Genomic DNA, 72,089 nt, shown 5'->3' with positions numbered 1-72,089 from the left:
CCTCGGTTCATGCTCGCAGAATGTTAAACTTATTATTATTATTATTATTATTATTATTATTATTATTATTAATAATAATAATAATAATAATCGATTACGAGTAGAGTTCATTTATGAATCATAGTTTATTCTGTGTTGGTTAAATGTAAGAATGATTAGTTATAATTAAATTGTCTACATTGCAATACGTTACAGGGAAACTGAGCTGATATAGTCATTTAATTCGATTCTATTTTTCGTGTAGGCCTATAGGTAATTACTTCATTCTTCCCGATATTCATTGATTGATCGATTGGTTTAATTTTAATGCGCTTTTTCGCAACCCAAGCTGATATGGAAATCATTGTTTAAAGTAGGATACAAATTTATGCGAGTTACAGGCATAGCATTTTCACTTATTGTAATGACATTACACTTATCTGCTGGGGAGAGGCGTATTGTTATCCTATGTAAAAATATTTCTAAGCTAATAACATCTTGTTAGGTACGGGGCGTTTCGGCTGGGTGAATGCGTAATTGGTCACAGAGATGTTAAAGAAATATGACGAACGTTGTAATTTACCTCAATCAGAAAGATATTATTTATATTTTGCTAAATGCATGCATGAAATATTTCCTTCCTCGATTAAAATTCTCTTCAATTGAATCGGACAAACTTGGGTAATAAATCATGGCTCTCCAATGTGAATAAACAAACATTCTAGGCCTACGCTATATTAAAAAAAAAAAAAAAAAAAAAAATGCGCATCATATGCACAGAAGCATGTTGCAATTCGCTGTGCCACATTTGTTGCTTCCATACTTCTTATCTTACTGTTTCTGCTGGACTCGATTCTTACTCCTTCCATGGCTTGCTTTACTGGCCTTTCCCTCCCTCCGCTGATAACAAGACGAAACAAGGAGTACGCTACTTTAGTGAATTCAGTCAAAGCTCTTTACGCTGCGTAAGGGTTAGTTTCCCATCAGTTGGTATATGAATAGCAGAAATGTGTTGTGTATACGCAGCTTGTTGAATGCACTGCCAGGGAGGTGAGCCACTGATTGAGCATAATAAAACCGAATACAGAACCGATCCAGAATCGAATCCAGAAAGCGCGTACATGAAGTCATGAACGTAGGATCATCAACGCAGGCCACTGAGTGAGAATAATTAAACCGAATCCAGAATCGAGTCCAGAGAAACCGAGCACAAGAGAATCGAGTACAGTAAGGAATCGAGTGGAATCGATTCTTGGACTCGATTCTGCCCATCTCTAGTAGATTTATGGAACTATACATTCCTTTTTCCCCTTCTTTATAAAATATCTCTTTCGGAGAAGTTAAAGGAAATTTATGCCACCTGGCCGTGTGATTCAAGTAGTAAAATGCTCGATGCTAATCACTTTTGACCACACCCCACTACACTCAGTTTCTTTGCCGGTCAGTTTTTCCATATTTAAATCACCAAGCTGTGGGAAAGAGTTGTTTTCTTTCTTCTTTTATTTTGCTTCTTGAGGATGGAACAACATGAGTGTTTCGTGAATTCTCAATACATACCTATATCTATTTTTATTACATGAATGAGAGAAAAGATGTATAAGCAATTCTGCACATTAAATAATAGTTTTGAATGAAACTTAATATTATTCTTCGTGCGTTATACTGTACTGACTGATAACCAGGCCCGCAACCAGAGGTGGGCTAGGGGACCTGGTCCCCTAGACTTTTCATGGCTTCTCCAGACCTCAATACAAAAAACCCAATTTAGATATTTGTAAGAGAATTTTTAATGACTTGGCACCCCCTAACATACTCATGGCCACCCCAAAGCTCTGTGGCTGGTTTCGGGCTTGCTGATAACTCTACCGTAAATTGAAATTATTATGAACGCATTTCTTTCTACCATGGACGAATTTAGGACAGAATGGCAGGAAATAAAGGCAGGAGGACGAAATGGCAGCTGACGAAATGGCAGGAGGACGAAATGGCAGCGGACAGAATGGCAGGAAGTTAATTTGGCAAAAAATATAACACTTACGGCTCGTATTTTTAGGTTTTACCTATTGTGTTTGTTAGTAGGTAACGGTTCTCGATTTAGTCATTTCTACCTCAAATGTCCAAAGCATATAAATACAGCTAAATTGAACCAAGAGCGTAAAAGAGGGTAAATATCAGTTATCCATGTCTTAAATTTTTTCTTAAATTTATTTCTTTTTAACCATCTTCCAATTGATATCTTCGTTTTATAACAATTCTAAGTAGTACAACCTTTATTTATGACGAAAGAATTTTCCCGTGGACTCCCTCTGAATTTCTCTCAGGGTCTAGCTATCATGTGACAAAGAATTAAATCTACTAACTGCTTTCACACACAGTATAATTTTGAAACTTGGGAGCCTAGTGGTATCTTTGTGTCTGTAGTATGTAATAATAATGATACGTTATTCTTTTGAACATCTTAATGGTATTTGTCGTTTGACTTCAGAAGACTGAGTTTAGCCTGCAAGTACAAGTTGCCTATAGTTAAAACATATCAGATGTGCGATCTTGTTTAATAAAACCTGCCCCTCCCCCTCCTCTATCTGAAAAGCCCTATATTGTTATTCCCATATGAAATTCAAAGACAAAGGCAATCGTCTTTATCCAGTCATATTTTTATTTCAAGTGTAAGTCTTAAAATGTGCTACGTATGGTTGCAGAGGCTGGGTGTTTTTTTTTTTTTTTTTTTTTTTTTTTTTTGTTTTGTTAATACTGAACTTCGGTGCCTAATATTGGAACTAATTTTCTTCATGAATTGATGTAAGAAGCGGCCGCGTGATTTTCGACCAATTATTTCATCACTAGTATCTATGAGCAATGAGAACAACAGTGGAAGACAAACTTCGTTCTTCTCAAACTTGATACTTTGAAAAACTTATGAAAGTAGTTTCGTTATCCAAATACATATTCAATCAAATCAGTTTCAGAAGTAGCATTAATCTTATAATAACGTAATGGCTGTAAGAGTTACCCTGAAAATGTATTTTGTATGTTTTCTTTTTTTCGTAATTCAGAGATTTTTTCCTGAATTTCACTGGAGTTATGAGGGACCTTAAATTATCAGGCATTCCACTTTAATCGCTCCCCTTTCACCCCCAATGCGATATTGGGTATATTTACAGCTTAGTGCAGCTTAAAGGAACCATGATCGTGCATATTTGATTTCTAACTTACTTGCTTATAGCGTTGCCCTCAAGACGAGATGAGAATTCAGGTTTTCTCGTCTCGTGTCGTAAATGTTTGTGAAAGTCCTGTCTGGAATCAAAATTTTCTTGTCTCGTTTTGTAAATTTATGTACAAAATGTGTACTGATTTCCGTCTTAGATTCATGTAGAATTTATCAGAATTCTTCAAGGTTACGACGAGTCCAAGAAAGATTGATATAATGACACTTAAATCATATTTATTAATGAAGTAAATTGTGGAATGACTTGCGTATATTTAAACGTTGCTAAATGCTCTTTCTTGTGTTCATACTATTACCTTATCAAATTGCATATGACATATATACAGTTAATCATATGACATATATACAATTAATCATAAGGCATATATACAATTAATCATATGACATATATACAATTAATCATATCCTATATTTTGAAAACGGGAGATCCTATGTCTACCGAAAGGTCTAGTGTTTCTTGTGAGTACTCCACAATTTGTTTCCTCCAAAGATTTTTGCCCCGAACTTCCCTTGAATTTGTCCCTATGCATATTTTATAGACTTAAAAATACTAGAGACAGTCACCAGAAAATAATGAGTACACATCCTACATATCCTCTCGTCAAAAACTTCGGAACGAGTCGAATCGACAAATTTTAATTCGTTTTCTTTGCCACAGAAAGTATCTGATCCTTTGTACAATACCGAAGTTAGTTTATTCGCAAGTTAATATGGAGGATGTATGTATTTTCCTTTTTTTTTTTTTTTTTTTGCTTGTTACTTAAAATGTTTTGCAAATAACTTCAATAACTTTTGAAACTGTTTGTCTTCACTTGAGCATATACAGATCACAGTGCGAAATAAAGATAAAAGCTGCTTCCTTCTAGTAATACCCGAAAAGATCTTAAATAATATATATAAAAAAGAAAACAACTAAAACTAATTTCTTTCATTAAGACACTGCTGGTATGAATAGAAAGCTTGCAATAGTAAGGTGTTTGTAAATGACTGTCAATTAGAATTGAAATATTATTAGCAGTTCGAATTTTGGAGCATAATGAATAAATCGAAAATTTGTGTTGAAATCTTCATTTATCAAGCAAGAAACAAAATAGTTTAAAACCCGACAATTGAACTTCCTGCCATTCTGTCCTCCTGCCATTTCGTCCTCTGCCATTTCGTCCGCCTGCCATTTTGTCCCCTGCCATTTCGTCCGCCTGCCATTTCGTCCTCTGCCATTTTGTCCTCCTGCCATTATTTCCTGCCATTATGTCCCCTGCCATTTTGTCCTCCTGCCATTCTGTCCGTTCCCCACCATGGACACATGATTTTACGATTCTATAGTTACCTCCTAGGGTTGTTCCGATAATCGAGTAATCGATAACAATTTGATAAAATTTCTAAACCGTTTCGTGGTTAAAAATTTTAATTTTATCTCCTTATCGAAATTCTCGAAATGTTAAACATTTGAAGTGTTCGAGATTTTAGAAATTTTCAAGTCACTCGGCCCGAGACTCTGGAAATGTTTGAGACACTCGTAGTGTTCGAGACTCTCTAAATGTTCGAGACACTGGAAGTGTTCCAGATTCTAGACATTTTCAAGACACTCGAAGTGTTGGATATTGTGGAAATGCTTGAGACACTCGAAGTGTTCGAGACTCGAAATTTTCAATACACTCTAAGTGTTCGAGGCTCGAAATGTTCGAGACACTTCAAGTGTTCGAGACTATGAAAATGTATTAAACACTTTAATGGTTCGAGACTCTCGAAATGTTCGAGACATTCTAAGTGTTCGATATTCTCTAAATTTTCAATACACTTCAAGTGTTCGAGACACTTGAAGTGTTCGAGACTCTGTAGGCCTAAATGTTTCAGACACTCTAAGTGTTCGAAACTCTCGAAATGTTCGAGACACTCGAAGTGTTCGAGATTCTCGAAATTTTCAATACACTTGAAGTGTTCGAGAATATGTAAATGTTTTAGACACTCTAAGTCAGCCCTGCCCACGGCGAGCAGATAGTGGAAACTCTCCTCGTGAACGCTCACGAGCATTCTACGAGCAAATACCATTGTTCGTGCTTCGTGGATCTTCGGGTTTTGTCCTTAGAGGAGCGGAAGTGTTGTCAACCTTGACTGTAATCACTAGCTTACCAAAAAAAAAAAAAAGTATGTATGGTAACTGATTGCCATTTAGTGTAAAGTGTTTTTTTACAATGTGGTAACCGTTAACTATAGACAATACAAACTTGTAACAGAAATCAAATGATAAACTATGTACGTTCCTTTTCTTCTTTTTTCTTTCCTTTTGTTAAAGAGGGATGTGGGTTTGTTATATCCGAGTGTGGGTTTGTTATATCCGAGTGTGGGTTTGTTATATTATATTGTTTCGCTTTTTAGGAAAAGAGATAATCTGTTGATAAGAAAAAAAAACTGTAGCACTTGTTTGTAATTATCTAAGTATATCTCCAGAAAATTAGCTTATGCATGTATGTGTGTACGAATAGGCTTAGCAAGGGGTTGGTTGTGGAGATTAGAAGCCACTATTACACTATCAATAGGAAGAATAGTATTTCTTACTCCACTTTTAAAGTTACTTTGATCGCAAAGAATCAAACAAAATATTAAGAGAGCCAAAGAGATTTTCCATTTTTAAGTGTGACCGTTAGTGACTGCAATTAGTTTTTTTTTTTTTTTTTAACAAGGAGTGTCTTTTTAATAAGGAAAAATGTATTGTCCCTGGCTGGTTGCTTGCCGGTGGCTTGTTAAAAGTGAAAAAGAATGTTAAATCATTTCAACGACTGAAGCTACACGCTTGTTTTTCTTCGATAGTTACTGACTGATTTTGAAAGTCACAATGTTGTAGGCCTACTGTAATAGCGTAGGCCTACTGTAATAGCGTAGGTCTACTGTAATAGCGTAAATTCGAAAGGAAACGTTCCAACTGAATGATACGAACAATTATTCCCAATGTCTTGAACATGAAACGTGGGTTGCACGGATAACGCTTAAAGTAGGCTGCACTGCACTGGAATTTCCTTCCGGCAAATTAGTGTTTGGTCGAAACTCGGTTCTTCTGTGTAATTGTCTCTTAACAACATTTGAACATTTCTTTTAGATAATAATAACTAACTCTATGGTCTATGGAACCCGAAGGTTCAATGCCGCGTTTACAAAATATTTCCACTAACTTATGTCCTTAGCCAACTGGATCCAGTTTCTACTCTGTACTCTTATTTCTGCAAGATCCATCTTAATATTGTCTTCCCATCTACGCCTAGGTCTTCCTAGTGGTCTTCTTCCAATTGGGTTTTCAGTTAAAATTATGAAAGCGTTTCTAATTTCTTCCATTCTGGCTACATGGCCTGCCCACCTGAGCCTTTACACTTCATAACCCTAATAATGTTAGGTGAGCGGTATAAAAAAACTATGCAATTCCTAGTTATGAATTTCCTCCAATCCCCATTTTCATCCCTCTTTGGTCCGAATAATAATAATAATAATAATAATAATAATAATAATAATAATAATAATAATAATAATAATAATAATATTTCCACTATGGATTTCTTTTCTTATAGGTTAATTCTCAGTTTCTTCCTTTTTCTCAAACATTTGAAATTGTGGGTTAACTTTGTCTTTCAACGCCCCTCAATTTCAAGCGTAGAAATGAAGCACTAACGTTAGGATTTGTAATACTAAGAAAAAGTAAAGAAGTACTACCATGATATTACCTGTATATGTGATTGCTAATCCTAATATGCGATGAATCTGATTCTTGGACGTGTTTAAGTAAATAGCTAAAATCTAATGTCTCAATTTTTCCATATTATAACTGTGTCCATACCCCTACTTTACCAGTCTCGATTGTCATTAAGTTTTAGTTTCATTCCAGCGTTTTGTACATTTTTAATATTTTTAAAAGGTATAAAAAAGCCTTTTATTTCTGCGGATATCAGATAAACAAATAAAAATTCGATATAAAACAAATTGTTAAAGAGAACGCTTTTAATCTACATCCATCGTAGGAAGACTAATTACATTGGACACATCTTGCGAAGAAACTGTATGTAAGAAACGCCATAGAGGGAAACATGGAAGGTATGACAGGAGTAGGAAGAAGAAGATTGCAACTGGTTGAAGATTTAAGAAACGGAAGAACGTATTGGGAGTTGAAAGAGGAAACTGAAGATCAATAAAAGTGGAGGAAACATTTCGAGACATATTTAGAAAAGTGACAATTTTGGCTTGACGTCAAAGGAATATCGCCACTTTAATTAGTTAATAACTTTACATGGGTGATAGTACTAACGTTGTGCTTGGAGTACTAACCAGTACTAACGAAGTACTAACAATCGACACCACTTTTGTATACTTTGGTCAATATTTAGAAAAGTGGCAATTCTGGCTTGACGTCAAGTGAATATCGCCACTTTAATTAGTTAATAACTTTATATGGGTGTGAGTACTAACGTTGTGCTTGGAGTACTAACCAGTACTAACGAAGTACTAACAATCGACACCACTTTTGTATACTTTGGTCAATATTTAGAAAAGTGGCAATTCTGGCTTGACGTCAAGTGAATATCGCGACTCTAATTAGTTAATAACTTTATATAGGTGTGAGTACTAACGTTGTGCTTGGAGTACTAACCAGTACTAACGTAGTACTAACGATTGACACTACTTTTGTATAATTTGGAGAAGATTTACAAAAGTGGCGATTCTGGCTTGACGTCAAGTGAATATCGCCACTTTAATTCGTTAATAACTTTATATGGGTGTGAGTACTAACGTTGTGCTTGGAGTACTAACCGGTACTAACGTAGTACTAACGATTGACACTACTTTTGTATAATTTGGAGAAGATTTACAAAAGTGGCGATTCTGGCTTGACGTCAAGTGAATATCGCCACTTTAATTCGTTAATAACTTTATATGGGTGTGAGTACTAACGTTGTGCTTGGAGTACTAACCAGTACTAACGTAGTACTAACGATTGACACTACTTTTGTATAATTTGGAGAAGATTTACAAAAGTGGCGATTCTGGCTTGACGTCAAGTGAATATCGCCACTTTAATTCGTTAATAACTTTATATGGGTGTGAGTACTAACGTTGTGCTTGAAGTACTAACCAGTACTAACGTAGTACTAACGATTGACACTAGTTTTGTATAATTTGGAGAAGATTTACAAAAGTGGCGATTCTGGCTTGACGTCAAGTGAATATCGCCACTTTAATTCGTTAATAACTTTATATGGGTGTGAGTACTAACGTTGTGCTTGGAGTACTAACCAGTACTAACGTAGTACTAACGATTGACACTACTTTTGTATAATTCGGAGAAGATTTACAAAAGTGGCGATTCTGGCTTGACGTCAAGTGAATATCGCCACTTTAATTCGTTAATAACTTTATATGGGTGTGAGTACTAACGTTGTGCTCGGAGTACTAACCAGTACTAACGTAGTACTAACGATTGACACTACTTTTGTATAATTTGGAGAAGATTTACAAAAGTGGCGATTCTGGCTTGACGTCAAGTGAATATCGCCACTTTAATTTTTTTAATAACTTTATATGGGTGTGAGTACTAACGTTGTGCTTGGAGTACTAACCAGTACTAACGTAGTACTAACGATTGACACTACTTTTGTATAATTTGGAGAAGATTTACAAAAGTGGCGATTCTGGCTTGACGTCAAGTGAATATCGCCACTTTAATTCGTTAATAACTTTATATGGGTGTGAGTACTAACGTTGTGCTTGGAGTACTAACCAGTACTAACGTAGTACTAACGATTGACACTACTTTTGTATAATTCGGAGAAGATTTACAAAAGTGGCGATTCTGGCTTGACGTCAAGTGAATATCGCCAGTTTAATTCGTTAATAACTTTATATGGGTGTGAGTACTAACGTTGTGCTTGGAGTACTAACCAGTACTAACGTAGTACTAACGATTGACACTACTTTTGTATAATTTGGAGAAGATTTACAAAAGTGGCGATTCTGGCTTGACGTCAAGTGAATATCGCCACTTTAATTTTTTAATAACTTTATATGGGTGTGAGTACTAACGTTGTGCTTGGAGTACTAACCAGTACTAACGTAGTACTAACGATTGACACTACTTTTGTATAATTTGGAGAAGATTTACAAAAGTGGCGATTCTGGCTTGACGTCAAGTGAATATCGCCACTTTAATTTTTTTAATAACTTTATATGGGTGTGAGTACTAACGTTGTGCTTGGAGTACTAAGCAGTACTAACGTAGTACTAACGATTGACACTACTTTTGTATAATTTGGAGAAGATTTACAAAAGTGGCGATTCTGGCTTGACGTCAAGTGAATATCGCCACTTTAATTTTTTAAATAACTTTATATGGGTGTGAGTACTAACGTTGTGCTTTTAGTACTAACCAGTACTAACGTAGTACTAACGATTGACACTAGTTTTGTATAATTTGGAGAAGATTTACAAAAGTGGCGATTCTGGCTTGACGTCAAGTGAATATCGCCACTTTAATTTTTTAATAACTTTATATGGGTGTGAGTACTAACGTTGTGCTTGGAGTACTAACCAGTACTAACGTAGTACTAACGATTAGTATATTTTTCATTTAATTATTAGTATGTGGCGATTTTGACTTGACAAACAAGATGGATAAACACATTCACTGAAGAGGCCATCAAAGTAGCTGATCTAAACCTACAACTTCTTGACCAATATAGAAAGAATTATCGTGCGGCAAATCCTTGCAACTGGTTTTCTGAAACGAACATTTGGACAAGTTCTGGCTGAAGAGGAGAGAAGAATATCTTGGTCTGGTATCTGCTGCTTTGAAAGTAATAATTACATTTGCAACATCGTACCTGTGTGAAAGTGGTTTTTCTTCCATGGTAAGCATTTAAACCAAGACAAAAAATCGCTTATCAGTTGAAAATGACTTAATAATGTGCATCACGAAGATTCAACCGGACATTGCTGCACTAGTGAAATTACACCATGCTTAGGAATCTCATTAGGTTTCAATTTTAATTGTATTTCAATATGCAGGGTTTGTTGCATTTGTATTTTTCTGGTATTTTAACATGCAGCTTTCATTAGTTTCATATCGTACCTCTTTCATATAAATTGATTTTTAGACAACTCTGCACCAGTTGAAAATATTTAGTAGACCTAATTTTTTGCTGTTTTTAACAGTATGTATAAAAGTAAAAGTATACCTATCAGAACAAAATTCAAAATAATATTTTAAAATATTTTCCGGTGTTAGATTGTAATTATATTTTATCCCTTACGCTTATCTTCGCGACCCCAGGTTGAGAAACTGTTTTAAACTTACGATGTAGCTCTGTTTTCCAACCCTCTTCCGAACCTTGGATATAGCCCTGGTTAAAATATCTCTCTCTTGTAGAAGTCATGGAAGGAACGATGATTTTGTGGTACAGTGCTGCTCATCTCTGATGTGAGGGGGCCGTGGTTTAATTCTAGATCATGTGAATTTGAAGTCGTGTGGTTCTTTCATAATTCTCTCGTTTCCTCTGGCATTCTCATTTCCCTAATGTTTACGTAGTTATCATTAATGACACGTCTTCTTTAGCCTAAAAGTCATAACGTGGGACATAAAATTAGAAATTTCATTTCATTTTATTTTACTCAAAAGCACTTATCTATCAGGGTTGCCATCCATCCCATTTTATAGGAACATTCACGATTTTGTTCTACCATGTCCCATGCCCTGTTTTAGTCTTATTTTGTTTATTGAAACTTTTGATCCGGGATACTTCTTATGGAATATTGATATGCTAGACTTAATTTTAAGAATCTATAATAATATTGTCCTGTCACTGTCGGACTGGCCAAGTTGAGGGCCCTTGGTACGGGCACTTAAAAGCTCCCACCCATATATTTATCAACTTAACATTACGGACTAGAGGGGGCCTTTGCTAAGTATAAAGTTTTACTGGCTCAAGGAGCCGTACTGATATGAGCAAAGGGGCTCGTGAAGACTTCTTTCGGAAAGACGAACTTAGGCTTCTGCAACTTTTTTGGTAGGAAGACTCAAGGAAGCATTTGCGATCGCGAAAATTTGACCAAGGCCTAAAGTCTTGCGCCTCGTGATCCTTAGCGATCCCAAGTAGCGAACGTGGCCAGTCCAGCATTGCCTGTACACAAGGGTGCCGATTTCTCTGTAAATTTGGGGGGGGGGGCATTCAGATGCAGAAGGTATACATATGTGATGATTTTAAGACAAATTGCACTAAATTATGCCAAATATTGTATATTCATAAATACAATAGTTAGGTCCACATGAGCTTTGGGGGTCCCAGGCCCCCCAGGATCGGCACCCTTGCCTGTACATCATGAAACGGAAAGGAATTTCACTTAGTGTACACAAAAAAGTGGAGTAGTTTCGTCAAATATGTATTTTGCAATTTACAGTGGATCGAATGAGAGACTTTTCCTCACAGTAACGTGCTTTTTAAAAAAATAGGCTAACTAAGCATAATTTGGCAACAACTGTTTGTTTAGAAGAAAAAACAAGAAATTAAATTAAATTTTTAAGTTTAACCTTTCACGATTATGTCCATTAAGTTAGGGGAGACGGGTTATTAAGGCAAGTAAATGATGATGGAAGAATTGGTGGAATGAGGTTGTGGGAGGAAGCGGGAATACGTTGAGAAAACCCACGGACACGATGTTGTCCACCACAAACTTACTTGGTCGGAGATCGAACCAAAGACCCGACGCACACGAGGTAAGCGCTCTATCACTGAGTCACTGTGCCCGCTGTTCAGTTCTTGGAAGTACAAGTCAAGACACATTAATTTGCTTACTTGCTATTAGAGACCTGCACGGCCCGGGCTTGGGCGGGCCGACTCTGTTATTTCTTTGGGCCGAGCCGGGCTTGGGCGGGCCGACACTGATTTCTCTTCAGGTCGGGCCGGGCTGGGGCCGATTAATTGCAATTCTTTAATAATTATTGACTTTCGTCATAAACGATAATAAGAATAAAGGCAACCGTTGAAGAAATGTGCCCGTGAAAAACGTTACAAAATGAAACTTTTAAAATTTATCGGGCCCGGGCCGGGCTTGGGCCAAGGATTTTAAAAACTTATCGGTCCGGGCCGGGCCGAGCTCGGGCCGAAAATCTCCAAAACTTTTCGGGCCCGGGCTGGGCCAGGCCTAAGTACATTCGGGCTAGATTGGGCTCGGGCCGGAAAATTCGGCCCGTGCAGGTCTCTACTTGCTATACTACTTAAAATGCGTACTATAATATTATAGTTTACTTCCTGTACGTAATAAGAAGATGTGCTTAAATAATTGCTGTTTCAAATTATGTATTACTTCCATGCGTGCGTCAAAGTGTATGTGTGCTTGTGGGACGATCTCCACTCACCCCCTGCATGCAAATATCATGCTGGGATCCCTGTTGAACCTTCTTCTCCCATAAGCTGTTATAATACAAATTCAATTTGCAGCCGATGAAACTATATCAAAAAATTGTTTTGAAACAGTTCAGCTGTTTTCTCGTGATTCCGTCACCCTCAAAATCACTTTCATTTTTTATATATATATATATATATATATATATATATATATATAAAGATAAGTGAGAAAGTGTTATTTGCGATCTCACAAGGCCAACAAGCTAAATAAAAATATGTTTTTCAAATGTGAAGCATCGAAACTACTTAAAATAATGGAATGTGTTTCTCGCTCTTAGTGGGCGAACAATGTTGCAATCGAACTTTTTTTTTTTTAAAAGTAATGAAGTTGTATAATGCTGTCCCAACAGAAACGTATGAAGTGAGTTGCTCCTGGGGTCCAGACCCCCAGAAATCCCAATTTTTCTGTAAATTAAGTTATCTTTAGGGGTGATTTTATAAATGTTAATGAATTTTCATATTGAATTTGGACTTCCCGAAAAGCTTTGGATTTCGCCCTAAAAATAAATCCCTGCGTACGTGCCTGGTCCCTAGGCAGAAGATATTTGTCATTTGTCTTATCACCATAACCTGTGTATCTTTCTTTCTATCGCACCTCGCTTTATAATTCATTCCCATCATATAACTACAATTGAGTTTTAATTATTATACCTCTTACGTACACTCATGTCCAAATTGAGGAGCGCACCCAGAAATTTTTATGGGGATGGGTCCAAAATTTAGGGGGTCCAATAATTCAAGATATTATGTTTATATAGGATCCGACGGGTGTTATTCTATAGCCGAAAAAGCAGGGTAAGTAATTTTTAAGCGCTAACATGTATATTCTCACAAAAAGATAAAAATGGATTGTTTTTATTAGAAAAGAAATAGTACAGATGATAAGTAAGGTCAAATTTTTAGTTTAATCAATTTTCTTTTATTTTTTATTTATTTATTTATTTTCTATACAAATACATTCTTATGAAGAAAGTGTGCAAATTTATGTCGAATTACGAAGTTCTGGTGGGGCCCCGGACCTGATGCACTTCCAGTAGGTGCGTCCCTGCATCAAATGGGTACTGTATTCTCCGTTCTAGAAAGGAACGTACATGAACCTGTCAACCTGACTTCTGAATCAAACCTAGTCCATTCAATAAACATAACAAAGATATGTTCATGCACAAAAGATTAGGTGCCATGGACAACGGAATAAGTCCCTAGTACCCATTAACCCGGTTAGTATAAAGAAAATCGTAGACTCACAGTGAAATAGCTATTGCATCAACACTGTTCATTGGAAAGTCATGGTTTATAGTTCATTCTCTTCAGCATGAAACAAGCTTTCCAGAGGTGCTATGTATTGGGGACGTTAACGTACTTGAACAGGGAAAATTGGGAGAATGTCGGGAAAATTTCTTTCAGAAATCCCTCCCATCAACTTTGGACCCCTCTGGGGAGGCCCCGGGTAAAAGCACACAATCCAGATATATCTCAAAAAATACTATAGGGGATAAGAAATAACTGTACCAACTTTTGTATTGATACAGGGAATAGATATGAGGGAAAAGCTTGTATACCATTACACGCTTTCCCCTCATATCTATTCTGTCAATCAATTCAAAAGGTTTGATTCGGATGTCCCGATGACATCCATGTCCGTTCCTCGTAAGGAGTTATCACTCGTATTCTTAGAAATATTTTGAAATTTGTGAATTTCCTTCCGCATCTAATGTTATGGAACAAAGTTTCGTTAAGTTTAACCTATTGAATTACTGTACAGAAAATCTCACGAACTAGTGTACAAAAAAAAAAAAAAAAAAAAAACTATTGTAACACAGTCCCCTTATAATTATCTTTCCTCAATCCAACTTTCGTCCTCACCAGGCATTATACAGAGAGCATATTCTCTTACAGGTAAGTGTAATCAATATGGTTAACAAATAAAAAGCAAAATAAATAAATAAATAAAATAATAAATGAAAAGCGGGTCAGATTTTACGCGGCAATTTTACGAGTAGAAATAATTGTGAGAATGAATATTACACTCTGTGTAAAAAGAAAAGTAATTGTTTCTAGGTAGCAAAAAAGTAAAACGAACTGCAAATTTCAAACAAAATACAAGAAGCTCAAGTTAAGACAGGATTTTTGTACTGCATGAATTTGCATAGTGTGTTGAGTTCTGTTTTTTTTTTTTTTTTTTTTGTGTGTGTGTGTGTGTGTTCTCTCATTCTTGTGCAACACCTAGGTTAAAAATGAAATGAAATCTTTACGTCTTTATGGCGGCTAGGCTAAAGCAGACAGTGATGATGGGAAATGAATAAAATGGTAGAATGAAACAAGCGGGAGGAAACGGGAGAACCTCGAGAACACTAACGCAAACAGTGTTTGTTCACCACAAAGTTCACTTAGTGTGAGCTGGGATAGAACCAAGGACTTCATGCACCAGAGATGAACGCTCTACCACTGAGCCACAGTGGGCCCAACACCTAGGTTATGAAGAACATAATCAGTATTGACCTTGGCACCGAACTACGACCGGGGCTAAGAGCCTGGATCAGTTGGAGGATGGTAGACGAGCAGGCAAGTTCAACCCTCACAAATAGGCTGCTCTGATCAGGAATTTTCCCTGTCTGGTTTGTAAATGTATTCCCTGATTTTGTTATTGATTTCTTCTAGAAATAGAAGTAATCAAAATTCTTCCGTATCCCTAGAGACCTACGAATGATATGATATAACAGCCTTAAAATGACATTTATTATCGGAGTATACTTAGGTATTGTGAAATAATTTGAGTATCTTTAACCTTTATTTTACGGCTTGTCAGTACACTGCCAGAATAGTAAACCCGTTCTTTCCCGCGTGGCACTGTACTGACACAGGCGAAAGGTCTACTTTGACCCGTGAGCACACCGGTTGAGAACCAACGTTTTTGGTTCCTTTCACTATGGACTATCTCTTCATACAATAAGGCACATCATTTAAAAAAAAATATGTGTGCTCGCGGGTCAAAGTAAACATTTCGCCTGTGTCAGTACAGTGCCACGCGGGAAAGAACGGATTTACTATTCTGGCAGTGTACTGGCAGCCGTAAAATAAAGGTTAAACGTTGATAAAATGCTGTTCAATGTCTTCGTGCAATCGTGTTATCAATGTATAGCTTTTATACTAAGAAAAATGTAATACTAAAACAGCATTTGAGATATAAAACTTAGAAAAACTAGTGTTGCGTACAAGATTCCTGAAATTTTCTTGTCATCTTTTTCGACTCAGCTCGAATTTCAAATAGTACGTCTCGTCTCGAAAGGGCGACGAAAATCGAGATGAGAAATTTCTTGTTTTGTAAGTTAAGACTATTCGTTCAGACTCAGGCTTTGTGTTGCGGTGGCTCAGTGGTAGAGCGTTCATCTCTAGTGCTTGGCGTCCCTGGTTCGATTCCAGCTCGCGCCGTGTGGACTTTGTGATGGACAAACACCGTGCTCGTGGGTTTTCTCGGGGGTTTCCCGTTTCTTCACACTTTCTTCATTTCGCCATTTTCATTCATTTCTCATCTTTACCGTCTCCTTTAGCCTAACCGCCTTAAGCGGTGGGACGTAAAACTTAAAGATTTCATTTTCATTTTCATTTCAGGCTTTGTGTCGCTTATCCATTTATAGCACTCAATTATTCAGCTCGGAAAGCGTAAATGAAATGAAATCTTTCAGTTTAACGTCCCACGATTATGCCCGTTAGGCTAAGAGAGACGGGTGATTAAGGCAAGTGAATGATGATGGAAGAATTGGTGGAATGAGGTTGTGGGAGGAAACGGGAACACCCCGAGAAAACCCACAGGCATGGTGTTGTCCACCACAAGCTTACTTGGTTGGGGATGGAACCAGGGATTCCACTCACCAGAGGTAACCGCTCTACCACTGAGCCACCGCGAAACCTCAGACGCAAGGCTATTTCGTATATGATATACGTATATAAGGGGTTAGTGAGTATACAGTATTATTTGCTCAAATGAAATAAAATCTTTTCATTATACATCTCATTGCTATGCCGTATACAGTACACTAAAGGAAATAATGATTATAAGAATGAATAAATGATGGAATGAAGGAAATGGGAAGAAACAGGAGAACCCCGAGAAAACCTACGCACACGGTGTTTGTCCACCACAAAACTCACTGGTGCGAGTTGAGATCGAACCAGAGACCCCACACACCGAAGTTGAACGCTCTACCACTGAGCCTATATTACGTAGACCCTATTATCGTGAAAGTTCGCAGTATTTAGATTTTACTGTATAGTATCAGCGAAATTGACTGAAGCAATCGGTGAAACCGACAATTGAGCGGCATCAATTTCGAAAGTAAAACAAGACACACTGCACTAGATATGAATGTGTTATATAACCCGTGAGGAACGAGAAATGGTAACACATTACATATATGACATAGGAACAACAGCACATGTGACGACGGGGAACCGGGGCAAAGTGCCTCAGGAGCATTGCAGACACCTCTTGCTGTGGTAGGTTACTTCCAATTGGTCTCTCTTAGAAACGAAAAGACAAAACTAGGTTTTAAGTACTAATATCAATACTTAAATGTCCCTTCACTGGCGGTGGAAGTCACATGGAAGGAAGGAAAAGCAACGTGCAACGAGATAAGAAAATACAAAACAAACGATTAACACAGATATAATAGGTTGTTTCAATATTTTTTCATTCTTTTACTACATTTACATTAATTTTTAACCACTGTGAGACATTTAATTGCATTTAATGTACACTTAATTGCAAGCAAGAACATTCTAATGTGGTGTTTTGCAGTAGTTAGGACCCTGCCATACATAAAGCTGAAGCAACATTGTTCTTTTGTTGTCCTCTGCTGCCCATAGTATATTCATGGACCCTATGTTGTTGGTTAATGATCGACGTGGTTACGATAGCAAAAATGCGTTGGCCAAACGTTAAGGTGTATGTTGGAGAAAACACGTTGACCAAACGTTGTTTGAAGTATATGTTGGAAAATACGTTGGCCAAATTGTTTTGAAGTATATGTTGAGAAAATACGTTGGCTAAATATTGTTTGAAGTGTATGTTGGGGGGAAATATGTTAGCTAAACCTTGCTTAAAGTGTATTTGAAAAAAAAAAAAGTTTGCCAGACATTGTTTAAAGGGTAAGTTGAGACAAACGTTGTTTAAAGTATGTTGGAAAAAAATACGTTGTTTAAATGTTGTTTAAAGTGTGTATTGAAAAAATACGTTCATCAAATGTTGTTTAAAGTACATATTGAAAAATACGTTGGCCAAACGTTGTTTGAAGTATATGTTGAAAAAAATATGTTGAACAAACGTTGTTTAAAGTGTATGTTGGGAATTGGTCAAACGTTAAAATTAAGAGTGTATATTGGAAAAAATACGCTGGACAAACGTTATTTAAAGTGTATGTGGAGAAAAATACGTTGGCCGAATTTTGCTAAACGCTCGACAAATCGGCCAGTTACAACGTAGAAACAACGTTGGCAGTTTGATGGCCCACTATATACCACTGTTGGGCCCACAGTCTGTGCTACTACAGGTTAAAATCCACAAAGGGACTATGGTTGACCACACTATTTTTAAGTGTATGACATAAGGTCAGCAAATGGCCATTATTTCTGACTCTCAAACCTGAAGTTCGTTACCTCTTAATTCCAAATCTCCTTGGTTCCATGACGATCTCTGTCGTTGCCTAAAATCCTGTACACTTACAATTAAATCTAAATTGAGTATACGTAGTTCACATTGTTTTCTTTGATCCAGTAGAATTGGGTGAGAATTACCTTTTGAGATAACGTAGTTTCTTTTGTACGTACATGTTTCGTCTATAGTGTCTAATTATTTTTGGTTTAAAGTCCCACCATTATGCGCTGAGGCTAAGGCAGACGGTGATGAGATGGATGACAAAGGTGGAATAAAGAAAGTGAGAGGAAACGGGAGAATCCAATGAAAACCATATAGTATTTGTGCACCATGAAGTTAACTTGGTGCGAGCTGGGATCGAACCAAGAACCCAAAGCATCAAGAATAAGCACTCTACCATTGAACCAGTGATCCCCAATGATGTCTTCTCTGGACAGGCGGGACACACGGTGGCTCAGTGGTAGAGCGTTCATCTCAGGTGCGAGAAATCATTGGTTCCGTCCCACGCCATGCGAGTTTGTGGTGGTGGACAACATTGTGTCTGTGTGTGCTCCTATTTACTTCCACATTCTCATTCCACCATTTTTTCACAATCATTCACTTTAATTGAACATCTTTGTCCTTTATGCTAAAGGCCATAGTCATGGGGCGTGAAATCAGATTTAATTTCATTTTGCCTCTGACAAGCGATGACAGATTTGATTGATTGGTTTGTAATTATGTCAATTATCAGCAGCTAGGCACCACTGTAATCCGTTCAATACATTGAACCCGGAACCGTATACCCAATGGCCATCAGCCTTTTTCTTTCGGCGGGCCACTGTCACATTCCAGAAAGGACTGGCGAGACGCACGGATCCGTTCAAGTCCATAGAGACATGTGAAGTATACCGTAAAAAAATAATTGCAATATGATTCGGTATACATAAATTTTCTGTCGTATTTGAGATTAATCATTAAGACAAATTAATAAGAAGAATATCATATTTTTTTATGCACAATATTGGACACAGATAATCTTTTTTGTTATTCATTACTACACCCTATTAAGGTAGATACTACATCCTATTAAGGTAAGAAGGAAAGTTTTGTTGCTTTTTTACCCACCATCTTCGAACATCCTATGCCATCCAAGACGTACCTGGAACATCAAAAATAGTCCCCATTAGCATCAACGACCTTATGTCAACGTTCTGGAAGGCCATAGATTCCATCGCATTAAAAGTTGGTGGGTCATAAAGCGAAGAAGGTATCAAGTGCATTTTGCACATCCACTAGGGATTTGAACTGGCCTTTTTTAAGGTGATTGTCTAAGGAATTGAACAGGTGATAATCAGGCGGTGCAATGTCCGGGAAATATGCAATAGTGTTTCCCATACAAGGCGTAAAATGGTGTCCCGGGTCATCTTAGCCACATGGCGCTTAGCATTGTCCTCTAACAGGAGGACTCCTTTGCGATTTAGAAGTGCTGGCTCCATAGTTTTGAGTCTTTCTTGAACACGGCTCAACAGCTGACAGTACATAGTTGTATTGCTGCTCTGAACAGCTGGTAGGAGTTCCCGATGCACGATGCCTCGAGCAGTCCATCAAACACAGGAGGGCCTTTTTCTGGTGCAGTGTTGGTTTCGGCTGTTTTGGAACCGGTTCATGGGATGCTAACCAATGATGACGGAGCTGTGAAGCTTCGTATATGACCCACTTCTCAACGCGTGTCAACACCCTGTCCAAAAATGGCTCCTTTCTCAGACGAGACAGCAACGAAACACAGGTGCCTGTTCGCGTTGCCTTCTGACCCGGAGCCAAATCATATGGGATCCATCGACCCAACTTGTAGTGCTTCCCAAGTTGATGGAGGTGCTACCGAATGGTTTCTCCACTCACACTGAATTGTAGTCCCAGTTCCTGTCCACTGTTCGCCTCAATTGCTGCCTGAAGATCATTTTGTACATGTCTTGTACGTGGTGTGTCTTCGAGTGTTTCGTCACCGTGCTTAAACTTGTTAAACCATCGCTGTACTGTCCGCGTAGTCAGGACACCCTCACCAAAGACCTGGTATATCTTCCGCCCCGCTGTAGTGGCTTTTGACCCCAGTCTGAACTCGTACAGCATACACGTCCTTATGATGCTCTGTGGAGGTTTCATGTTTGCTCTGTTCTTACGCAAGTTTAGGATGTAACTGAACTACCACAACCAGGTAGTATGTTGGATATACCCACACCAACAACTGACCTTCACCTTATCTCCATTCGCATTCCACTCACGGTGTGAGGGCCAATTGAACACAGACCTCTACAAAAAAAAAAAAAAAAAAAAAAAAAGTTAGAACTTTCTTGGTTACCTTTATATCAGGTCCACACTGTTAAATTTCCTTTGAGTTCATTCTTACACTACAATTCTATAAGTTCCATTTGGATGTTGCCTAGAAAATCTTTGATGTCTACAAAGAAAGGACTGGATAATATTTCAAACTTGTTGGTATATGATCGGAGATCTAGAAATGTTGTGGCGTATTCAGACTTTAACGCTGAGACAGCTTCAGCATACTTCTTACCATGTTGAACCATCTGTGACAGCGCTGGAAAATGTGTGAGATCACAATTTCTTAGCTAATTCTTCCACGAGCGTGGCTTGGATTCGAAAGCTTTCACAAACTTTTGGCCTAGGATCATCTTGTGACAGCATGAATGATAGCGGAAGAAATGGGAATTGGTCGTGAGACAGCCGACTTCATAGTGACCCAGGATTTGGATAAATGCAAGCTTTGCTTCCGATTCGTGTCCCACACTTTGATGCCGGAACAAATGCAACTTTGACTTTTGTAGGTATTATCTCAGCTGTTATTCTTCTACTGAAACTATAGAAATCTACTCCCCATTCGGCTTTAATCTTTCTCTATTGAAAACGGAAGTGACAAATCATCCATTTACGGTTTCAGCAGTGGCGGATATAGAAGGTAAAAACTGGGGGGGGGCAGCCAGAACATAGATTATAATAGGGGTACCATGAGTTTACTATAAATTTTCAAAAATATGTAAATAATAGCTTCAATTACTTTTGTCAATCAAAAACTGGGGTCTACGCCACCCGACCCCGGGCTAAATCCATCACTGGGTTTCAATATTGAACCTCCATGACTTGGAAGTCTACTTTAGTTTAACATTGTAAAGCAAAACCCACTTGCTGCTAAATATTTTGTTAACATTAACTGTATCCATTGTTATGTTTTTGATTGTTTCATAAAGATATTGCGCCAGTGAAGCTGTCAGTTATTTCTTGTAATTTTACAGAGAATGTTTTAATCTAGTAGGACGAAAGAAAAAGCTTTTTTTTAAAAAAAAAAGAAAGAAAGAAAGAAAGAAAGAAAGAAAACGAGAATGACCAGCCCCGGTATTCTCACACACGAGCAATGTTTCTTTCAGAAAAAGTGTTCCAGGGGGGCACTGATGGTACTATTGTATTGATTAATATATTATAGACGTATTATTTTGGTCTCCTCCGGGGGGCACTCTCAGAGCTCCGGAAGGGGGAATAGTACCCCCAAAAAACATGTCTGGAAGAAACACTGCACACGAGACTTCTCAATTATAAGGCCGAAAACACTGTTCATATTTGATCCCACTCGGTCGTATAGACTATAGAGGAAGTTCGGGTATTATGGAATAGTCGGATAATATGGAATACCTCATTATCTCATCTGTGATGTGTTACTCCCAAGCGGAGAGGAAAGAAACTACTACCTCACGTTCCCATGATGCTCTACAGTCAGTCTCCTTGTGATTGACATCCGTTGTGTTGGTAGACGTGAAAATCTGATTTCTTATTCCTGAAAACTTTTACAGGTAATTGTTTAACAACCTGTATTTTCCTATTGAAATGTAAGAGAACAACAGTTCTTTGTTTACTCTGACGTTGGATATACAGAGTGGTAGTTTGAAAACCGCCACTATCCCATACTCCTTCGAATAACAGCTCTTTCGTTTCCAAGGTGGCTTGGAGGGCAATATGGAATACCCGCAAGGAAAGCATGGTATTCCGTATGGTATTCCGATTACAAAAATATCTATCGATATTGGGTAATTAAACGTATATTTATTATGGCAACAATGCTAAATGTATTTTTTATTACAGCAAATTTTCTGATGATACGAGGGATGAGCTTAGGTCTAGCGTTCATCATGTTTAATGTGAGCACACAATGACCGCGGGTGCCGATCCTGAAACAGTAGGTATATTTGTGACTTTTGTAAGTAATCACATTCAGTTATGGCTTGGCATTCAGAATGTAATGTATTGTCACTATATTCATTGTATGTTCAACAGAAAACTAATTTCTTTTCTATATAGCATTTGTATTCCATATTACCCGACTATTTCATATTACCCTCCAAAGAGGTTTCTTTACAAATTATAAGTTTTGCCCTCCCCTGTACCGAAACTTCTTTACCAAGATACGCATAAATAAAGCCAAATATATAAGGCGTATATTTGTTTTCCTTTTTGTTTCAATGCGCAATTCTTAACTGAGTTACAAGCGAAACAAAAATGGTATTCCATAATACCCGAACTTCCTTTAAATGAATATTAAAGTTGTCAAGAAATTTTGCTGTATTAATAAAATGAAAAATACAATTTATTGTGAAAATAATCACGTCCCAGAAAAGGAAAAGAGTCAAACTAATGAATTGGCAAATATTGAACTCGTAAATAAACAACTGGAAGAAGGAAATATAGCAAGTTATTAAGGAAATGGGTTAAAAGCATCCAAGCAAATACTGTAAAAAAAGATGTTTACCTTGAATTGTGCATTTAATCAAAAACCACCTTAGGGTATAGCCTGTAGTCAGTGTTTTGCGAGCGGATGGAATTAACAAAGTTGTTTGCTATATAGCTTATGAATTACTACGTTATTTTCATTATTATTACTTCAATGTTCGTTTATTCATTGTTATTTTAAAAATCTTTTATGTTTAGTTTATGTGTAATTTCATGAACCGAAAAGCAAATGACACATTGGACCTAACTCGCATAAAAAAAAGTATCAAATAAATAAAATATTAAAATACTTGAACGAAAATATGAACCTTCGACAGATTGAATTCTAAGGTGGAGGAAAAAAAGAAATGCAGTGGAATCTTTCCGTTATTATGTGAGTTATTATGGTATATAGTAACTTAATCTCATTGTAAACAGCCATACTACTAAAACAAGGAATAGTGCATCTTTGGCCATTCGTACATGAATGAAACATCTTGAGAGGTATGTGAAATGGATAAAAAACATGCACTTAGCAGCACAAGTCGTGAATTCTATACCATCGTGGTCAATTCACACAAAATGTTCTTTCACGTTCCACAATAAAATTAAACTTAAAATAATAAAATTAAGTAAATAAAAGTGGCAACATTTTATGGATAGGGTTTGATGATTGGGACACACCCTCGTGTCTTATTGGGTGCTAAAATTGGTAAATCTAGGTCAAGCGTCACGACTCCTTGTGATCGCTATAGTCAGTTAGCAAGGATCCTTTCTTTTATAAATACTAGCAAATACCCTATGTATTACTGTGAGCACTATTTTGCGTTTTTCCTTCTGAACTCGAAATTTCTCGGATCTTACTTGTGGCCTGTATGGTTAGTGTCAGTGTTCGAAGTGTGAAAAAAGCAGAGGAGGTATGTTTTATTACAATTTTGACTCGACATACCGGCTAACTGAATACTGAAATACAGTGAGGGTATATTGCCTAAAATATAGCATTTCTATTTATATAATGACTCAAAACCATGGGAGAGCTTCTCAGCTTCTTCGTAGTTAGTGGGAAAGGGAGCATGGAGAGGCTTTGCTTCCCGCCCCCAGCTTTCTGGAAATTTTTTTTAAAAAATCCCCTTATGTTATAGAGACTTACAACTACACGAAAATGCTCAAAAACCGAGGTTTTATATGAACATTTTTTAAACAACTCCTGAATCCCCACTCGACTGAGGGGTACTCCAGACCCCCGGAAGGTAATTTGGCCTCCCATTGTGCCCTACTAAGATAATCAGGAAATACAGTGAAATTCATATCATGAGGATTAACTTCATGATAAATGAACTTATTGGGGGAAGCATGTACGAGAGTTGCTTTTTAATTTTTATATAAAATTCCATATTGAAAATAATTATTTAACTCCCATTAAGTAACAATATCAGATTGAATTATCAAAAATCAATTGCCACAAAGATCTAAATATTATGCCCAGCCCCCGCCAAGTGAACCGTGTACGTGGGTTTTCTCGGAGTTCTCCCGTTTCTTGCCACTTTCGTCATTCCACCATTTCATGCATTACTCATCATCACCGTTTCCTTTAGCCTAACCGGCATAACTGTGGGACGTAAAACTCAAAGATTTCATTTCATTTTTTCTAAATATGGATACACTCACGCATCGAATCACCGCATACGTATTCATAGTGTTATCCAATTATTAAAAAGACGCAAAAATGCTGTTTACTGAAACGAACAAATTTTTTGATTTCATAAACTATACTTTTCCCTCGTAAATATCGGACTCAGTTATGTATTTATCATTGTGGGCACAAAAGACGTCCCGACGAACTCATAACAATACTACCGATTTCAGTTTCAACGAGTTGCCTCAATACACTACTTTTTGTTTAGATTGGGCCCATAATTCATTCCTTTCTGTCATGGGACACTTACCTGCGACCAACACAACCAACACAAGTTCTTGCGTAGGAACAAGGTGTGAACTTCTTTGTAGACACCTCATTTTGAAAACAAAAATAACAAAAATGTCTGTGTTGGCAACGTAGTAATTATTTTTAAACAAGAATTTTAGGAATGATCCAAAGAATGCAACGAAATATTGCGATCTTGGCCATGCATCAGGGGGCCACAAAAATTTTCGAACGAGTCCTAAATCGAGTTTTCGTATTTTTTACGGAATAAGGACATCATACCAGATATGAGACGTACAAGAAAATTTTTACCTGAAATATATGGGATGTTTTGATCCAATAAGAAATTAAATCTTTAATGTGGAAAGCTATTCGTCAATTACTGTGCATAAAAATGGACTTATTAAAGGTATATTAGTATTCACTTTCCAGTGACGGTATGTCTTGATTACCGAAAAACCAGAGACGGTATGTCTTCATCACTGTAAAACCAGAGGCGGTATGGCATACCACCGCGTACTGTCTCACTTCGACCACTGGTTAGCGTAAGTGCCTTTGACACGGGAGACATGGGTTCGATTCCCGACAGAGCTCATCTGGTTCGGACCCTACGTTAAGCTGCAGGTTTATGTCTCATATATATATAGCCTCGCTGCTGAAAAGTACACTACACTCAACCATACGAACCCATAATCGAAATCTCGAACAATATTCAAACAAACGTCTCGTAGGGGCAACTTAATGAAGCACCCGACCCCTTTTCCTTGCATTCTAGAAGTAACATCTGAAAACGCTGTAACACGTATTTAATAATTTTAGATGGAAAGTCTAAAACAACAAAATTAATATTTCTAACCTCAAGAGATTCCGAGACATGGTGATATTTTAACAATTGTAATCCACTTTTTTTTTTTTTTATCTCAGCCATTTTCTTTCCTTCCAGTTAAGATATCAAAATATCGCTGAAACGTGTGTTTAATTAATGCAAATGAGAAATCCATACCAAATTTTCATGTCTTTAAGCTTCAGAGTCTTGGAGATATGAGCATTTTAATATAATCATTACCACACGTATTCCCTCTTTTCTCCTCGAATTTCAAGAAAAATCACCATTCCTTAGTGGTTGTTTACGTCACAAATCCTATGTACTATCAAAATGTCAAGTTTGTATCCCAACAGGTCTGGCTTGGGTGTTGATCAGTGAGTCATTCACTTAGCACTTGTTTTATACGAGGTTTTAATGAATTATACCGACAAATGGAAAAGATTGATTTCTAACATCAAAATAAGAAACAAATGTTCAAATATATCTGTTAAGAAAAGGGCATAGTTTCAGAGCTAGGGTCGTCCAAAATTGTGGAAAACTTACACTTCAACACTTCAAACTCGAAAAGCCACGGAAAAGCGATCCATATCAGCGTAAAAGAAGTCACACATATACCATCCAAAAATTCATATTTCAGCAATTTACAATAGATGCGCAAGAAGTTTCCTACGGGATTTAATCCCCAGACAGAATTCTCCCGTATGGTCTGATTTCAAGGTGGGTACAAAGTAAGCAAAAGATAAATCTGGGCAGCAATGGGCATGTAATATTTCGGCGGGAAGTCGAATGTGTTACGGATCGTTGTCTGCACCACGATTCCTCGTATTCAGAACAACACATGCTGCAATGTATTTTATCACTGATATCTCACGTTTGCTTAACTTATAAGCGTGATAGAAAACATCGTAGCATTTCTTTCTCGAACAAGGGACCGTGGTGCAGACAATCCCTAACAGTTCCGACTTCCCACAGAAGCATTCCGTGTTCACTGCTGTCAAAGGTTACCTTTTGCCTACTTTGAACCCATCCTGAAATCAGAGCATATCTGAGGATTCTGTGGGGAGTATGTCTGGGAATTAAGCCTTCTAGGGAATCCCTTGCGCTCCCGCTGAAATATGCATTTTTAGATTATGTATGTGTGACTTTCTTTACAGTGACATGGACCGACACTCCACAGTTTCTCGAATTCGAAATAACGTGAATTGAAATGAAGATTTTCTCAGATTTTGGACAGCATTAGCTCTGAAACTATGCATTTTTCCCCACCAATCCATGTGAATTCTTTTTTTCTAATTTTGATGTAAGGAATCACCTCTTACAGGGTAAAGTTCTGTAACACCCTGTATATAGAGATAGATGCGGTAGATATTATGTCATAAATATTATGTATAAAACAATTAGGTGTGTGTTTTATTAAAATTCATGTAATAGAATTTGAAACAATAAAATTGTAAATTCGCTGCGAGTTTTTATTATTTCGTTGTTTTAAAAATAAAAACATTTGATTTATTAATACTAGTAAAGTTCTAAGACAATCCAATAAAAAGAATAAATATAATTCACATACCAGTACAATAAGTGGTGAATCTAGCGCGGGACCGGGGAACCTTGGCCCTCAAGCTTTTTAAGTGACAAAAATAATTGAAGCTATTATTTATATATTTTTGAAAGTTTATAGTAAACTCATATAGTTTTGAAAGTTTATAGTACCCAGCGGCGTAACTTAGTTTTTTTTCTGGGGGAGGGGGGAAAGCATTAATACCCGTGTGTGGGCCCATAGAAAAAGTTATTTTTTCTAATTCTTGGGCCCCTCATTCCATCTTTATCTTACCCTTCATGCCCCCCCAGAGCCTGTGGGCCCTCCCGCACAGCAAGGTCTGCGGGGCCGTTAGTTACGCCTCTGGGTCCGTTCCATACATGACAAATTAAGTAAGGAGACAATATTGACAAATCTCAAAGCTTTACGAATATTATTTCTAGGGCCCCTAAGAGTAGACATTTTTTTTTTTTACTGAAATGGGCCCAAGGCTCATTTTTGTTTTATTTACCTTTTGTGTGCTGTTTTGTTTATGTAATGTAGTGAACTTGTTTGATGCTTCATTTATAATTTCATGTTCGTATCTTATATAGAATAAGAATATTTTGTCTTAAAGTGGGTCCCCGTAGAAGGGCAAGGAGCTTCCCTGGGGGGCAGTTACCTCTGCCCCAAAAAATTTCCGGCCCTGGCTAGACCCCTCAGTTTTCACCTTCTAGATCCGCCAGTGGGTACAATGTTATCCTGTACTTTAGGACCGCATCTAAGTTGAGGGAAGAGACATCATGTCCTATTTCTTTGGTTCAATGTGAGTTTACCTTCGATTTGAGAATTTATAGCTTAACATGGGATTCGAACCACATAGGCTCCCACCAGGAATCCAACCAAAGTACCCCACGTCTTATGGCCTATTTGTTACTGCTTAGGCAAAGACAGATAGCTGAAAGTCTAAATTGCTTAACTTTAAGTGAATTTATCCATTTATATTGAAATGACAGAGTGAATGTGAACATGAAAAAGATTTCTTTAAAAATTAGTGAGCACTGTATCTCTCATACTGAAGAACAAAAGCGAACACGTGCGGGATAATGACATAACTGTAGTTTTCAGAAACGTTATTTTTGTACAGTCTTGTGCTGCCACCTATGAGCACTCTCCTCTACTAACAACATACGCCTCAGTAATTTGGACACGATGATCTTCCAAGAAGCTGTTAATTTCTCGCAGCTTTTGAAGAGGAAGATACGGGTTCCGAGCAAACACCATCGTCCCAATGTGAAGCATTACGTCATCGTTCACAATGCAGTAGACCAACACTAGATGGCAGGAGTAATCAACATCTGCTACGGTGACTGTTACATAACCTAGTACAAAAAAAAGGAAAATAATAAACAGAAATTAATTTGTGAAAGAAAAGAAAAAAAGGGGGCTACTTATTATCTAACACACTTTCGCTTGAGACAAACTGTCTCAAGGGAAAATATCTGTGTTATATATTTTATTCACAAACACTCACAAAGTAAATAAACACTATCTTCATTGACCTTCACCAACTGTAAATATGAAATTCCTAATTTACGGATAACGAAAATACAGGCAAAAAAAGGATAACATAAACTTCAACCAAGTAGGAGTGTCACGTGTACATCACGTGAAGGCGTTTTGGGTTAAAAGGAAGTCCGTATTTTTCAACTTTTTTTGGGGAGGTTTAAAATGTAGATTTCGATAAACTGTGTCCAATGGTACCACTTTTAATTTCTGGAACCGACCAATTCAAGGTCAAATTAAGGGACAAACATAAAAAGTGGGGCCATTTGGGCAATACGGACTAGTGACCAACTGAGACGAAATAGGTGTCATTCGATTCGTATTCACACGTAATAACTGATATTCCATTTTCCCAAAAATGTTATTTTGCCCCCGAAAATTAACGAAAATCCGGAATTTTGAATCTTGGATTTTCGTTAATTTTCCAGATCAAAATTGAACTTTCGGGAAAATGGCATATCAATTATTCGTGTATGTGTAGATACAAATCGAATGACCCCATTTTGTTCCTACTGAACCACATTGATCAACATCCCATATTTTCGGAGTCAAAATAGAATTTTCGGGAAAATGACATATCAATTATGCATCTACGTGTGAATACGAATTCGTCCCAGTCAGTCACTGGTCTGCATTGCCCAAATAGTCCTACTTTTTATTTTTGTCTTCTAATTTGACCTTCAAGTGGTAGGTTCCAGAAATCAAAAGTGATTCCGTTGGACACAGCTATTCGAAATTTTAAACCCAGCAGATCTACATTTTAAATACAGAAATCGCAAATCTACATTTTAACCCCAAAAATGTTGAAATATGGGTCCACGGTAACTCCCTTTTAACCGATGCTTTGTTATTTTCTCAATATTGAAACCGGAAGTGATAGTACATTTCTCCACTTCCGGTTTTGGAATATAGATTAAAATGGAAATGCGATACATATATTTTAGGCAAGTCTAATTGATTGCAAAACATCGCTTCTCGCTATAGGTTACCGTATAGCGATCAACGTTAAAACCGGAAGTGATTGATTCTGCAACTTCCGGTTTGAATAGAGGTTTAAGAAAGAATATAGTTCATTATTGAAACCGGAAGTTGTAGTGAATTTATATCTTCGTATCTTTCTCACGTATTTTTTACCTTTCACTAAAATTCATGATTTCTCATACAAATTTCAACCTAGAGACTTCAAATTTTTAGAGAAGGAACTTCATAACCTATCAAAGGCAACAATCCGTGCCGATTTTTTATTTAGAATTTTCTTCATTATTGAAATGGCTTGATTGTTGAAATGGATATCGAAACCTTTAACAATATAACTGTTTCAACAATAAAGAAAATTCTAAATAAAAAAATCGGCACGGATTGTTGACTTCGATAGGTTATGAAGTTCCTTCTTTAAAAATTTTGAAGTCTCTAGGCTGAAACTTGTAAGAGAAATCGTGAATTTTAGTGAAAGATAAAAAATACATGAGAAAGATACGAAGATTGTAGTGACATCTATCGGCAAAGCTTGTCCCTTTACACCAACCTTAAACGGACTTCCTGAACAGGACTTCCAAAATGCCTTCGCAGATTGAGAATCCCGTTGGCAAAGATCTATCGATGCAGAACAGTATTTTGAAGCATTTTATTGTACAGATATTGTAGCGAAGATTGTATTCTTATTATTAGTAAATAAATGTCTTTGTTTCCATACTTGTAGACTTGGCAACATTAATTTTTGGACAGACCTTATAAAAGATGTCAAAGGAAAATGGTTAATACGTAAAAAGAAGCTCTTTCAGATATTCCTTGTCCTTCCACTTCAAAAGAACACCAAATTAATAAAAGAATTAAAAAACCTTGATAAAGGAACTGTAGATTAAGGAAGGATAATGTATGGTAAAACTTTCTGTATTGCTTGAGGAAAGATCTCCGACGACGCCATTGGTTCTGGTAAATAAATGGATAATTATATTTATACATTATTACTAGCGCTTAAAAGCCTGACATACTAAAAATAATACAAATTGTACCATTTTTTGGATGTTTTTCGTAAGTGAAAAGAGATAATGAAATGCAACTTACCACAATCATAGATAATGTTATTCTACAACAGAAAATATGAACCTCAAGGATTTTCAGTGTTACCATCCATAGAAATTACAGTGTTGCTAGAATAACATTTCCCCCAAAATCTAAGTTAAGGCAGCGACTAGAGGAAACAACTGAACTGCATTTGATCATGTTTTGGAATCTTGTGAACTAAATTTTAAATAACATTATTATTTAATTTTAATAACTGTATATTAAAACTATTTTGTTTATTACAAACTAAATACAACTATTATTTAAAAAGTTCGCATGATTCCAAGGCAACATGATACATAATCAAATGCAGTTGAGTACGTTTCTCTAGTCGTTGTCTTAACTTAGATTTTGGGAGAATTGTTATTCTGGCAACACTGAAAATTCTTCAGGTTCATATTTTCTGTTGTAGAATAACATTATCTATGATTGTGGTAAGTTTGCATTTCATTATCTCCTTTCACTTATGAAAAACAACCAATGGTAAATTGTTTATTATTTTTAGTATGTCAGGTTCTAGGTCCGATGTCACTGGGTAGAAAAAATTATATGCCTCAGTTTAAAAGCTCATGAGTAGTTTAGGAGAAAATTTTTAAAAAACATTTTGTAAAGCGAAAAATTGATGCTGAATAAAAACTTTGCACTTATGAAAATGAGGCTAGTACTGAAGGATAGCTTCATGAGCTCTGTGATTAAGGAAATGTAATTCGGAATTATAATTTTGTATTTAATTAAAATAATATCCAAAGATAAGACATATATCAGTTCACAAATCACATCAAGTTTTAACAAAATGGCCAGGATCAACTCTGGGACGTAGTTTCCGAAAAAAAAAATACAAAAAAGAACTTTTATGGCGTTAGAAATGTACACTTATGCCCAAAATGGTTGTCGCATATCTATAACTGTCTTCTTGTAAGAATATAAGTTGCTAATGATTTTGCAGGATACTTTTAATACTGATACTATATGTATAATCGGGAAATGTAAGTATATATTTGCGGTAAATTTCATAGGAAAAGAATTAAAAATACGAAAATTAGAATGAGTAAAACAAAATGTTGCTAAATGGACAAGAAAGTTTTATTTTCGTTTTATTGTTCTTAATTATTCCGGGTAACATGGGTTCCTGTCACCATGGCATGGCGCGTCCTCAGGTTGCGGATCGAGGAGAAGGCCTCTAGATATAGAGGTTAGCTGCGAATATACTGAATAAGCAGTCGCGGACAGACGACCAGGAGTGGTCCTCCAGCTTGGGGGTTTGGGTAAAGCTAACAACCTCATCCTGTAAAAAAAAAAAAAAAAAAAAAAAATCACTTGTTCAGAAACATTCACAAAAGCCTCGGACAAGGACTGATAACTTGGCACGACCTCAGCGAAAGAAAATGGACATGAGATTTGGAACATGGAATATTAGAAGTCTTTATAGGGCAGGTGTGTTAAAATCCGTAACGAGTAAGTTAGAGAAATACAGGATGGACCTAGTAGGAGTTCAGGAAGTTAGGTGGGAAGGAAATGGATCTGTGAATTCCGGAAATTTTACGTTCTTTTACGAGGAAGGAAATAAAAATCACCAGTTAGAAACAGGGTTTTTAGTTCACAAACGAATATTACCAGCAATTAAACGGGTTGAATTTGTTACTGATAGACTTTCTTTTATTACTCTTAAGGGACGGTGGTGTGATATTATTGTTTTAAATGTACATGCCCCAACTGAAGATAAGGATGACGATATAAATGACTGTTTTTACGAAGTGGAACGGATATTTGACCAACTCCCGCGTTACCATATGAAAATTCTATTAGGGGATTTCAATGCGAAGGTAGGACGAGAGGATATTTTCAAACCGATTATAGGGAACGAAAGTCTGCATAAGGAAAGTAATGACAACGGTGTTAGACTCGTGAACTTTGCAACATCCAAAAACCTAATCGTGAAGAGTACAAAATTCCCACATCGCGACGTTCATAAATACACTTGGACATCACCAGACGAAAAAACACATAATCAAATTGATCACGTTTTAGTAGATAGAAGAAGGCAATCTAGCATAATTGATGTCCGCTCGTTTAGGGGGACTGATTGTGATACTGATCACTACCTGGTAGTAGCGATAATACGAGAGAGATTATCGTTCAATAAAGGTAATATTCAATGTCCGAAAATGGAGAGATTTAATTTAAAGAAATTAGAAGAGAACCAGGTAAGAGAGAAATATCAGATAGAAGTTTCGAGTAGATTCTCGGTTTTAGAAGACTCGGAGTGCACTAGCGTTGAAGATACTTGGAATGAAATTAGAGATAGCATTAAAAGTTCAGCAATAGAAAAATTGGGACATGTGGAAATACGTAGGAACAAGCCATGATTTGACCAGGAATGCCTTAATCTAGCAGAGAAGAGAAAACAGGCAAATTACGCTGGCTACAAAATCCGAATGAAATAACTACACAAAATTTCGCAGAAATCAGGCGGGAAACTTTCAAAACTTTTAGAATAAAGAAACGCGATTTTTTGAAAGCTAAAATTAAGGAACTCGAAGATAATAGTAAAAATAAAAAATATTCGGGACATCTATAAGGGGATCAGCGACTTTAAGAAAGGCTATCAACCTCGTGCTTATATATTAAAGAAATCTGACGGTACAGTTCTCACTGATACGGATAGCATCTTAAATAGATGGAAAGATTTCTCTGACGATTTGCTTAACACGCAGCTAAAAACTAATGTGCGTGGAGAAAAGGAGATACACACCGCAGAACCGTATATTCCGGAACCCAACCGAATAGAAGTAGAAACCGCTATAAAGAAATTAAAGAAACACAGATCTCCGGGTGTAGATGAAATTCCGGCCGAGTTAATTTTAGCTGCAAGCGAAAAATTGTGGAATAAGATACACAAACTCATTCTCCTTATATGGAACAAGGAAGAATTGTCACAAGAGTGGAAAGAATCAATTATTGTTCCAATTCACAAGAAAGGCGACAAAACTGACTATAATAATTATCGAGGCATTTCTCTTCTGTCAACATCCTATAAAATCCTTTCAAATATCCTATTGGCAAGATTGACCCCATACGAAGATGAAATTATTGGAGATTATCAGTGCGAATTTAGATGAAATCGATCAACTATCGACCAAATATTTACCATTCGCCAAATACTCGAAAAAAAAGTGGGAATACAATACCCTGGTACATCAACTATTTATTGATTTTAGAAAGGCGTACGACTCGCTTAGGAGAGAAACATTATACGTTCTTACAGAACCTGGTATACCGAGAAAGCTAATTAGATTAATTAAGATATGTTTAAATGAATCCCAAAGTAAAGTCCGGGTAGGAAAATTTTTGTCCATTAGCTTTCACGTCGAAAATGGCCTAAAACAAGGAGATGCGTTGTCGCCATTATTATTTAGCTTTGTGCTGGAATACGCCATAAGGAAAATCAAAGATAGCAACCAGGGCCTAAACTTGAACGGTATTTACCAGGTTATGGCATATGCTGATGATGCAAATTTAATAGGGGATGATAGAGAACAATAGAAAGAAATGCAGAGATCTTATTAAACGCTTGCAGGGGCATGGGTTTAGAAGTAAATGCAGAGAAAACTAAATACATGGAAGTGCATCGGGACCGTAATACGGCAAATTGTGGATGCGTTAAAATATTAAATAATACTTTTGATAAAGTGGATACTTTCAAATATTTAGGATCGATATTAACAGACGAAAATCATATTCACGAAGAAATTAAATGTCGACTAAAAGCAGGGAATTCGTGTTACTATTCGGTTCAAAATCTCTTGCCGTCGCGAATTCTGTCGAAGAATTTGAAGCTTAAAATATATAAAACGGTAATCATGCCTATTGTTCTGTATGGTTGCGAAACATGGTCGCTTACTCTGAGGGAAGAACATAGACTGAAAGTATTTGAGAACAAGATCCTGAGACGAATATTCGGACCCAAGAGGAACGGGAATGGGGAATGGCGGAAACTTCATAACGAGGAACTACATAATTTATACGGTTTACCCAACATTGTTAGGGTCGTCAAGTCTAGGAGGATTAGATGGGCAGGTCATGTAGCTAGAATGGAAGAAAGTAGAAACGCTTTCAAAGTCTTGACTGGAAGACCAATCGGAAAACGACCATTAGGATAACCTAGGCGCAGATGGGAGGACAATATTAAGATGGATCTCGTTGAGATTGGAATACAAAGTAGAAACTGGATCCAATTAGCTAAGGATAGAAGTCAATGGAGAGCTTTTGTGAATGCGGCATTGAACCTTCGGGTTCCATAGGCCATAGAGTTAGTTAGTTAGTTCTTATTTACTGCTATTTTGAAATGAAATTTGCCACATACATTACTTTGCCGATTATATACATACTTACATTATAAGAGATACCGGGCGAATTCGTTATCAAATCATATTCCTACAGCAACATATTTATAGACATGCGACAATAATTTTGGACATGAGTGTACGCCGATCGTTGCCGATAATAATCGATAGTTCTGCACTAACAGGTTGTTTGTAACTATACGAGGTGTGTTCAAAAGAAGAAAAAAAACAAATTTTCGCTATAACATCTTTATTGCTCATCGTACATCAAAGAAGTCCCCTCTACGGGAAATATCCCGTTCCCAACATTTCTTCCATTCTTGGAAAGCCTCCTGAAACGCACTTTCTGGAAGGGCGCGCAGGTCTCTCGTCGCATTGTCCTGCATCTCCTCTATGGTTTGGAAACGACGTCCTTCAAAAGTGGTTTTAAGTTTGGGAAACAGGAGAAAGTATATTGGGACTAAACGGCGTGACAAACATCTTGGCATTTGAAGGCGGCGCTCATGCTGCTAGCAAATGAGAGGCCAGCGGTATTGCCACGTTTATTTTGTACACATCCACGTCTATCCTCTGCCACCTGATCGCGCTGTAGTTCGTCCGCTTAGCCATAGTCACACCCCTTAGCACTCGGCAACATCGCGTCAGAGCTTCCGTTTTATTCGTTTAGCTGAAATGCCAAGATGTTTGTCACAGGCTTTAGGTCCGGAGAATAGAGTATGGGTTACAACGGGAGTACGATATTTTTCTTGATATCTGCGGATGAGGAACGACGCGTAAGCCGGCAGATTGGCATGGTCCTGGTTTTCCGTCAATTGAGGCCTCTTTTAGGGCATAGCATCCCTCAACCGTGCTAAAATGTCCTGGTACAACGGTTTGTTTATCATCTGACCACGTGGTACAAATTCATGATGAGTAATGCCTTTCCAATCAAAAAACACAACCAGCATCACCTTGAACTTTGACTGACTCATACAGTCTTCCCCATATGTTTGGTTAAGCGATTGAAATCTCTCTGTAAAATTTTTATCGACTTTGTTGCCGATTTTTTACATACACACCGCTGTTCTTCATGCTCTTTCAGTGTTATGTGCACATTAAAATTCCCCGAACAGTTCCACCCATACTCACTTAATTCAGCTGTTGTAGCTCAGCAACTAACAGCAGTGTTGCCAGATCAATCAGTTGGAAAAGGAGGAGATTCGAAGATAAAAAACAGGAGAAACCAGTAGACGCATACAGTGGTGGCGTTTGAATGTAAATCCGGAGGGGCAATAAAATTTGCCATTATTAAGGGGGCAGTAGTCAAAACAAGCAGTCCAGAATTCATTTTCGATTAACTACGTTGAGCAAATAAAAGGGAAAGTCCCGATTTATATTAATATTATTTGGTACACACGTGTGTGAAGTAAAACGTGGTGAAAGAGCAAAATGGAGTGGGAAAATGTCTTTTCATGCACGTAGCGATAACGTAACTATATTTTACAGTCACACGTGATCGTGACGTAAGACGATTTCTTGCTGACGATCGTGGAGAAATGATCTAAGCCACTCTTCCAACCCAAGTCCCAATCTAAACAACACTTACTTGTAAATCTGACAGAAAGTCAGAATATAGACGAATCTTATAGAAGATGACGTACAGTTGTGTTCTTTGCATTCATATTATATACAGTAAAGCTCTATAACTATATGCTCTACAGAGCTTTGTGTATTATAACCAGAGCCCGTCAAAATATAGCTCTTATTTTCTTGAAATATGGCATAGCAAAATGGCTTTTAAAAATTAAAAACATGTCTTTTAGATATATCTTTTATTAAAAATATGGCTTTTATGTACAGCTTTTATTTTTCCATTACATTCCAATACTTACATATTAAAAACTACAAATGGCCATTCTGTAAACAAATATCATTCTTTTTTGAATATTGTAATCAAATAGTGTTCAATGTTGGCTGTTGACAGACACAATCTCCTGTCGTTGAGTAAATACTTCAACTTTGAAAAGGAACGCTCAACGTCTGCTGATGTCACTGGTACAAATTTGCACGAGAGCACGTCCAAATGTGTCCAACTATCTGGAAGTGGTTCCAGAGTGTTGGATCCTGCTAGTGTTTGAGCCACTGCTCGCAGAGGCTTCGGCCCATAATTTCGCCACAGAACAGCTTCCATCTTCTTGTTTATTATTTCGCCTACATGGCCAGTCCATTTGTGCGATATAAACTTTTCTACCTTTGAAATGGCTGTGGTTGTATAGACTGACTCTCAGTTCCTCTATTATTTGTGGGATCTCACCGTAGTTGTGTTCTATTGAGATGAGCTGTCTCTGCAGGTGGGGATTCTGAAGAATACTCTTAGCTTTCTTCACACATTCAGGATCCTCCTCCAATTGGAAAAGAAACATTAATTAGGAAAAATTTATACAATACGACTTGATTACTTTGTAGAATATCTATTGAAAATTGCTTTAAAATATTGCTTTTAATCGGAAATATGTTTTTTTGTCGCGGGAACAGACAAAATATAGCTTTTATGGCTTTTTAAATGTATGTGGGAAATATGCTGGACCCCACAAATCGCCTACATACGAAGTTTCAAGATGATCAGAACGTTAGAGCAAAATGGCATTTGACGGGCTCTGATTATAACAGAGAAATTTCATCTTTTTATGTGAGGAAACATTGAAAATTCAATATTAATAATCTTCAACTTCTCCAAGTAACGAAAAAACAGGAGATTGTTCACTTTTCGTTTTCTTTCGCAGTAGATCAGTACAACGTAGAAAAAGCAGGAGATCTATTGCAAAATCAGTAGATATGGCAACACTAACTAACAGTATGAAACGAGGCAAGGCAGTTTCTTGTCTAAACATGCCGCTAAGTGTGCTCAGTAGTCGCAGTTCACTCTCTCTTCCGGTTGGCGCGCTATTTCAAAAGTTCAGTTTCTTTTTGAACACACCTCGTATTTATGATAATCTAAGAGGGAAAGACCCAATAATCTTCCCCAAAACAATTCTTTAATAATTCGGTACTAGAAGTAACATGTCGCAATGCTAGAAGTAACATATCACAGTGCTAGAAGTAACATATCGCAATGCTAGAAGTAACATATCGCAATGCTAGAAGTAACATATCACAGTGCTAGAAGTAACATATCGCAATGCTAGAAGTAACATATCGCAATGCTAGAAGTAACATATCACAGTGCTAGAAGTAACATATCACAATGCTAGAAGTAACATATCACAGTGCTAGAAGTAACATATCGCAATGCTAAAAGTAACATATCGCACCGTTAGATTGCAGCAAACATCCTCATGTGGTTTACATCTACCGAACAAAATTGCAACTTCTAGCCACGAGTCTACTATCTTTAGCAAAGTTTATTATTATTACTATTCATATTTACGTACCAGCAACATGCAATGGGTGTTCAAAAAGCACTCCAGGTTCTTGAATGGCGTACGTGACATTCCTGGAAGCTTCTTTCCCACGAAACATGTAACTGGCTTCCAAATACTCTGGCTTCTCATGCGTTGATAGTCGGAGTTCGAGACACGGCGTTCCTTCCGAGGAATTGGGCATCAACTCCTCAAGGTCAACGATGTATTCAACTACGTACCACAGACCAGAAACCTACAAGAACAAAATACAAATATAATATCTAGTGTTGTTGGGTCTTGTGCATTTTACGATAGTCGCATGTGATTTGTTTTCATTTATTATATCGCCTGAGATTTTGCAGGGAAAATACTCTATGTTCTGTTTAGAAGATTGTTCACAATTACGCTATTTTCCAAGAGAATCGCAAGGAATCTACATGTAACTGGAAGTATAAAGGTTAATTCACACATACAAAGTAGTGTGCCGTGCTCATGAAGATTTTCCTCCTATCCATGTTTTGTCCATGCCACGGCCGCAATATTCACACATACCATACTGTGCCGCTACTGCTGGTCAACTTCGTGTCGCTTCGTGTGCTCCGAAGGAAGACGAAGGATCGCGGCCGGCGAGCCACGACTAGGCTGGTTTCTCTCCAAGGTAGTTTGTCGGGACACGATATGGGGACGGCACGTCATATGTGAATTTAAAAAGACAACGTAACGAATTTTCGATGTCAAAAAGCCTGAAAAGAAAATTTGTGGTTCACGGCACGGACAGGGCACTGGAAAGGAATGGCACACACACTATATGTGAATTAACCTTAAGCGAAGAAAATAGCAGTATGAAGTGCTAGATGTGAATGTATTAGGTTGGTGCGAAGGAAATGTCTAGTGGGGAACTCACCTCAGCAACACAACACAAGGATGAACCACGGTTACGGGTCTAACGTCACAAATTTTGTACATGTCCTCCAAACAGTCTAGTATATCCAGACAGCTAGGAAGCAATGCGACGTTGAACAGTATCATTCACAATTACAAGTGTTTCTTTCTTTACTTGTTAATTTTAAACTGTAACATTCTCTACACCAAGCCGAAAAAGAAATTCATTAACAGTTGAGTTGAGCTAGGAGTGGCGAATAAATATACCATTCACCTTTGATGTATCGAATTTCGTTCCGGTGACACATCATTGCAAAAGGGGTCATTGGGCACCTACCAACATCTTGTTCGAAACACCGTGGAACAAGACACAAGGAAAAGTGTTCGTGCCATTGCAGATGAGTTAGGTATACACAATACCGCTGACGTTCGGCAATCGGTAAAGTCCAAAAGATGGCCTCAAGAGTGCCACGTGAGTTTGCACTGGAAGGGGGGGGGGAGTTCATGGTGGCTCAGTGGTAGAGCTCTGGTGCTTTAGTACTTAGTTCAATTCCCGGCCAACAGCATATTCGTGGATTTTCTCGGGGTACTCTCGTTTCCTTCCACTTTCACATTCCACCAAATTTTCTATTATCATTCATTTGCTTTAATCATCGTCTTCCTTAATCTAGAGGGCATAATCATGGGACGTTAAACTCAAAGATTTCATGAATTAGCCCTGGCCAACAAGTATCGCCATCTCGTAGTATGCAGTTTTCTAGATATATGGAATAAGCTGAAAATTTTCCCGCAATTAGATTGTCATTTCTGATTAAATCTAAGACAATCATAAATGGTCAGGACAGTAGTTGGGTAGTGATTAACGTGCAGAACAGAGTCCCAAAGCACCCCTTTATCAGCAGACAGTGTCACTGCTCTTATGGTGAGTGTGATCTATCATTTCATTCTCCGTCGAGGCAAAATCATCACTGAGAATTGTTATAGTCCTGAACGTCATGAAACACAACTCCGCACATCACGTAGCAATCACAATTTGTCAGCAAGAATTCATCAATAGTCAAAACACATGGTGTTCTTATGTCGCACAACAATTACTATGACCCATAAAGTAGCAGCCACTTGCAAAGTTATACTGAATACACAGAGAAGATAACGTTTTATGTCAAATGGCTTGCCAGGTCACCAGACCTGTTGTTCAGCCGATACAACATTCGAAATGAACGCTAGCACACCATGCTCACCGAGATAGCACCTAATCCTGGTGCATGTACTACATGCATCGAACTGATGCCACTACTGAGACTACGCATGCGCAACTCCACTAAAAATGTAATGTTTCGCACGTCAGTCCTTGCCGTACAAATTTAGACAATTCGGACAATCTCTGTTCTTCACCCTTGGTCTTGTGATTTTCAAAAACAGCAGTATATATAATCAAAATTAAAATTATGAATAAAAGAGAACTAAATAAAAAAAATAGAAAGGAAATTTGCAAAATTATTGAAACACAAATGAATTGTTTGTTTGTTTGTTTGTGTGTGTGTGTGTGTGTTAATATCGAGTGATATGCGTAATAAACAAATGTCTAAAGTGACCAAAATGATTAATTAGATACTGTATTTATTTTAAATATTCTTTTGTAGTGACGGATATACCAAAAGTCCAAGGCCGTGGCATGAAGGTACGAAAAAATAAAGAGAAAAGTAACTGGAAATAGCTTTTTTTTTTTTTTTTTTTTTTACAATCGCACCGAAAATTTTAGCTCCATACTGGTAAGAGCCCTATACTAAATGAAATAGCAAAGTTGCTATGTCAACAGGTTGTTCCCTTATACCTCATCATACCAACACAAAAACACATTGTTACAAAATCGATTCGAGGTGTGCTAAACTTCCATTACATAAAATGTGCATGTTTTCCGTGTAATGTTTGCTGATTTTTACGTTCCGTACAGCTTGCTGAACTGGCAACGTTGCTTTTTCGTTTAACATAAAGAGCATTATTAGTGTGGATTCCAATCGACTGGTGTGATTAGAAAACTTCCACCATTTTAGATTTTAAAAACACCTATTTCCAATAATTTTCCTCTCTTTCTATTTACCTGCCTCTTTACTCATAACGTAATTGGCCCATTCTGCCGGACTTTTGATACACCCTGTATATTACTTAGAAATATATTTAAGAAAACGTTAGTAATATTATAGCAGAGCGAAAAAAAATGTGTGAAAGGAGATACTATAATCTTTAATTCTTGCTTGTAATGCTTTATAAGGAACCAGCAGAAGAGCACATTCCTTGCACAGATTGAAAGGTATCTAACCCGAAATACAGCAGAGTTGTTTGGATTGCCTAACTTCAAGACTTGTGAGATTTTGCATTTGAATGGTATGCAACCCAGAATATAGCAGAGCTGTTTGGGTTGTCTAAGAAGCCGTCCACATATTACGTAACGCTATTTTTGACCAATTTTTACTCCCCCCCCCCCCTTGTTACACTTCGTAACTCAAAGAATTGGAACCCTTTCCCAACAAAGACATTACAACAAAAGACTATGTTTAATGGTAGAACTTTTTATTACAAAATGTTTGTATTCTGAATATACAGAGTGATCAGAAAGTCCTGTTACTCCCTATGATTTACATAGATGTTGATGAATTGTTGTTTCTTATTGTTGCAGGTGCCGAGATACATCTAAATCATGGCTGATGAGTCCACTTCCACCATAGAGAAACTGATCGTAATAAGCACGACTCCATACAGGAGAATCAATGAGAATATTCAGCATTATTTCACTGTAAGCTGTCAGAAATCTTCTCCGAAACCAACAATTTAACAGGGGAGAGAAAGCTCTTTGCATAAAAAATAAGCCCAGCTCAGGACGAACACACACAGAATTAGAAACGAATGGGGGAGGGGCTGCAGCGTCTATTGAACGTTCGCCAAAATAGTCCATTCGTAAGCGATCACAGGAATTAAATGTTCCATACTCATCATTACAAAAACCATGTAAAGAAGGATTTGCATTTAAAGGCATTTAATCATCGTTTGTAAACGAATTGAGTGGTATGCAAAAACGTCAGCAAGCTTATGGGCGAATGCTCGATCTTTTTACAACTCTTCCTTCCATTATGCTATTGTCGTTAGAGAATATCTCATTCAGCTATTTCCTGATAAATGGATTGGACGTGGTTCTGTAAATTTGCCTGTACCTTTGGAGTGACCACCCCGAAGTTCTGATCTGTCACCTTGCCAGGCCCGTATTTATATATTGTGCGCTCCTGTGCTCTAAATAATTTGCCGGCCCCCGAAAACGACTAATATTAGAGTTGAATTCATAGTTTTTGGGGTCGCTGAGATGAATAGTGACAGTTTTAATCCAATTCAACTTCAAGGTCATACTCCAGTCTCCAGAGGGGGTGAGATTTTATAATTAATCGAAAACGACATATATATATATATATATATATATATATATATATATATATATATTAGTGTTGAATTCATAGCTTTTGAGGTCGCTGAGTTTAACGGCATCAGTTTTCAGGACGTTAAAGTTCATCCTCACCCTTACGGTGCGGGTGGGAGAGGATACTTTTTAAAAATAATCAAATAAGCTAGCTAATAAGTAACTACTGTAATTAGAGCGAATTAAACATATTAACATATTCTCTTGTGCTTGCGCGCGGAACTCTGCAGATTGCTAGTTTTAAATAATGTGGAGTCCCGATTATCCGAGTTTCGATTAACCGAGGTTCCGTGTGTTGTCCGAGCTTCATAAAAACAATCAAAAATTTAAAATCTAATTAGGTTTCAACGTTAAGCAGTTTACAGGTTTTTGTTTCAGTGACAAAGCAGCATAGCTGGCGTAAAGATAACTAATCCGCCGGACAGTTTTATATTAATAACGGCGTCTATGAACAAAAAACTTCAGATCCAAATCGAAAGTGACTATATTTGTGACTCTTAATCTCTTGAACCACCCGACCGATCTCGATCAAATTTTTGACGTAGATGCAGTTCTGGCCTGGAAGTGTTTTTAGCTATTCTCTTTGACGGTAGAACTTTGGGGAGGGAGAGGAGGAGGAATTATAAAAAAATAAATAAAACTTAATAACTCTTGAACCACCCGACCGATCTCGATCAAACTTTCAACATAGGTAAAGTTCGAACCTGGGATGTTTTCATCATTTTACTTTATCGGCACAGAACCACCTGACCGATCTCGACCAAATTTTCAACATAGATGACGTTCGAGTCTGGAAAGTTTTTTTTTTTTTTTGTTTAATATTTTCACTTTGACTGCAGAACCTAGGGGAGGGGAAGGGGAGATTAATATATAAAAATAAATAGAACTTAACTCTTGAAGTACCCAACCGATCTCGTGCCCCGCAATATGGGGAGAGGAGAGGGAACTATAAATGTCACCGAAAATGACCAATATCAAAGAGCGCTTTAGTAATAGTAAAAACGGAACATATTACTATTTTTCCTTAACCCAGCGAAATCGGGGTGCCTCTTAGATTCGAGTAATTATGGAAAAATTCTTAAAGATATAATTATTAAAACTACTTTGCTAATTACTACTACTACCATATATATATTTTAAATTTTGTATCATATTCAATCATTCAGACAACAATAGTGTCCTGCGTTTGTGCAGGACGTGCGGGTTTGCTACACTGAGAAAAAAATTGTAGGTGGCGTACTTAAAAAGATAGGTTACATGCGTAATTCCTGTAGTTTTTGGACTTAACGTACAGCAGACGTATAACTGAAAACGCATGTTTTATAATACTTTCTGTATAAGTGTTCCATCTATACGTACTTTCCGTATGAAACAATGTAGGCGGTCAGGATCTCACATACAAATGGACGTATATAACATATAGCTGAGGAATGTAACATAAGTATATGCATGAGATGTACGGAAAACTGTTAGATGCCAGACATCCTGCAACGGCGTGATGTAACATCTAAGGGCAGTGTCTATGTAGCATACGGATAACCTATGTTCCGTAGTGATTTCTATAGTAAACAAGAGGATACCGTATATTTGTACAATATACCGCTGTCCAGAGAACGGATTTTTCTCTGTGTAGTTACCATAATTAAGCTAGCGAGCTTTAATCAATGCACGTCTTGAGTTTCAGTTTGAGAAACCACTGTTCTACGTCGAATAGCATGACCATAAGGCACCAGCTGACATTATGATGTTACTGTGTCTGTGCAATATAGAAGCAAAATACAAAAAATAATTAACAATAAACAAGTCACATTTTCATCCACAACTGCTACTATCTCTGCTGGTGTTCCTCAAGGCTCAATTCTTGGGCCAATTCTTTTTTTTATTTTACATAAATGATCTTGTTCAATATATGTATCCCCAACATATTGTACTATATGCTGACGATGTAAATGTCATAGTAACAGCGGACAATACACTTGAACTAGAAAGTAAATTAAAACAAACTGTGGAGCGTTTGATAAAATGGACATCTCAGAATCAACTGCTGATAAATGCAAAGAAAACAAAAGCACTAAATTTTCATTACTCATGTACACCTCGAACAGTACCACCCATTGTGATAAATTCAACTGATGTAGACTATTCAAAATCCACTAAATTTTTAGGTGTAACAATAAGCAATAGGCTTACATGGGATGCACATATTACTGAGCTAAACAGCAAATTAAGTCGTATCTGTTTTGTCATTTATAAACTACGTGGTTCAGTGTCAAAAGAAACTTTGCTGTTATTGCACTGTGGTAAGTTTCAATCATTGTTAAATTACGGAATAATTTTCTGGGGAGCCTCCTATTCCAGTGTTACTACTTTTCGTCTACAGAAAAAGGCAATAAGATCTATTTTTAATCTATCACCAAGGTCCTCATGCAAAAGGGTCTTTCAGTCAAATAAAATTTTAACTGTGCCTTGTCTGTACATATACAAAAGTATCATATATGTAAAGAGAAATGAAAGTAGTTTTCTTCATGTTGACGATGTACATTCATACAACACACGACAAAAGAATAACATATTCACAGCATACCAAAACTATGCGTGCACCAAAAGAAGTGTTCTTCCTATGTCCGCTAAGTTGTTTAATAAGCTCCCAAGTTATTTGAAGAATATCAAAAACATACGAAATTTCAAAAATGAACTGTTTAATTTTTTGTGTAACAAAATGTATTATCATATTAATGAATACTTGGGTGATAGTTTGTAAAATAATGTAAATCAATTATATTGAAATGTCTTATTATTATTTGACAAGTCCTATGTACTGGTCTCTGACCAATAATGTACGACATGGATGAATAAACAATGAATGAATGAATGAACTGTGAAAGACTTTTAACACGTTAAATGCCGCGTGAGACCACATTGGTCTCGCATCAAATATTGTGGCGATAAAAGTGGCGCTTAAGCTGTTAAAAAAATATTTGTATGGTAAACAGCACATTATTTGTGTTGTGTTTTGTACTGTGCTTTACTTATGTACGTATCTATATCAAACTGCATTTCATTTACTGTGTTATGGCTAATTCCTTATGAATGTATGTATAGTTAAATGTACTGTACTGTATGTTCAATAAAATAATAAATACAATAGTAATAAAAATCTAATGAAGAGAAATAATCAATAAGCAACATTAATAAATACTTTACAAAATTTTCTATGTATCCATCCGTATTAACCCTTTTAGGATTTCCACTTTTTGAGGTTAATTTTAGACTTTCACTCAAACAGTACTGCTTCCTTACTATTTATCGTAAGATCATGGTTCGTACTTCGCTTTTTTTTTTTTTTTTTTTTTTTCAGGATAGATCATACTTTCCAACACGGTACCACTCTCTAGTCCGTATTATACACCAAACAGAAGAAAATTTTAAAACTAGGAGATTTTTCAAATTTTTTTCGAAATTTTTGTGCCCCTCTGGCCCAGGCCTGGGTTCACGTAGGGATCTGATTTTTTTAATACGTTGTTATGTACGTAATACTGTGCAAAATTTCAATCTTTTATCTTGAAAACAAAGAGCAGAAAAAAATGTTGAAAATTTGAATTTGGGCTATCCATACATACATACGAGCCCTTTCCAACGGTACCACTCATTTGTATGTGTAATATTCCTGAACCGGAAAAATCGGGAAAACCGGAAATTTTTCTGAAAAAATCACCCCCTCGGAACACTTTCACCCCTCGTGCCAGGACTCGGATTCACATAAAAGTCTCAGAAAAAAAATTGAGAAATACTCGAAGGTACATACAATCCGTATGCAAAGTTCCAATCTGATGTCGTGAAAACTAAAGGCGTGAAAAATTTTTGAAATTTGCCTTAAGAAAAAATAAAAAGTTACGCCCCTCTGCCCCCACTTGGCGCCGCCAAGTTGACTGTCAGGTTCCAAAACGCATCTGGAGTGTTCTTTGGTCCATCCTTGACTTGACTAATAAAAACATCTTGCTTAAATACCTGTTATAAAACCTAAATAAGCGGTCAAAGATGATACGACGCCATGGTAACAAAAGTTACCAAAAATCCTATAAGGGTTAACCGAATTTTTGCTTATCCGAGTTAGATCCGGTCCACATTAGCTCGGATAAGCGGGACTCTCTGTATTACTCTTATTGTGAATCATAAAAAGAATTCAAAAATTTTGCCGCACCCTAAATTCTGCCGCCGTGTGCTCGATCACAGAATAGCACTTACCTAAATACGGGCCTGCATCTTGGTACAATGCATTATGGGGGTTCATTAAACAAAAGATTTGATGCCACACTTTACGAGACAGTTTACGAACTTCAGGATGTTGTTCGACAAGCATTTACTAATATCACGCCAGCAATGTTGAGGATAATTTCACATTATACGTGCACATGCGTTACGTAATAAGGATGTAAACTCCTCCCTCCCTTTGTCACACTTCGTAACGCAAGGTCGAATTCCCCTCCCGTTGCCACGTTACGTAATATGTGGACGACCCCTAACTTCAGGAGTTGTGAGATTTTGCATTTGAATGGTATGCAACCCAGAATACAGTAGAGCCGTTTGTGTTGTCTAACTTTAAGGCTTGTGAGATTTTATATTTGAGGTTATATGCAACCTGGAAGACAGCAGAGCCATTTAGATTGTCTAACTTCAGGGCGTGTGGCATTTTCCATTTGAACCTCTCCCACTAGTGCTGCCGATGAGACGAGACGAGAAATAAGATTTTTGTGTCGGGTCGTATAATCTCGTCTTGTCTCGCCTCGTTTAGAAATTTACCTACAAAATTTATGCTCTGATGTCTTAATTTCACCAAGAATTTATCGAATCCTTCCGCGTCACAAAAAGTCCTTTAAGTGTGTGATATTAAGTTTAGGAATTATATAAGTTGTGTTGGACAATATCGTGTCCGTGGGTTTTCTCAGGGTTATCTCGTTTCGTCCCACTTTCTCATTCCACTAATTCCTCTATCATCATTCACTCGCTAGCCTAAAAACACAGTCGTGGGGCGTTAAATATTTCATTTTTCATTTATGGGGTGTTAGCCTGTCACGTATAGGGATTACGTCCCTGGGCAATCACACTGTAGGCCCGGGAATTAGGGAAGAAGAAAGAAATGGGGAAGGAAGGAACATAGCAACATCGGTGCCCAAATCAACCTTACGGGCATTTGATTGGTTGATTGATTTTTGAGTTTAGCATTTCGTTCAACATCGAGGCTATATCGACTGCATGGATTCAAGTGATTGTCCCACGCAACCTAGTATGCGAACTTGGCCCCGGCAGGGCTTTTTCTACTTCCCAAACTTAAAACGAATTTGAGAGGACGTCATACTCAGTCCACAGAGGAAATCCAGGAAAATACGACGAGAGTATTTCACGCCATTAAAAAAAAAAAAAAAAAAAGTTATTTCCAGCAAACGTTCCAAAATTGGAAGAAACAATTGCATCGGTATATTGACAGTAGAAGGGAGTACTTTTAAGGAGATAGTGGGTGAAAGTTTCTAGCAAGAAAAGCGAACATTTTGTCGTTTTTTTTGAATACACCTCGTATAATTCTAACCCCAAATACCCTACAATCACCTTCCTACAGTATTTACCTAAAAGTGTGCTAAATCAATGACATGGTTTTACGTATATAAAAGGCAAAGAAATAAATAAATATTCAGGTTTATATATAAGATTTAACTTTTCCTTTTAATGAAGATAATCAAAGATCCATTAAAGTGCAATTTATTTCCTTTTAACTACTTTCAATGTCTATGTGTCGACGAAAAGATAAAACTCAACAACCTTTGAGCAGAATCGTTGGACAAAGGTTGCTGGATTCGTGCAAAACGAACATCATAACTGACCTTTAGGGGAAATGTTGACAACAAAAGCTGAAGAAAATAACATTACGTAAAAAATTATAAGTCATGTGGTAGGGATTATTTATACTTATATGTTCTTTATAAACATAATATTTGAAGAGGGTTTAAAATGTGTCGTGAATATTGGGCAAAAATCAACAGCGGTTTACAGCACAGTGCAACTAAAAATGGGGCTACAAGATTTAAGAAAATCTTTTATTTCAAAGGTGTTTAATTTACCAACCAAAACTCCTTTATATATTACCCTGTTTGTTCATGTGTTCGTCTAAACACCTTTATATAAGTATTTACCCTGTCTATCGATGTTTCTGTCCAAACTCCTTTATATATTTAGTCAGTCTGTCCACGTTTCTGTCCAAACTTTTTTATACATTTACTCAGTCTGTCCAAACTTCTTTATATATTTACTCAGTCTGTCCATGTTTCTGTCCAAACTCCTTTATACATTTACTCAGTCTGTCCATGTGTATGTTCAAACTCCTTTATATATTTACTCAGTCTGTCCATGTGTCTGTCCAAACTTCTTTATACATTTACTCAGTCTGTCCATGTGTCTGTCCAAACTCCTTTATATATTTACTCAGTCTGTCCATGTTTCTGTCCAAACTCCTTTATATATTTACCCTGTCTGGTCCATGTGTCCGTCCAAACGCCTTTATATATTTACTCTATCTGTTCGTGCTGGGTGTCGGGTCGTGTCGGTATTTGGTGAAACGAATCTAGTGACAGCTGCCAAGCACGCCACTTTGGGCAGAGTTGCATTGGAGCATAGGTTTTCTCGCTGAGATCTCTGTTATTTCCATACATTGATGTACTCTCATTGGCAAGCAGATTGTTACCAGGAAAATGAAAATGAACTTCACTTATTTAAGCCATGCCTTGGAGAATGGCACAAATCCGCTCGCTTTAGTCGTCGAAATGAAATGCTCTTGAAGCTTTTGCATATCGGACATTATGGTCTGACCTGACACATTTATTTACTGCGTGATTTGAATCGTCCCTATTGTGAGGAATGTATTGTCCTACTGAGTATTCAGCACATTCTTGTTGAATGTCCTGAATACTCAGATCTCAGAGAACGTCACGGACTGCCTTGTATCTTTACCCGTGCATTGGGGGATGATGATAGTATTATTCGTCGGGTACGTCATTTGTTGATGCTTCTGTGGGTGCTCACGTTCTCTGAGTTTATTTAGTATTTTATTTTCAATCAATCTAATCACCCTAATCACTCAATCAATCTATCCGTCAGTATGTCCACCTGTCCGCATGTCCGTCCGAATGTTCATGAATCCTAAAACCACGGGTGGATTTGAAGTTAAATCTTAACTTATGTGTACAATTACTGGAATAATAAAGATTTGATAAAATCAATCAAAAGAAGATTGTTTCTCGCAATCGAGATCCAAATAATTAGTTGCTAGAGTTAACGTAAGAAAAACTAAATAAAACTACATAAAAAACCGCAAATAAAAAATCTAAAGCCAAAACTATATGTAACAGTTGTATAAAAGTGAGTTTTTTAAGCTTGACTATTCTTTTACAAATATATATATATATATATATATATATATATATATATATATATATATATATATATATATATATATATATATATATATATATATATATATATTTGTAAAAGAATAGTCAAGCTTAAAAAACTCACTTTTATATATATATATATATTGAAAACGAACATACAAGAATCCTGTACTTTAAAGTTATTTAATTAATTATTTAAAAGATATATATAATCGTTTAACACTTGTGTCTTTTGGGACCCCAGAGATGTTTATCATTATATATCTTTTAAACAGATACAGATTACAATTCAGTCTTTTCATGCATTCTATCTCGAGTGCATGCTAAAAATGCCTACTAAAAATTTCACTTTCTGTTTGATGGTTCTTCGTAAAGAATATAATTTAGATGGGGTTCTAGAAGACCCCATGGTAATTCCTGTGTAACAATGTTCTTGGTAGTACACAATGGTTAATTAACTAAATAACTCTATGGCCTATGGAACCCGGAGGTTCAATGCCGTGTCCACAAAAGCTCTTCATTGGCTTCTGTCCTTAGCAAACGGGTCAAGTTTCTACTTTGTATTCCTATTAAGATCCATCTTAATATCGTCCTCCCATTTGCGCCTAGGCCTTCCTAGTGGTCGTTTTCCGATTCGGTTTCCAGTTAAAACTTTGAAAGCGTTCCTACTTTCTTCCATTGTGGCTACATGAACTGCCCACTTGAGCCTTCCAGATTTGATGACCCTAACAATGTTTGGTATACCCTATGAATTATGTAGTTCCTCGTAATGAAGATTCTACCATTCACCATTCCTGTTTCTTTTGGGTCGAATAGTCTATCCCTTTTCTTTTGCTGAGGTCGTGCCAAGTTATCAGTCTTGTATGATTCGAGACTTCAGTGAATGTTTCTGAACAAGTATCTGTTTTTACAGATGAGGTTGTTAGCCTCACCCAAACCCCCAAGCTGGAGGACCACTCCTTGTCGTCTGTCCACGACTGTTTATTCAGTATATTCGCAGCTAACTTCTATACCTAGAGGCCTTCTCCTCGATCCGCAATCTGAGGACGCGTCATGCCGTAGTGACAGGAACCACATTACACAAGTTCAACTAATGATATCAGAAAAAAGTAAATACTTGCTTAAACAGGATGGGTTATCATGTTCTAATTAGTGATAATTAAAAAAACGTTAGCGGAGAAATTATTATCAATCCACTTAACAAAATGATAAGTAAAGTAACGACAACTTATTTTTAACAATGTTTGATATATGTATATCCACAATGTTTATCCTTCGTCTGGTTTTCGGATAGGATCGACACACTAGCTAAATGTCGAGAAGGAACATTTAAATGGTAGCTGATTAGTCACTGACTGACTTTATCCTTTGAACGCAGACATCAGAAATTCCGCAGAATATTAGCTAAGATTGAAATACTATCAAGTTTGTAATAAATCCCTTAAAAAACATAGCGATTAAATTAATTAGTTAAATATTTTGTGAATTTTAATTTAATAAATTAAAATTTCAATGAGTTTTTTTTAAAATTTATAATTCTTTAAAAAATTAACAGCGATTCTAAAAAGTTAATCATTAATTTTTCTTAAGAAAACATGTGAAATGGATATTCTGTAAACAGTGGTGCCCACCCCCCTCATGTGCATGACGCACCCCCCTCAATTGTCTATCCGTAGGTGTTCTTCCATGAAAAAAAAATCTTATCGATTAATTTTTACACCTCCTCAAACATACTTATATAGATTTTTACCCCCCCCCAATATTTCAATGACGCAGTTTGCGTCATAGTCCCCCTTTGTGGGCACCCCTGCTGTAAACATGAGATTCTGACATAATAAATACTAATTACTGTTACTATAGTTTCAAACTATACAGTCTGTCTCGCGTGGATATACAGGGTGTTTCAAAACAACACTGACAACGTTCGGGAGGTGATTCCTGATAGCAACATAAGACAAAAAGTATAGACCAAATTGGGTATACAACTGCTTCCTCTCAGAGTTATAGGCCGCCGAAAACATGAAAAAATGAACTTTAAAAGTCCATAGCTTCAAAACTTTATAGGACCTAGCGTAGTAAGGTCAAAACTTTACTTAGGAACTAATGTTTGCGCTATCCAAAAATCAAAGTTTCAAAATCCTAAGATACTCGCGTAACAATTTTTATAGAGAGAGTTTGGCTAGGGTACTCTCTCTATAAAGTATTTGAAGTATTCAAGAACTACCTCTATAAAAATGTTGGGAAATTACCACAGGATTGTGAAACTTGGATATTTGGATAGGGCACATACTAGTTCCTAATAGAAGTCTTGACGGTAGGTTCCATAGTTTTGGAGCTATGGACCTTTAAAGTTCACATTTTTTCATGTTTTTTGGCAGCCTATAACTCCAAAAGGAAGCAATTTTGCACCCAGATTGGTCTATACTTTTTGTCTTATCTTGATATCAGGAATCACATCCCAAACGTTGTCGGTGTTGGTTTGAAACACTCTGTATATTGTAAACAGTATCTTTTAATAATAATGATAATACTTTTTTTTTCAAGCCCTTAACTTTAGCTGCTAAATTTTACATTAATTTTCACAACTCAAGGCATTATCATAACAGTAGTAAAACTTGTTAACTTTAATTTAAAAAAAAAAATAAATGTAATTGTTACTTTTTCTAGCAATTTTATTTAAATCAATTATTTCTTCGTACTTCATTTTAAAATTTTCATTAAATTTTCGAACTATGAATACCCCATACCTTATCGAGATCAAGATCAGCTCGAGCTGGAACCGGAGGACAGGTCTGAGATTCCATCCACTGTTCAACGTTTTCTTGACCTAACGAAAGCAGCAAACACTTGGAAATAAATACAATTACGCTTAGAGAAGAATATGACAACGACATTTTAGCGCCATTCACTATTTCCCTCTAATCTTGTAGTTGGCGGCTTTGTTTTTGCTTCTCCAGTTGCAATCAAAGGGCAAAAAGGATTCCGGTCCTCCCAGATGGAGGAGGAGGAGGGAAAAGGGGGCAACACTTCCTGCTCTACAAATGATTAATTTCACAAAGCGCTTCTGCCCACCGACACAGATTACAACTTACGCAACTTTATTCTGTTTGGAATAAAACTTGGAACTTAAGAACCATGAAAATACTTGAAGGGGATGGGAACGACTAATCACCAATATCATTATAACGAGTGTTGCAGACTACGTAGAGAAGTGAAGCGTGAAATAGCAATAGTACATAATGATTTTATCCCTAATGCTGAAAATAATATAAACCAAGATCCACAACACTTCTGGACATATATTAAAAATAAATCCCGACATCTTTCTTCTGAATCTATGACCTATGACGGATGGAGTCTGACTAAGAATGATGAAATTGCGAAAGTTTTTGCCCAACACTTCCAGTCCATTTACAATAAATTCTCCTCCTTAACTAGAAATAGTATTGACTCACATGAGAAAAAATACCTACATGGGGAATATCAGAACTTATTTCATATCATGGAGATTAGTACAAAAGAAAATGAAATGAAATGAAATCTCAAGTTTTACGTCCCACGTTATGCCGGTTAGGCTAAACGAGACGTTGATGATGAGAAATGAATGAAATGGTGGAATGAAGTGGGAGGAAACGGGAGAACCCTGAGAAAACCCACGAGCACGGTGTTTGCCCACCATAAAGTCCACACGGCGCGAGCTGGAATCGAATCAGGGACCCCAAGCACCGGAGGTGAAGGCTCTATCACTGAGCCACCGCCAATTCTTTTGTAACATTCATAGTTTCCGCATGAAGTTCGGCAAGAATATGCTTCCTGCTACCATCAAGAAAGAACTCTACGGTAACCAATCCAGTAGGCCCTAAGATTTCAGTGTGGCCTCCTATCAGCAAGATTTTTTAAAATTGAATAGTGGCCAAAAATTATCACTTCGATGCGGAATTAATCATCTTCATCTTCGGACTCAAAATCTAACAAGAACGCAGCTAACTCGTTGTTGCTGATTGTCTTTTCTTTGGATGCCATAACTTACTGCTCCAATTAGCACTGAAGCACACCTTACCAAATGAAGCAAGACTCTTGTAATAATTCGTATAACATTGCCTTAGTTCCAAGAATCTCTGCCAGTTGGCAGCACAATGCATTGTGTTAATGCTACGAAATATTCTGTATCATCAGTTCGATTAAAGTCGAATATCGCAGCGAAACTGTTAAAATAATTAATTGTCATAGTAAAGAATCCTCTTCTGATTGAATGAACAAAATTGTGGCGCCTTTTATATAAAAAAAAAGAAAGAAAGAAAGAAAGAGAAGAATGGAACAAAGAACTATTAAGTGAAGTAGCTTTTTATATATTTGACATACAAATCAGTGTAACAATCATCATGCCTAGGCAAGCATTTTGGACCACTTTGAGGACGAAGAATAGTAGGAATGCTCCCAAGCACTTAGTGTAGATTGTCAATAGGGGAATTGAAAGTCCCGTTCCATAAGATTTTTTTACGCTTATATCATAGTTTGGAGTGTAAAAAACAAGTAAGTAATGACTATAAACGGGCGCACACTCAGAGAAATTTTTGTTCGGAGGGGTCCAAAGTTTGGGGGAAGAGTTCAATACTACAACACATTACGTCTATGTAGTATTAAATCGGTGTTATTTTACCCTCTAAAAGACGGTATGTAATTATTAAATACCAGGCGCGCACCCAGAATTTTTTTTTCTTGGGAGGGGTCCAATACGTCTACGTAATATTAATCCTGTGTTATTGTGTATCCATAAAAACGATACGTAATTATTAATTAGTGCATGGGCGGCGATTAGGGGGGGCAAAGGGGGGCAGTTGCCCCCCCCCCCACTTTTTTGAAGTGACCCATTGATGTATATAGTTTCATTTGGAAATGTAAAGTTATTGTATATATATTACTGGTTCATAGAAAAGAATGATGCCATATATTTGCCGCTGCGTGAGTACGTATTGATTAGTTCTCTTCCCGTTTTGTTAAGAAAGCTACAGGAATTGGGTTTTAATTGCCACTGAAAATGGTCCAAAATTTAACGTATTGCAGACAATGATTCCAGCGTACTTCATTTCTTCTTACAATGTTAGTGAGCCTCTTTGAAACTAATTGAGATAACACTTTGAAAAAAAAAACTCTCACAAGTTATTCTTTAATTGCATAAAAATTGACTAAAATGTATTTTCTTTTTTCTAATAGCAAGGAATATTGATTAAAAACAGAGCAATAAGAAAGAATTACTACCTTTTTCATTGTTTTACAGTGTAATATACGATTGAAGTGGTGTGTTTAGGGGTGTACGAGGGTATATACAATTAAATTTACTGAATTCAACATAATCCTAGGTTTCAGGATTATTTTGTATAACTGGAGTGTGGATTGATTCTAAGTATTGTTGAGTTTAAATGTATTCCAAGAAAGTGAAAACTGCACCTAATGGCAACGAAAATGTTTCCGGAAGCTTACTGTCTTTCTAGAGTAATATCATACATTTAATACCTTGTGTGGAATTAAAAATATAAGTTGTTCATTAATCCCTAATTCATTAAAGTTTCTATGTAACTTTTGCAAAACAAGCCCCATTATTCATTACTGAGTAATACAGGGTTAGCCTAAAAGAAATAGACAACTTTAGTGGTCCCCTAAATGAAGAGTTTAAATTACATGGTAACGTAACTTACGTGAGTTGTAGGGTACATCTGGAAGTGGTTGTGATACAACTACAGATGTTCTATGTGTGACTCTTTGGTTATACGGGAAACATCTAATCTGTAGTCCAATTCTTCCCAAACAGGCATCAAAGTCTGACTGTCCACCAATGCAATAGCATCTCTGATTCGTTCTTGCAGTTCGTCAGATTGAGGGAGGGGAGGAAACATACACATTATCTTTTCTGAAACCCCACAGAAAGTAATCACACGGTATGAGGTCTGGACTTCATGGTGGCCATTGAGTCATAGCCATGTTCTCATTAGTTGAACGGCCAATCCACCGCCTAGGAAGAACTTCGTCAAGATAACCCCTTACATCCGAATGCCAGTGAGGTGGGGTTCCATCCTGCACAAATATGAAATTGTCACTATCTTCTTCAAGTTGTGGCATCAACCAAAGTTGCAACATGTGCAGGTACGTTCTTGCAGTAACAGTTTCTTCTTGAAAAAGAACGGTCCATACACCTTTTTGGGCGATACAGCACAAAACACGTTAATCTTTCTGAGTCCCTAATCTGCTCTGTTTACGACATCACTAGTGTGAAAGGTTGATTCGTCCCCAAATGTAAGCAGCTGAATGAGGTCATCTTTTTCTTCACAAAGATTTTGTATGAACACGCAAAACTGAACGTTGCTGTTTGTTACTTTCATTGAGACTTTGCAGTAATTGCACTCGATATGGATAGAACTTGAGACGTTTGCATAGAATGTTCCAGACAGTCTTTTGAGCGATATCAAGTTCTTTTTCTGCACGTGTCTTTGATTTCCTGGGGCTACGAGCGTAGCTCGCACGAACGTGCTCAACTGTTTCATTTTACACTGGAGGTCTTCCCATGGATTTCTTCTTACACAGACAACCTGTTTCTTCAAATCTATGCACCGAGTCATAAATAGACTGTCGTGTGGTTGGTTCTTTCCCATACTTTGTCCAAAAATGACGTAACTGAATTTGTCTTGGCATATTCCGGAACACAGCCTTCTCAACTTGACTCGCCATATTCCTCCAAGCCACGTCAATGTCAAGTTTGAGGGCAGGGCCGCTTACGTCACACACCCGTCATTGAAACAAAAGAAAAACTGTCAGCCGCAAAACTTCAAGTATGTATGCGTGTACCACAGGTAAAATCTTTTTGCTTAAAACAATTTTATACATAGCATAACTTGACTATTTCTTTTAGGTTAACCCTGTATTATCCTTTCTATTTATTCGTTTTGCAAGTTTGTTATTACATAATCTGATCACACAATTTTCCAGACAGCATTTTAAGATGTTCATGAGCAAGAAATCAAATCTCTTGTTACAATTTCGTTGTTTAAGAATACAAAGAGCTAGTACCTACTTCCGTTGCTCTTGTCAATTTCCTTAATAAAATATGAAATAGAATATACAGTATTTTAGCTGAAAAATATAGTATCCTATTAGTTATACAACCTTTCGACAAACAAAGTGTTAGCATCAACCAGGTAAACTAACATTGATATACAAATATTCAAATCATGCCTTGCCCCCCCACTTTTAACGTCCAATCGCCGCCACTGAATTAGTGCCATCTATATTCTCAGAAAATCTAACAGAACTAGGTTATTTTCATAAGGAAAGGAAGGTGTAAACTCAAATCTTTAGGCTACAGCAATCATTTCTCTGTTAAACAAGTATATTTACCAAGGACACCCATCAGGGAAAGCAAGGTGGGGCGCTTGCCCCTTTAGAGGAAATTGTACTTCAGAATATCAAAAACCCAATATAATATTTAAAATAGTTACAGCAAAATTTGAAACTGTATTTGAAATGTCGCTTTTTCTTGCCCCCCCCCCCCCTTGGAAACCACAACATGGGAGCTCCTTGATAGTTACCGGTATATTAAGAAAATGTACAAATGTTAGTTAAGTTACGAAGTTTTGAGGAGGTCCGGACCTGGTGGACCTCACGTGGGTGCGTCCCTGTTAAGTGCTGCCATCTATATTCTTAACAAAAATAATAGAACGAGATTGTTTTTAATACGAAAGAAAGAGTACAGATGAAGTGAGGCGCCTAATATGAAAATCCGCCACATCCATTTCGCTCAGTTTCGAGTAATCTCGCAAAACGTGCAGTGAAGTTCCATATACACGCGTACAAAGTCCCATATTTGAACTAGTTTTTTTAGTATGAAATATTAAGTTTTTAAACAAAAATGTGTTTCCATGGAATTCCTTTAGATCAAGCATATAACAAGCGATATATAACTCAATTTTGGTAAAAAAGAAAAAGAAAAGGATCTGGCGGCTTTTGATACTAGGAGCCAGGCCCGTATCCAGGAGGTCTAGGGGGGTCTCCCCCCTAAATTTTTGCTGGCCCCCTCTAAAATTTTCATGGTAGGCTTGCAAATGAACTATAATATGGTGATGAACTATAATATTGTTGGATCGGGCCCCCCTAACTTCTGCCGGGTCCCCCCTAAATTTTTGGGCTGGCTACCAGCCTGCTAGGAGCCTCAAGTATAAAATAAAATCTTAAAGGCTACATTAATAATTTCTCTGCTAGGCAAGTATTGTTTTATTAATAAAGTGTACAAAACAAAGTTTCGGGAGCGGAAGTTCGAATTCGCTGGATATCCCGCGTGGGTACGCCCCCTGGTTATGTTATTTCAAGCAAAAAAAAAGAGCTTATTAAATGGAGGTGATTTCCTAATTGTTCTAATTACAGAGCAATAATTCAGGACAATTATGCAAACGTCACTACGCAATATGTAGCTTTAATGATCCTTCTCTCTCTCTCTCTCTCCTTCTAAAGAGTGCATTCGTGAACATCTGGATGAAAACAATGATGCAATTTCTAAGGAGAAACTGCGCATTTATTTACGTATCTATTGAAATTGTGACACTAACGGTTCAAGACTGAAGGCAATGGATGTTGTCGAAGATGCTTAAAACAAGTTTCTATGTATTCTCTTGTTGCACTTCCAAATTATGTTACGCTTTAAGTATCGGAAGTCTTTTACTATCCGTCTGTCTGTTGATAGATATCAGAGTAAAAACGGTAAAGATATCGAGCCATGGTGTCCTGGAATCCATTCAACGTCCCAAGAATAGACTCCAACTCAGACGGTAATCTTATATTCAAACCGGAAGTGGTAAAAAAAATTTAACCCTTTCCGGTTTCATAGTTGATCGCCATATTATAGAACGAGGTCCACGAGGGATAAGATCAGACAACATCTAAACCATTTTTATTATTCAAGCACATTGTGTAACGACTTGAATATTTTTAAACGTTAATGAATTCTCTTCATTGTGTTCGCACAATCACTTCATCAATTTATAGTTTATATCGAGAAATTTCTCGTCTTGTCTCGAATTTGAAAATGTACTTCTCATCTCGTAGGCAACATTATAGATGTGTCGAAGTTGGCCCGACCTTGGTGAAAATACAGGGTGTCTCACATAAAACCGGTACGCCTCACGTCTCGATTAATCCTCTCTAGTAAAATTGCTTGTGGGTTGACAACACTATCTCGAAAGTTGGCTACACTGTATTTTATCGGAAAGTTGAGTGCAGTAGTGTGTTCGTGCGTCAGTTATTGTAAGAAGTACTTATGCATTGTTGAGTTGTTATAGTGTGTTATGTGTTGAATCAGTGCTTGTGGAAACAAGAAACATTTATGACAGAAATGGGGCAGTTTGCATTAGAACAGCGAATTGACATTTTCCAGAACTGCAGATACTGGTCGCTGGACAACCCACATACTCTGCATGATTAACCTCTCCACTCAGAGAAGATAGGTATATGGTGTTCCTTGTCCGGCATGCCCATTATTGTCCCCATATTTTTCAATAACACCTCAAACAGTGCCATATATCTAGAGATTTTTCACTCTTTCTATGTCTAATTAACAGATGCAGAGAAGCTGTATGCAGTATTCCAACAAGATGAAGCAACCGCTCACACATCCAACCAAAGTACGAATCACACCAATAATGTGTTCTCTGAAGGCATTTGTCAGTAGAGGCCTTTGGCCCCTCAAGGTCCCCGGGCTTAACATCGTGTGATTTTTATTTATGAGGCACACTGAAAAGCAAAGTGTATGTTAACAATTCTTATACAATAGACGATCTTAAATGGAATATTACCAGAGAAATTAACATCACGCCTGCAGAATTACAGAGTGTTGCTGGTAACGTCATCAAACGAGGTCAGCGATACCTGGATGCCCATAGCCACCACTTCCAGCATCTCTTATAAACAGTCAACTATTTAACGTTACTATTGTCTATTCATTGTTGGTGCTAAAGTGTTACTTGAATCTCGTGCATGAGACGTACCGGTTTTATGTGGTACCCTGTACATTTCTGAACAAGTCTTTCAATAAAATAATTTGATGGAAAAAAAATGGAGTTTTTTCTCTCAAATTTTATTGTGTTTATTTCATCAGCGTAATTATCTCATATATCGCAATCCAATAATAATATTATAGAAGTATAGGAATACATTTGATACAATATCGGGAGTTCTAAGAAATAAACTGAAGTAAATTTTGAAGTTTTACATCCCACGGTTATGCCGGCGAGGCTAAAGAAGAAGACGATGATGATGATAAATGAATGCAATGGTGGCAGGCCCGTATCCACGGGAGGCTAGGGGGCCGCGCCCCCCGTAAATTTTTGTTGGCCTCCTAAAATTCTCACGGTAGCCTTGCAAATGAACTATAATAGGGTGATGAACTATAATATGGTTGGATAGGGCCCCCTAACTTCTACCGCCCCCTACATTTTTGAGCTGGCTACGGCCCACGCACACGGTGTTTGTCCACCACAAAGTCCAGTTGACCCAAACTGGAATCAAAGAATTATATAAAATGTATTAATTAGATATTCAGAATTTACCGGCTGACTCAATGGTTCACCTGGTCACTTGTATTAAAATTCGGAAAACAAAATTATAAAAATATACACAGGCAGGGCCGGATTTCTAAATGGGCTCAATACTCTGCTACCTAGAATAGCAAATTTTAAAGGGACAGAAAATTTTAATATTTTTGAAACAGCAAATTTCATAAATCAAAAGATTGTGCACTCATTGATACTCCTAAGACTGAAAATTAATTAGAAAATTAATTATATTTTGAATAATTTGAATAATTAATTTTCTAATTATAATTAGAAAATTAATTATAGTTTAATTATATTGAGCAGCTAAATTGTCGATGTATTATTGTTATTGGATATCAAAATATTGTTGAACAAAAGAAGTGGATATTGATGGACCATTTTGATTTCTGGTATCTCAGCCCTCGAACAAAATACGGTCCAAATGAAGCGAAAAACTCATAGGCTATTTGGCATCAAGAATGTAGCCGATGCACCAAAGACAACAAAATCGATCAGTTATTAAACCTGATTTAAACACTCAATGAGAAAAACAACATGTTTTTTTTTTTAACAAGAATTTTTGAAAACCTAAAAATGGATCAAAGATTGCGATCTTGGCCAATAATTAGTTTTGAATCAGGGGCCACAAAATTTTTGAACGGCCCCTAAATCCAGGTTTTCAATTTTCTACGGAATAAGCGCATCATAGTAACTTAAGTGATAGTTTGGGTTTGGCTACACTGTATGTAGTTCTCCAGATATAAGGCCTATAAGAAAATTTTTGTTGAAATATATTGGATCTTTTAGGCCAATTGTATCAAGGGCCACACCATTTTTGAATGGCCCCTAAATCGAGATTTCGTATTTTCTACGGAATAAGCACATCATACTGAGTTAAGTGATAGCTTGGGTTTGGCTACACTGTATGTAGTTCTCCAGATATAAGGCCTATAAGAATTTTTTGTTGAAATATATTGGATCTTTTAGGCCAATTGTATCAAGGGCCACACCATTTTTGAATGGCCCCTAAATCGAGATTTCGTATTTTCTACGGAATAAGCACATCATACTGAGTTAAGTGATAGCTTGGGTTTGGCTACACTGTATGTAGTTCTCCAGATATAAGGCCTATAAGAAAATTTTTGTTGAAATATATTGGATCTTTTAGGCCAATTGTATCAGGGGCCACACCATTTTTGAATGGCTCCTAAATCGAGATTTCGTATTTTCTACGGAATAAGCACATCATACTGAGTTAAGTGATAGCTTGGGTTTGGCTACACTGTATGTAGTTCTCCAGATATAAGGCCTATAAGAATTTTTTGTTGAAATATATTGGATCTTTTAGGCCAATTGTATCAAGGGCCACACCATTTTTGAATGGCTCCTAAATCGAGATTTCGTATTTTCTACGGAATAAGCACATCATACTGAGTTAAGTGATAGCTTGGGTTTGGCTACACTGTATGTAGTTCTCCAGATATAAGGCCTATAAGAATTTTTTGTTGAAATATATTGGATCTTTTAGGCCAATTGTATCAAGGGCCACACCATTTTTGAATGGCCCCTAAATCGAGATTTCGTATTTTCTACGGAATAAGCACATCATACTGAGTTAAGTGATAGCTTGGGTTTGGCTACACTGTATGTAGTTCTCCAGATATAAGGCCTATAAGAAAATTTTTGTTGAAATATATTGGATCTTTTAGGCCAATTGTATCAGGGGCCACACCATTTTTGAATGGCCCCTAAATCGAGATTTCGTATTTTCTACGGAATAAGCACATCATACTGAGTTAAGTGATAGCTTGGGTTTGGCTACACTGTATGTAGTTCTCCAGATATAAGGCCTATAAGAAAATTTTTGTTGAAATATATTGGATCTTTTAGGCCAATTGTATCAAGGGCCACACCATTTTTGAATGGCCCCTAAATCGAGATTTCGTATTTTCTACGGAATAAGCACATCATACTGAGTTAAGTGATAGCTTGGGTTTGGCTACACTGTATGTAGTTCTCCAGATATAAGGCCTATAAGAAAATTTTTGTTGAAATATATTGGATCTTTTAGGCCAATTGTATCAGGGGCCACACCATTTTTGAATGGCTCCTAAATCGAGATTTCGTATTTTCTACGGAATAAGCACATCATAGTGAGTTAAGTGATAGCTTGGGTTTGGCTACACTGTATGTAGTTCTCCAGATATAAGGCCTATAAGAAAATTTTTGTTGAAATATATTGGATCTTTTAGGCCAATTGTATCAGGGGCCACACCATTTTTGAATGGCTCCTAAATCGAGATTTCGTATTTTCTACGGAATAAGCACATCATAGTGAGTTAAGTGGTTGTTTGGGTTTGGCTACACTATATGTAGTTCTCCAGATATAAGGCCTATAAGAATTTTTTGTTGAAATATATTGGATGTTTTGGGCTCAGGGGCCAGAACATTTTTGAATTTGTGATCCAAAAAAAAATATTAACATATAACAGTTTCGCTAATTATCCACTTTGGCTTCATCAGACACTATAAATACACAGATGATGACAAATTCAGTATAAGAGACAGCGATCAGCTAATTTACAATCTTTGTGTTGTTTAAACGGGGAAAATAAATTAGGTGAGTGGTTTGTCGTCTGATTCATGGTCTTGAACCGCCTATAGAAAATTTCTCTAATGTAGATAAATTTAAGTGCTTAGCTTTTTTTAAAAAAACTGAATAAAATACCAGAATGTTAGTTTTTTAAAATAACTTTTGAGGGCTTAGAAGGCAAAAAATCTTTTATGACTATCGTATTTTTAAAATTCTCCAGGAGAGGAGATCCCTAGCAAGGATTAGGGATGGCCTTTTTCGAAAAATCTGTTTTTCGATTTTCGGAAATTTCATTTTTCGTTTTTTCGTTTTTCGCTTTTTCGAAAAATGTTTCGTTTTTCGTTTTTTCGAAAAAAAATTCGTTTTTCGTTTTCGAAAAAGCCATTTTTCGAAAAAATGTGGCCATCCCTAGCAAGGATGGCAAATCGATTTTAACCTACAGGCGACGAAACCTTAGATCCAGCCCTGCACACAGGCCTCACAAAATAGGCGTAATACAGAGATCCGGATTCGGTTTTGCAGTAGAGAAGCCTGGAAATTTAAAAGCAATGGTGGTTCGGATTCCTCAAACTATAGATCCACATTTCATATAGGCTAAACTCCAAAGCGGACCCTGAATTTCAACCAATGAAAGAAACGTAAACTACCAATTAATTGGCTGTTCTCCTAAAAAAAAAAAAAGAAAAAGAAAAAAAAAGAAAAAGAAAAATGCATTAGTTGTAAACAATTAATTAGCATTTTATGTGAAAATATCTCTTCAGAAAGAGATTTTTAAAAACTGTAAAAAATCTTAAGTACTTTTTGTGCTCCATATTCTCTACATAACGCAAAAATGCTGTGAAGTACATGATTAATGTGTTTGTTTGTTAAGTTAAGTTTAGAGCCCGCAGTGGCGGATCTAGCAGAAGTCTGAGGGGTCTTAGACTCAATCATTTTTTAAAAGAGAAATTTTGAAAGTCAATTTAAATTTTTTGCCATATAATGTATTGTGACTAATCTGTTTAGCTAGGGTACCTGTAAATGCCTGCAATTTGTTAATAGATCCTGTTAACGAAGTGCGTAAACCAATTTCAAATTAAAATTATTTGCGTGAACTCATGATATTCGTATCATAGTCTGGGTTCTGACTGGCCCTCCTCCACCTTTTACCTTCTAGATCTGCCGCTGGGAATGCCTTGTCAACACCGAGACTATGTAAGACAGTTCAAAGTGGAATCCGAACCACCATTATATATTTATATATATATATATATATATATATATATATATATATATATATATATATATATATATATATATATATATATATATACTTAAATGTTAATGTTCTCCCCCCCAAAAAAAATGGAACAGACCGCATGCACCAAGAGTAAGCTCCGTAACCAGTAGACCAGCGGAAAGACCTAATCAGATTTTTAATAGCACAAGAAATTTTTCTTCTTTTTTTACAGTTTAGGAATGAAATATTTCAGTTTAACGTCCCACGATAATGTCCTTTAGGCTAAGGAAGACAATGAATAAGGGAAACGAATGATCAGTGGCGCATTTAGGATTTTGTTACGGAGGGGGCTATGCACAACACGTGAATAGGTGCACTTTTGGGTGCCGACAAATTTGAATGAAATTTTGCATATAAGAAATTTATTTCGAGCGGGGCTTGAGCCCGGTAGCCACCTCCTCAATACGCCACTGGGAATGATGATGAAATAATTGGTGGAATGATAATGTGTGAGGAGTGGTCCCGCGTAGGGTTGTCGCTAACACTCTCACCTTCGGTCCCGAGTGGAGGCACTCGGTCGATAAAGTGTAAAAAGCTTTTTCAGGCTATCCCCCCTGAATGAGGTTTTCCTGGATTTTCTTCATTCTCACCAGGCAAATGCCGGGGTGGTACCTAACATATAGGTCCCAGGCCGCTCTCTTTCTTCTATAACCCTTTCTTCCTTCCCTTTCCTCGGATACTGTGATCCCCTAGGGACGTCATCCCTCATACATAACGGGCTAACATGGCCACAGATGCCGAAAGCCCAGAAATCTAAATCCTAAATCTTAAATGTGGGAGGAAACGGAAGTATTCCTAGAAAACCCACAGACAGGATGTTGCCCACCATAAACTTACTTAGCTGGGAATTGAACGAGGAACCCCATGCACCAGAGGTAAGCGCTCTACCACTGAGCCACCAAGACTTTTTTGTTACAGTTTTGGAGCATGTAATAGAAAATAGTCGAGTTTGTTTTTGAACAGCTCTCAAAAACGTGTGGTGTCAATAAATAATAATCAGATACAAACAGAGCACGTGTTCCTACTATCAAATTATCGCCATATTTAACTGTCAGGAATCTAAAAATTTCCCTCAGAGAGTGATATTAACCCGTAATGCACTAAGTCAAGATCCCATCATTGGCTCATCAATCAACGAAGCACTTGATCTCAAATGACTTTGTGGCCCAGAAACTGGCTCTAACTGGTTGAAAAGCCAAAGAAAAAAACAACTGCCTGTTTTACGAATGTTTTGTCTTTTAGCTCGGATCAAAAGGTTGCCTCGTTTTTTTCATTCTTCCGGCTCCGGTTGCGTTTGTGTCCGTGAGATTGGTAAATAATGCGCAGTATGTGGACGCCAGAATAGCTCATACAACCAACGGAAGTCAACCTCGTGAAGATAAGAAAGAGAGATGAATATATAATCAGGGCAGTGTTCTTTCAATCTGTGCTTATGCAACACAAACATCGTATTCTAATCTTTCAAAATATTTTAGGTTGCTTAAGAGAAGGCACAAGTTATCCGTTGTCACCATTTTTACGTTTATTCTTAAAGGGTTCCATTTCAAAATTGTATGTACAGGATGTATCAAAATTCCGGAGTCATATGCCAAATTCGTTATGATTAAAGATTCGAAAAATGGAAAAAGAAGAAATTTATTGGAAATATAGCGTTTTCAGCCTAAAATGCTGGATTTCTTCTATCACACTACTCGTTTCGGTTCCATGTTTGTAAGGTGCACTATGTTAAAATAAAGAAAAAGGAAAGTTTTCCAGTTCAGCAGTCTGTTCGTACGAAACGTAAGGTAAAGTAAAAAAATTACAGATAATATCCACATTGTAGTGTGTGTAAACTATAATATCACTTCAACAATGATAAATAAGGGTATCTCATAAAGAACACAACTTTTTAAATGCCCGCCACTTCTGTTCTAGTAAGTTGGCAGCACTGAACTTTAGACGATTTTCATCTGTTATCATTGTCGTTAGTAGTTACGAGGCGCCAAATATTGCATGATCGTTCACATTCATCACAAGACATCGGACTTCTATGCACTTAAAATTCATGAAATATGCATGGAATTATGCTGTGAAATGTGTTAAAATATGCATTTTAATATGCACTAACAATACAATAAAAGAGAGTATTTTCAAACATGCAGCAAACTTGCGACAGAAGTTTTGTAGGTAAAATATAACATCGAAAGTGTACCTTATGTTTCAGGAACTTCTCTTCAGAATTTATTGTTACGATATTTACATACATATTGTTACGATATCGTATTTAAAAAAAAAAAAAAAAAAAAAAAAAAAAAAAAATACGTGTATGAGATTAAAATGAACACAGTGATACAAGAGCACGATCTACAGCTTTTCTATACAATTATATTTTAGAGTGCATTTACTTTAAATGAAATAAGCAATACCAGCCTCACTTTTCTTTATACGTATGTGTGCAATGTACAAAAAATAAGTTTTCTTTTTTAAAGATTTACCCATTCCCATAATTAGCCTTATAGTATATCACGTGATTTTTTGGTGTCAATTTGTAACATTCGGTGCCAGAAAAGGACCTATCAACATTAACAGATGTTATTGGACAATATTTACAGCGAGGAACAAGTTTAGTATCTACAGGGTGTTTCAAAACAACGCCGACAACGTTTGGGAGATGATTCCTGACGCCAAGATAACGCGAAAAGTATAGACCAACCTGGGTGCACAAATGCTTTCTTTCAAAGTTGCAGGCTGCCGAAAATACGAAAAAATGAACTTTAAAGGTCCATATCTCCAATACTATGGAACCTACCGTAGTTGGGTCAAGACTTCACTTAGGAACTAGCATGTGCCCCATCCAAATATCCATGTTTCAGAATTCTGCGGTGCTTCCGCAACAATTTTTACAGAGGTAGTTGATGAGTACTTCAAATTATATGCCCTAGACAAACTCCCTCTATAAAAATTCTTGCGTGAGTACCTTAGGATTCTGAAACATGGACTTTTGGATAACGCACATATTAGTTCCTAAGTGAAGTCTTGACCCGACTATGATAGGTCCCATAGTTTTGGAGCTATGGATCTTTAAAGTTCATTTTTCATGTTTTCGGCAGCCTATAACTCCGAAAGGAACCATTTGTGCACCAGGTTGGTCTATACTTTTTGTGTTATCTTGGCGTCAGGAATCACCTCCCAAACATTGTCGGTGTTGTTTTGAAACACCCTGTAGACACTAAACTTGTTCCTCGCTGTAAATATTGTCCAATAACATCTGTTAATGTTGATAGGTCCTTTTCTGGCACCGAATGTTACAAATTGACACCAAAAAATCACGTGATATACTATAAGGCTAATTATGGGAATGGGTAAATCTTTAAAAACGAAAACTTATTTTTTGTACATTGCACACATACGTATAAAGAAGCTTATTTCGTTTAAAGTAAGAGCACTCTAAAATATAATTGTATAGAAAAAGCTGTAGATCGTGCTCTTGTATCACTGTGTTCATTTATTTTATTCCTACAAAATTATTAACTATACAGATTGTTTCAAAACAACACCGACAACGTTCGGAAGATGATTCGTGACACCAGGATAAGACAAAAAGTATAGACCAACCTAAGTGCACAATTGTTTCCTTTCAGAGTTATAGACTGCCGAAAACATTAAAAAATGGACGTTAAAAGTCCATAGCTCCAAAACTATGGGGCATACCATAGTCAGACCAAGCCTTCACTTAGGAACTAGCATGTGCCCTATCCATATATCCAAGTTTCAGAATCCTGCGGTACTTCGGCAACAATTTTTATAGAGGTAGTTGGTGAGTATTTCAAGCTATATGACCGTACCCAAACTCCCTCCTTAAAAATTGTTGTATGAGTATTTCAGGATTCTAAGAGATGTATTTTTGGATTGCACACATGAAGTCTTGACCCGACTACGGTAGGTTCCATAATATTGGAGCTATGGACCTTTAAAGTTCATTTTTTCATGTTTTCGGCAGCCTATAACTCCGAAAGGAAGCATTTGTGCACCCAGGTTGGTCTATACTTTTTGTATTATTATGGTGTCAAGATTCACCTCCCAAACGTTGTTGGTGTTGTTTTGAAACACTCTGTATATATACTCTTCGTACTCATTTAAACAATAAAAACTCTTAGGTATATTGCAAATGTATAATCAAGCATTATAAATTAGGTTCCTCCTACCGCATAGTCTAAAAAGATGAACAAAATAGCTTATTATGCAAACCTCATATGTGTTTAGTTTAGTTTTTTGTCAGTGAGAAAAAAAATAGCTATTTGCTTACTTGGAAGTGATGCTCTAACTTACCAAAATTGTCAAATATGTTTCTGTTCAGAAAAGTAGGCCTACCTTGATGAACAGATTTTCTGATAAATAGTCTGGTATATAAAATAGTACAAGAGAGTGATTGATCATTTCCCAGGCTAGACTACTATGGATAGAGTTTTGAAATTTCAACAGAATATTACTACTGTCTTCGAAAGCAAAAGATAAGAAAGGGTATTTTGAAACAGACTTATAGCATGCACTACAGTACTCAGATAGTCTTGTCGACTTGTTGTATGAGTTATCTGTTTTAAGCTATTGACCAGGGCAAGATTAGCTCATCTGTGGCTAGAAAATATATATGGTCCCTGCTGACTTCGCTAATACATTTCTGTGGAAGTACAGTTGGAAACTTAAGGAAATATGTTCTATATTTTTGGCCATATTTTATCTTATGATGAAGATTGTATCTTGTATGATTCTTTCTAGCCAGTCAGTTGAGATTTTGATCAGAGTAGAAGTCCCCGTCCGCTTGGAGGCCCGGGGCTACAGCCACCCTAAGCCCCTCCCTTAACCCGGCCCTGTTGTTAACATGTAAATTTCTCATTACTCGAATACACAAATTATAGACTCTCTGAATATTGCTAATCCAAATATTTCAATAAATTTCTTTATTGCAATAACTTATACGAATAATGAATCATAATTCGAAAATAATTCCAATAACGAATTATCATACGAACAATGATTCAGATAACAAATTATTAAACAAACAATGATTGAGATAACGAATAATTATACGAACAATGATTCAGATAATGAATAATTGTACGAACAATGATTCAGATAACGAATAATTATACTAACAATGATTCAGATAACGAATTATTATATGAACAATGATTCAGATAATGGATTATTATACTAACAATGATTCAGATAACAAATTATTATACGAACAATGATTCAGATAACAAATTATTATATGAACAATGATTCAGATGACAAATAAGTATTCTAACAATGATTCAGATAACGAATTATTATAAGAACAATGATTCAGACAATAAACTATTATACGAACTATAATTCAGATAACTAATTATTATATGAACAATGATTCAGATAACTAATTAAATTAGAACAATGATCGAGATAACAAATTATGACACGAACCATGATTGAGATAACGAATAATTATACGAACAATGATTCGGATAACGAATAATTATTTGAAAAATGATTCAGATAACAAATTATTAAACAAACAATGATTCAGATAACAAATTATTATACAGACGATTATTCAGATAAATTATTATTTGAACAGTGATTACATTATAAATGAAACCAAACTATGGTTTAATGAACACAGTTATACCACTGCTAAACTTTATTAGGATCATGCATATTAGAACTTATAAACACTGTAATGTTAGTACATCGTCTATCTTTTACTCCACACGATAACTATTAAACGAAAGCATTTTTATTATTATTTCTGTTTGTTGCAATAGACAGCTAGGGTGGTTATTTCGGCTGAGTTTGTTAACAGAACCAATACTTTAAAATCTTCATGTGTAAAAGTACTTTAATAGTAGCCATGATTATCCCATTTCTACTATTGAAACAAAAACAGAACTCCCTTGCGGCAAAGCGATTAATGTACGTGCCTCTGCCGTGGGAGACCGCGGGACAATTCCTAGCGGAAACACATGTGGTTCGGATCTCACGTTAAGAGCCTGACATACTAAAAAATAATACAAAATTAACCATTTTTCTTTTGCTTGTTTATTCATAAGTGAAAGAAGATAATAAAATGCAACTTACCACAATCATAGATAATGTTATTCTACAATAGAAAACATAAATCTGAAGAATTTTCAGTATTGCCATCCATAGAAATTACAGAGTTACCAGAATAACAATTATTCCCCAAAATCTAAATTAAGGCAGAGACTAGAGGAATGAACTCAACTGCATTCGATTACATATCAAGTTCTAATATCTTGTGAACTACTTTTTAAATAACATTATTAATTTTAATTACTGCATTTTAAAACTATTTTATTTACTACTGTACAAACTAAATACAACTATTATTTAAAATGTAGTTCACAGGACACCAAAACAACATGATGCGTAATTAGTTGAGTTCTTTCCTCTAGTCACTGCCTTAACTTAGATTTTGGGGGAATTGTTATTCTGGCAACACTGAAAATTCTTGAGGTTCATATTTTCTGTTGTAGAATAACATTATCTATGATTGTGGTAAGTTGCATTTTATTATCTCCTTTTCCATAAGAAAAACAAGCAAAAGAAAAATGGTAAATTTTGTTATTTTTAGTATGTCAGGCTCTTAAGCTGCAGGTCCACTTCTACATAGCCTCCCTGCTGAAAAAGACACTAAACTGAAACTCAAAATCGAAACAAAAACAGTAGGAGTTACCCATCGAGCCGTTAGATGGTAGCGAACGTTCACCAGCGGCTGACATCTACCGGACGAAATTGAAAGTTCTAGTATGTGTGTGATTCTTGCTATTGCCTACCAGACTTTATTTGTATTTCCCCTTCTCCTATCCTTTGCTGCTGGCTGTGAGTCCAGACCAATTTTACAGAAGAGGAAGGAAGGATTTTGTTTCATCTAGCAAACTGCATTTAATTACACGCGAAGCAAAGCGTAACAAAATCATGTCAGACGTAATTAATTGCAGAAACTTAAATGCAAAATCACACATGCAAAAATTATACAAATGAAAAGAGTAAAACTATGAAACCAAGTAGAAGAAAAAAACATAAGATGGAGACATTCTACACCGTCCACTGACCTAAATGACTTCAGTTTGCCTTCAAGGGCCAAATATCATGATGCAACTTTTTTTTTCTTTCTTTCTTTCTTCGCAAACAAGGTAATCTTTGTATCCTAA

The 72,089-nt window shown here is 36.7% G+C and overlaps 1 protein-coding gene across 1 annotated transcript; it reads right to left on the bottom strand.

Annotated features, from left to right (window-relative positions):
- Positions 1-28,277: 28,277 nt before the first annotated feature.
- Positions 28,278-53,452, bottom strand: LOC145692031 (uncharacterized). Its single transcript, XM_081767325.1, has 3 exons — positions 53,198-53,452; positions 38,694-38,916; positions 28,278-28,692 (listed from the first exon to the last, which is right to left on the bottom strand). The coding sequence occupies exons 1-3, from the start codon at positions 53,342-53,344 to the stop codon at positions 28,472-28,474; spliced, it is 591 nt and encodes a 196-aa protein (XP_081623451.1). The 5' UTR covers positions 53,345-53,452; the 3' UTR covers positions 28,278-28,471.
- Between the last annotated feature and the right edge of the window lie 18,637 nt (positions 53,453-72,089).

The sequence above is a fragment of the Thermobia domestica genome, chromosome 8 (assembly GCF_964235325.1).
Source record: "Thermobia domestica chromosome 8, izTheDome1.hap1.1, whole genome shotgun sequence".
NCBI classification, from domain to species: Eukaryota; Metazoa; Arthropoda; class Insecta; order Zygentoma; family Lepismatidae; genus Thermobia; species Thermobia domestica.
Note: the sequence above shows the minus strand (reverse complement) of the source record. Positions and strands in the feature narration are given on the sequence as shown.

What these genes read in the sequence shown, in the direction of transcription:
- LOC145692031 (XM_081767325.1), bottom strand. Translation starts at nt 53,344, where the DNA reads ATGTCGTTGTCATATTCTTCTCTAAGCGTAATTGTATTTATTTCCAAG. An exon ending in CTGATCTTGATCTCGATAAG is followed by an intron (nt 38,917 to 53,197) that starts GTATGGGGTATT and finishes TTGTTCTTGTAG; the next exon opens with GTTTCTGGTCTGTGGTACGT. An exon ending in ACACCCATTGCATGTTGCTG is followed by an intron (nt 28,693 to 38,693) that starts GTACGTAAATAT and finishes TTTTTGTACTAG; the next exon opens with GTTATGTAACAGTCACCGTA.